Here is a 68,348-nt window from a genome sequence, read left to right as displayed (position 1 = left end):
TATCTGGCTGTCTTCGCTGAGCCTGGGCGCCCGTCCTCTCGGGGCTCTCGGGGTGCGTAGCCGGCAGGGGAGAGAGCTCCGATTCTGCAGAGGAGCTTGGCCCGGCGGCGCCTCTGGGAAACACCGCGCCGTGCTCCTCACAGCGCCCCCCAGAGGCGGGCCCCGTGCTCTCCCCACCGCACCCCCGCTTCCCGGGCAGAGGTTTGCCGCCCACAGCCAGGCCGAGTCTCCAGGACCTGAAGAGAGACTGCCGGGTGAATCTAGAATGAGCCCAGCTCATGCGACGCATGGAAAAACTGGAGCCCGAAAGGTTGCGCCGTTTCCCCGAGGTGACAGAGATAATCCTGGGATCAAAGTCCTGCTCTAGCCTCTTCCTGCCATGCCAGGGCCCAAGCAGTGGCTCGTGACTCAGAAAGAGGCTTGAGCACCAGTGCAGCACCGCGCGGTTGCGCCCCCGCCGTTTAAATGCTCTCTACCGCTTCTGTGTCCAGCCCCGAAGGGTTTCTCCGCAGGGCCTCCACCGCGGGGCCGAGCGTCCGTCCGTCCGTCCGTCCATCCGTCCGTCTTTCCCGAGCGCTGGGGGACGGCAGCTGGCAGGAACTTTGCGTCCCGGCAGCGAGCGGAGCTGAGGGAAGCCCACCCGCGACTCCCGGACTCACCCCCCGCGAGCTGCCGTTCTTCCCCTCGCCTACAAGCGGTAGCTCGTACGATACTGTCGCTGACCCGAGATCGAGACGCGGGTTTGCCCTCACCCGCGCAAGGAGTGCGAGTGGAATGGAGAGTGCGCTTGTCGGCGCTCCGCGAGGCAGCACGGACCCTGCCCCGGAACAGCACCGGGAGGGGCGCGGGCCCTGCGTAAAGACGGGGTGCGCCACGCGCGGACAGAGGAAGGGCCTCCAAACGGGAACGCAAAGTCCAACGATTGCTGCTGTCCCACGGCACGGTCTCACGTCTAGAAACGCTCAGCCTGTACCCTGAAACGGCACGGCCTCACGTCTAGAAACGCTCAGCCCGTACCCTGAAACGGCACGGTCTCACGTCTAGAAACGCTCAGCCCGTACCCTGAAACGGCACGGTCTCACGTCTAGAAACGCTCAGCCCGTACCCTGAAACGGCACGGTCTCACGTCTAGAAACGCTCAGCCCGTACCCTGAAACGGCACGGTCTCACGTCTAGAAACGCTCAGCCCGTACCCTGAAACGGCACGGTCTCACGTCTAGAAACGCTCAGCCCGTACCCTGAAACGGCACGGTCTCGCGTCTAGAAACGCTCAGCCCGTACCCTGAAACGGCACGGTCTCGCGTCTAGAAACGCTCAGCCTGTACCCTGAAACGGCACGGTCTCGCGTCTAGAAACGCTCAGCCTGTACCCTGAAACGGCACGGCCTCACGTCTAGAAACGCTCAGCCTGTACCCTGAAACGGCACGGTCTCATCATCAAATTCAGAACAGGTGCACGAAGCGAAGTCACCATCTAAATTCCGTAGCGTTTCTATATGACCACAGCAAATCATCTGCACAAGGAATCCAGAAAGCAGTCCTGCTCATAACAGCCACCAAACTACCGCAAGACCCAGGGACCAATTTAACCAAAGAGAAAGATTTGTACACTGAAAAACTATAAAACACTTATGAAAGAAACTGAGAAAGGTCCTCCCAAAAGGAAAGGAGACCACATCCACGGGACGGAGACATCAAAAGTATTCAAATGTCCTTACCACTCGAACCCACCCACAAATTCAAAGAAGTCCGGTCCCTATCAAAGCCAAAATGAAATTATTCACAGAACCAAAAAATATCATAAAAGTCTTATAAAGCCACAAAATTAAAAAACAACAACAACCTGAATATCCAAAATGAAAAAGGTAGAAGTATCATAGTACTTGACTTCAATACACACTACAAAGCTAGCACAATATAAACGGTGTAACAAAGGGCCAGGCAAGGTGGCTTATGCCTGTGAGCTCAGCTTCACAGGAGGCTGAGACCGGAAGGTCATCGTTTGGAGTCAGCCCTGGAGAAGGTAGCACGAGACGCTATCTGTAAAAAGATTGGGGACATGGCTTGGGTGGTTGCCTGCCCGCCTGCACGCATGAGGCTTTGAGTTCAAACCACAGTGCTGTGGAAATAAACAGATCAAACCAACAGAAACCAACACGGCACGGGCGTAAGAGACCCGGAACTGAGCTCCTACAAGTCATCCACACCTGTGCGACCAACTGACCTTCAACAGCGGTGATCAGGTACCCCACCCCCCACGGATCACCCCCAGCTGGAGCTGGGGGGGGGGGACGGAAGGGAGTAAGTTTTGAGAACCTCCTTTTCATACATAAGAGACACAGGATAAGGACGCGTGGGTATTACACGCACCACACAGCAGGGTGCGTTTTTGTTTGTTTGTTTTGGTGCCGGTCCTGGGGCTTGAACTCAGGGCCTGGACATTGTCCCTGCGCTTTTTTGCTCAAGGGTGGTGTGCCACCACTTGAGCCACAGTCCTGCTTCTGGCTTTTGGTGGTTAGACAGTTGGAGACAAGAATCTCACTTTGCTGCCAAAGCGGGCTTCCAACTGCAACCTCAGATCTCAGCCTCCCATCGGGTTACAGGCTCGAGCCACTAGGCTCCTTCCCAGCCGCCGGCTAGGGATTCTGTGTGCTTTCTTTCTTTTCTTTTCTTTTCTTTTTTTGCCAGTCCTGGGGCTTGAACTCAGGGCCTGAGCACTGTCCCCGATCTTTTTGACCCACAGTACCACTTCTGGCTTTTTCCGTGATTAATTGGAGATAAGAGTCTCAGTCTTTCCAGCCCAGGCTGGCTTTGAACCTTGACCCTCAGATCTCAACCGGCTGAGTAGCTAGGATTAGAGGTGTGAGCCACCGGGCCCCCAGCCAGGAAGGAATTCTTCAGAAGGCAAAGTGAACTACAATAAATGAGTAACCTATTTGATTGTATTAAAAACAGGAACTCTGCTCATCCCAAGAGAGTGTGAGGAAAGCAATCCCCGGAGGACTGAACCTGAATCAAGAGTTCCTGTCAAGACTACAAGAATAACTCCTGAGTCCGTAGGAAAAGGACAAACCACCCAGAAAAATCAGAGCAAAACTCCACCAGCGTTCCCGACAGGCAGCGGTTCAAGTACCCAGGAAGGAGGCTGCGGAGCACCCCAGCCCCCCCCCCCCCCCCGCCAGGCTCCTCAGAGCAAGGCCAGCTGGGATTCTGGGAGGGGCGGGCACTCGGGAATGGACTGTAGCCTGGACTCCCCCTCCCCGGGGGTAGCAGCAGAACCCGCATGGAGAACATCTCTGAAGAATGAAGCTTAAGAGCTGGCGATCCGCACACGTTGCTCAGGCTCACAGTGACAAACGGCACACCTGCTGGCACTGTAAAACAGAAAAATCCGGAGGCCCGAAAGCCTGGGAGGGAGGGTGGGGGGCCCGGTGAGCAGGGCTCCCGAGAGGAGGGGCCGGTTCGGACGCCCAGCCAGGAAAAGCCCTTCTAAGTGCGGCGAGTGACTCTTGTGTTACAGTAATCGCCTCAAGCAATACATCGATACTCATAGCATATTAACAGGCGCAAGTACGTAAACAAATGGGAACAAGGTAAAACACATGGAGGCTAAGCACGTGTGCACTGAACTGACCTGCCACCCTGGAACGATCAAGTTTGGCCCTGAGTGGCCTCTGTATCTGGTGATCTGCAACCTATCTTGACGTACAAGCAGGTTGTATGCCCTGGTAACCAAGCAACAGCGTCCGGCCAATCACGGCAGCCCCTGCGCCAATTCCAGGCTCGGGCTGATAAGTGATGCCCAAATAAGCAGGGGGGTGGGAAGGGGAGGGGGGGTGTCAGGCCGGGACTGCCTGCCACCGTCTGGTGGTCGCCCTAGGCACGTCCTGGGGTTCGGGTGGGCAGTGCCGCTCTCCACTTGCTGCAGGATGCAGAAACGAACCATGGGGGTCTGAAATCCTCTCTCGTTCTAAGGTCTTCTTCTCGCGCGGGTAAGTTGGGTGGAATAGCTAGTCTCCGTCCATCTGGTTTGAGTTGGCTTGCGTATTTCCCAACGAGGCCCAGATCCACAGCCCTCCCGGAGGCCCAGGATTCCCCTTGGGATTTAGGGTCCCGTGAACGCGCAAGGAGGTCCTTCACGGGTGACCGGAGCGGCCGGGGCTGTGGCCGTGCGGCCCTTGCTCTCTCTCCCAGGGTCCCGGAAGTCAGGGCCAGAAGAAGCAGGAGAGGAGCCTGGCGCGAGGCGGCCTGGGAGGACCCAGCTCGCCACCCCCCCCCCCCGCCCCCGTGCTCTGCGCAAATTGAATCATCTGTTAAAGAGAAACACAGTCACACAGTGTTCCAGGATAGGAATGGGCGGTGACGCTTTGCCAACACTGTGAGTGAGCTTTGTGCCAGCAGAGAGGGCTCCACCTCACCGGGCAATAGAATGTTCTGGGACATCCACTCCCCCTACCCACCCTTCCCCAGCAGAACCTTCTAGCACCGTGGCCCTTTCTCTTCCCTCTTTCGGCTTTTCCTCGCTGCACTGCTCACCGCCTGAAGCCGCTGTGTTGAGCAACTGCGAAGGATCTGTTCCAACAAAACACAAGTTCCTAGAGGGCAAAGATCGAGTCGGTCCTGCTTGCTCCTGGGTCTATGGCTCTGAGTAACACCCGACATGTTGAAAGTTCTCTGTGCGAATGGCTGAATGAGGCGGGATGGGTGACTAGGAGAAAGAGAGGGTGAGCGGATGGATGGATGGATGGATGGATGGATGAGTGGATGGGTGGATGGAGGATGGGTGGATGGGTGGATGGAGGATGGGTGGATGGATGGACGGATGGATGGATGGGTGGATGGATGGATGGGTGGATGGAGGATGGATGGATGGATGGATGGATGAGTGGATGGGTGGATGGAGGATGGGTGGATGGATGGATGGATGGATGGGTGGGTGGATGGATGGATGGGTGGATGGGTGGATGGGTGGATGGACGGATGAATGGATGGATGGATGGATGGATGGGTGGATGGGTGGATGGGTGGATGGACAGATGGATGGATGGATAGATGGATGGGTGGATGGAAGGATGGATGGATGGATGGATGGAAGGATGGATGGATGGAAGGATGGATGGATGGATGGATGGATAGTGGGTGGATTGATGGATGGATGGATGGGTAGGTGGATGGATGGGTGGATGGGTGGATGGGTGGATGGATGGGTGGATGGGTGGATGGGTGGATGGAGGATGGGTGGATGGATGTATGGATGGATGTGTGGGTGGGTGGATGGATGGATGGATGGGTGGATGGACAACACGTTTCCCCAAGGAGCAGTGCTAGCCCCACCGCTGTCCTCTGGGTCCCCTTCAATGAGGCTGTCTCTCCCTCTCCTCCTGCAGCTCCCGGGGGCTCAAGGGCGGATGATTCACCTCTGTATTCCCTTTAAGGCACGTGGCCACAAAACTTCCTGGAAGCACTGCTGAAATTCAAAGTAGAGTTAAAGGCCCAGATTCCAGAAAACATCTTAGAGGGGATATACGGCGGGGTTGCCTGGCTTGGCTGTCTTTCGTTTTCTCTCATAACAGCACTGAGAAGCGGAGGGAGGGCCTGTGGCCCCGGCCCAGAGCCTCGCACCCCCTCCCCCGCCGTGGCCTGCTTCCTTCACCCAGGCACAGATCTCTCCACCTCCAACCCCACCGCCCGCTGGCCACCAAGCCTTCAGCACCAGAGACATCACACGTGGCTCTGAAAGTCCTCCGTCGCTCGCAGGCTGATGACAGGCCAGAACTGCTTTGCTTGTCCTGGGGACACGGGGCCCTGGGTTGTGGATGAACCCTTGGACCCCCCCCCCCCCCCACTAAGCCATTCTCCAGATTCAAATCACGGAGGCCCAGTGTCACAAAATGACCGAGTACCCCAGCACCCAGGCCGCGCAGAGCAGAGCCAGCTGCCGCCCCTCACCCCCACCCAGCTCGGCAGCCCAGCCCCAGGCGCCAAGCTCAGAGAGGCTCCCCACCCTCCTCCCAGATTTGATTAGCCATTGTTCTCCTCACCCTGAAAGCACCCTGCCCCCCCTCCCCCGCCTTCACACCCCCAAGTCAGAAGCAAAAGACTCCAGTCCAGACAGGAAATCATTCATCGTCTCCTCCCTCAAAGCCACACGAATCCAAAACATAATTTGTTTTCCAAATCTGTGTCTCATCTGTCAAGAAGAGAGCGTTTTGGGGGGAGGGAGGAGGGAGCGGGAGGAGGGAGCGCAGACGGAGGGTGGACCCTGCCTCTGAACGCTAAAGAAGACATGGGAAATCAAGCCAGGGAGTCTTCCTGGCCCGGGGGGTCTTCCCGGCGGGCAGACTGCGGCCGAGTCACTTTCCTCCGCACGGCTTCAGTGTCACAGGCCCTGGACGCCATCCCGGGAACGCTGAACTTCTCGCCCCTCTCAAAATGTGTTTTTGGAATTTTTGTCCACACCTAGGATCGCTGGTGGTGTCCAAAGGCCGTTCTCTCTCTCACCGAGGGGTTTCAGGTTCTAGGCATGGCTGCCTCCTTGTCAGCTTTAGTGATGTTGCTGCTTCCATCATGTGTGGCTAGACCGCAGTGACTCGAGTCCATCCTTCAGCAAGCGTTTAGAAACGAGGGAGCACGCGCCCCCACCCACCCCCGGCCGGCTGAGCCGGGCGCGGCTTCCGGCGTGGCGTGGGTCCCCGGCCCCGCGGCGGCGCAGGGCCTTACCCGGGGTCTCCATCCTTTGCGCCCCCCGCTCTCCGCAGAGTTCCCGCCGCCTAGGACGCGGCGGGGGCCGGGCCGCGGGGCCAGAGGCGGATCCTGCGGCCCCCGTCAGGTCACGTCACGTCACGGGCCTTCCGCCGCGGGGGCCCGCCCGGGAAGGCGTTCCCCAGGCTGGGCCCTGGGTCTGTGGAGCCGGGGGAGCCGGGCGGGGTGGGGAGGGCCACGGCCGCACAGGGGCCGCCACGCCGCGAGGCCCAGAGCCGTCCAAGAGCCAGGAGGAGCGTGACAGCCTGGACAGCCCGTGAGAGGAAAGCAAGGAGGCGGGGGGGGGGGGGGGGGGGCACGGCCCAGGAGGCCACGGCCCGCGTGTCCCCGGGAGCGTCTGCCCAGGGCTGGGGTGGGGTGGGGTTCTTCGCAGAGTCTCCGCGTCAGCCCAGACGTGGTGCGGGTCAGAGCGGCGGCTCGGTGAGATCGGGCAGCCACGACCGAGGACAGGCCAGTGCCGGTGAGGCCGGGAAAGGCCCACTGTGGGAGAATTCTCCAGAACAAGGGCAGATCGCGGCCTTCACCTCCGAGGGCCGGGGCGGAATACTGCGGAAGGTTCCACGGGCCAGTGGCGAGCTGTCACTCGGGACGACGCCAGCGCCGCGTCCCTCAGCCAGGAGGGAGACGTGGGCGGAGGCTTCCGGGGAACGCGCGGGGTGCTCGGATTCACACCAGCCACCGGTGCTTCGGCTCGGGGGCCGAAGAGAAAGACCTCAGCACCGCGCGCACGCCCCAACACGACGCCATTGCGCCACGAAGCCGCCGCCCACGCCCAACGGACGCGGAGCCCAGGTCCCCCTCCCCGCCCTCCCGCCCCTCCCCCGGCTCTTCACCCCGTGTCCTGCTGGCAGGACGCACACTTGCTCAGCCATGACGGCCCCGCGCCACGTCCTCACACTCACACGCACGCGCACACACACGCACACACACGCACGCGCCGCACAGACGCCCCACCTCCACCACGCCAAGGCTGATGGCCGGACATGGTCTCCGGCTGCTCTCTGCGGGGGGCGCTGAGCGGGCCCCGAGGAGGACGCCCCCCCCAGAGGGACGGAGCTGCTGAGGACCCCCCACTGACGGGGCCCCCCTCCTACGCCCAGGCCGGGCCGTCCAACAGGAGCGCGGGCTCAGCCTCCGGGACGGACATCACCAGACCCAGGCGAAGGACACTGCTGGTGCGGAGGGCGTCCCGTTAGGGGACCCGCTCCTGTTCTCTCTTACCCTCTCTGCTGTGACTCCTGGGAGATGTACACCACGGCCGTGCCAGGCCCACGCCCCCCCAAGACCCCCCCGCGCTGTGCCAGGCCCACCCCCCCATGCCCCCCACGGCCGTGCCAGGCCCACCCCCCCATGCCCCCCACGGCCGTGCCAGGCCCACCCCCATGCCCCCCACGGCCGTGCCAGGCCCAACCCCCATGCCCCCCACAGCCGTGCCAGGCCCACACTCCCCCAGACCCTCCACGGCCGTGCCAGGCCCGCCCCCCATGCCCCCCACGGCAGTGCCAGGCCCACCCCCCATGCCCCCCACGGCCGTGCCAGGCCCGCCCCCCATGCCCCCCACGGCAGTGCCAGGCCCGCCCCCCATGCCCCCCACGGCAGTGCCAGGCCCACCCCCCATGCCCCCCACGGCAGTGCCAGGCCCACCCCCCATGCCCCCCACGGCCGTGCCAGGCCCACACTCCCCCAGACCCTCCACGGCAGTGCCAGGCCCCACCCCCCATGCCCCCCACGGCAGTGCCAGGCCCACCCCCCATGCCCCCCACGGCCGTGCCAGGCCCACACTCCCCCAGACGCTCCACGGCCGTGCCAGGCCCACCCCCCATGCCCCCCACGGCCGTGCCAGGCCCGCCCCCATGCCCCCCACGGCAGTGCCAGGCCCACCCCCCATGCCCCCCACGGCAGTGCCAGGCCCACACTCCCCCAGACCCTCCACGGCCGTGCCAGGCCCGCCCCCCATGCCCCCCACGGCAGTGCCAGGCCCACGCCCCATGCCCCCCACGGCCGTGCCAGGCCCACACTCCCCCAGACCCTCCACGGCCGTGCCAGGCCCGCCCCCCATGCCCCCCACGGCAGTGCCAGGCCCACCCCCCATGCCCCCCACGGCAGTGCCAGGCCCGCCCCCCATGCCCCCAATGGCAGTGCCAGGCCCACCCCCCATGCCCCCCACGGCAGTGCCAGGCCCACCCCCCCATGCCCCCCACGGCCGTGCCAGCCGCGCTCTCCAGGCCTGGCCCGTGGCCTCCCGGCACGCTTGTTGGTCTCTCGGCAGGAGGGAGCGTGGTCTGCTCACCTAGGTAACCTTTCATTGTATTCTATCTCTCTCTTTGAGGACTATGATGTGCACATGCTCATCTTTTGTGCACTTCAAGAGGAAATGGCGGCGGGGAGAAGGAGAGTTGAAGGCTCAAAGTGGAGACCAGGAACTGTGTGTGCGCGCACACGCGAGTGCGCAGCGTCCTGTGCTGCCTGCCGGTTAGGGCTGACACGGAAGCTGCCGGGCTCCGCCCTCCTCCACACACAGCGGAAGCTACCAGGACCCCGCTGCGTCCCCCCCCGCCCCCACACGTCCCCCAAGGGCGGCTCCTCCCCGCGGCTACCCGAGGAGGTCACGTGACCCGCCTCTCCCAAATCCCAGCCAGGAGACTTCCTGGAGCCGGCCGCCCTCCACGCCCTCCACCCAAGGCAAGCCGGGCTCGGGGCTTGGGCCAGCCCTGAGGGCCCAGCCACCTGCCCCGCCCTGAGGGCCCAGCCACCTGCCCCGCCCTGAGGGCCCAGCCACCTGCCCCGCCCTGAGGGCCCAGCCACCTGCCCTGCCCAGGAGGTCCATGGCTGCCCCTCCCAGGAGGGCCCAGCCACCTGCCCCACCAGTCTCCGCTCTTCTGCCTTGCCTGAGCCCGTCACCTCTGCGCTCCAGTGCTAGGCCGTGCTCCCGTCTGGCTCTGCCTCCTCTGCGCTCCAGTGCTAGGCCGTGCTCCCGTCTAGCTTTGCCTCCTCTGGGCTCCAGTGCTAGGCCGTGCTCCCGTCTGGCTCTGCCTCCTCTGCGCTCCAGTGCTAGGCCGTGCTCCCGTCTAGCTTTGCCTCCTCTGCCCTCCAGTGCTAGGCCGTGCTCCTGTCTAGCTTGGCCTCCTCTGGGCTCCAGTGCTAGGCCGTGCTCCCATCTAGCTTTGCCTCCTCTGCACTCCAGTGCTAGGCCGTGCTCCCGTCTAGCTTGGCCTCCTCTGGGCTCCAGTGCTAGGCCGTGCTCCCGTCTAGCTTTGCCTCCTCTGCCCTCCAGTGCTAGGCCGTGCTCCCGTCTGGCTCGACCCCCTCTGTGCTCCAGTGCTAGGCCGTGCTCCCGTCTAGCTTTGCCTCCTCTGCCCTCCAGTGCTAGGCTGTGCTCCCGTCTGGCTCTGCCCCCTCTGCGCTCCAGTGCTAGGCCGTGCTCCCGTCTGGCTCTGCCTCCTCTGCGCTCCAGTGCTAGGCCGTGCTCCCGTCTGGCTCTGCCTCCTCTGAGCTCCAGTGCTAGGCCGTGCTCCCGTCTGGCTCTGCCCCCTCTGCGCTCCAGTGCTAGGCCGTGCTCCCGTCTGGCTCTGCCTCCTCTGCGCTCCAGTGCTAGGCCGTGCTCCCGTCTGGCTCTGCCTCCTCTGCGCTCCAGTGCTAGGCCGTGCTCCCGTCTGGCTCTGCCCCCTCTGTGCTCCAGTGCTAGGCCGTGCTCCCGTCTGGCTCTGCCCCCTCTGGGCTCCAGTGCTAGGCCGTGCTCCCGTCTGGCTCTGCCCCCTCTGGGCTCCAGTGCTAGGCCGTGCTCCCATCTGGCTCTGCCTCCTCTGGGCTCCAGTGCTAGGCCGTGCTCCCGTCTGGCTCTGCCCCCTCTGCGCTCCAGTGCTAGGCCGTGCTCCCGTCTGGCTCTGCCCCCTCTGGGCTCCAGTGCTAGGCCGTGCTCCCGTCTGGCGTGGCCTCCTCTGAGCTCCAGTGCTAGGCCGTGCTCCCGTCTGGCTCTGCCCCCTCTGCGCTCCAGTGCTAGGCCGTGCTCCCGTCTGGCTCTGCCCCCTCTGCGCTCCAGTGCTAGGCCGTGCTCCCATCTAGCTTGGCCTCCTCTGCCCTCCAGTGCTAGGCCCTGCTCCCGTCTGGCTTGGCCTCCTCTGCCTTCCAGTGCTAGGCCGTGCTCCCGTCTGGCTTGGCCTCCTCTGCCTTCCAGTGCTAGGCCGTGCTCCCGTCTGGCTCGGCCCCCTCTGCGCTCCAGTGCTAGGTCGTGCTCCCGTCTGGCTCTGCCCCCTCTGCGCTCCAGTGCTAGGCCGTGCTCCCGTCTGGCTCTGCCCCCTCTGTGCTCCAGTGCTAGGCCGTGCTCCCGTCTGGCTCTGCCTCCTCTGCCCTCCAGTGCTAGGCTGTGCTCCCGTCTGGCTCGGCCCCCTCTGGGCTCCAGTGCTAGGCCGTGCTCCCGTCTGGCTCTGCCCCCTCTGCGCTCCAGTGCTAGGCCGTGCTCCCGTCTGGCTCTGCCTCCTCTGCCCTCCAGTGCTAGGCCGTGCTCCCGTCTGGCTCGGCCCCCTCTGCCCTCCAGTGCTAGGCCGTGCTCCCGTCTGGCTCTGCCCCCTCTGCGCTCCAGTGCTAGGCCGTGCTCCCGTCTAGCTCGACCTTCTCTGAGCTCCAGTGCTAGGCCGTGCTCCCGTCTGGCTCTGCCCCCTCTGTCTTCCAGTGCTAGGCCGTGCTCCCGTCTGGCTCGGCCCCCTCTGCGCTCCAGTGCTAGGCCGTGCTCCCGTCTGGCTCGGCCCTCCTCTGGGCTCCAGTGCTAGGCCGTGCTCCCTTCTGGCTCTGCCTCCTCTGTGCTCCAGTGCTAGGCCGTGCTCCCGTCTGGCTCGGCCTCCTCTGGGCTCCAGTGCTAGGCCGTGCTCCCTTCTGGCTCTGCCTCCTCTGTGCTCCAGTGCTAGGCCGTGCTTCCGTCTAGCTTTGCCTCCTCTGGGCTCCAGTGCTAGGCCGTGCTCCCGTCTGGCTTGACCTCCTCTGCGCTCCAGTGCTAGGCCGTGCTCCCGTCTGGCGTGGCCTCCTTCTGGGCTCCAGTGCTAGGCCGTGCTCCCGTCTGGCTCAGCCCCCTCTGCGCTCCAGTGCTAGGCCGTGCTCCCGTCTGGCTCTGCCTCCTCTGCCCTCCAGTGCTAGGCCGTGCTCCCGTCTGGCTCGGCCCCCTCTGCCCTCCAGTGCTAGGCCGTGCTCCCGTCTAGCTCGACCTTCTCTGAGCTCCAGTGCTAGGCCGTGCTCCCGTCTGGCTCTGCCCCCTCTGTCTTCCAGTGCTAGGCCGTGCTCCCGTCTGGCTCGGGCCCCTCTGCGCTCCAGTGCTAGGCCGTGCTCCCGTCTGGCTCTGCCCCCTCTGCGCTCCAGTGCTAGGCCGTGCTCCCGTCTGGCTCTGCCCCCTCTGTGCTCCAGTGCTAGGCCGTGCTCCCGTCTGGCTCTGCCTCCTCTGCCCTCCAGTGCTAGGCTGTGCTCCCGTCTGGCTCGGCCCCCTCTGGGCTCCAGTGCTAGGCCGTGCTCCCGTCTGGCTCTGCCCCCTCTGCCCTCCAGTGCTAGGCTGTGCTCCCGTCTGGCTCGGCCCCCTCTGGGCTCCAGTGCTAGGCCGTGCTCCCGTCTGGCTCTGCCCCCTCTGCGCTCCAGTGCTAGGCCGTGCTCCCGTCTGGCTCTGCCTCCTCTGCCCTCCAGTGCTAGGCCGTGCTCCCGTCTGGCTCGGCCCCCTCTGCCCTCCAGTGCTAGGCCGTGCTCCCGTCTGGCTCTGCCCCCTCTGCGCTCCAGTGCTAGGCCGTGCTCCCGTCTAGCTCGACCTTCTCTGAGCTCCAGTGCTAGGCCGTGCTCCCGTCTGGCTCTGCCCCCTCTGTCTTCCAGTGCTAGGCCGTGCTCCCGTCTGGCTCGGCCCCCTCTGCGCTCCAGTGCTAGGCCGTGCTCCCGTCTGGCTCGGCCTCCTCTGGGCTCCAGTGCTAGGCCGTGCTCCCTTCTGGCTCTGCCTCCTCTGTGCTCCAGTGCTAGGCCGTGCTCCCCGTCTGGCTCGGCCTCCTCTGGGCTCCAGTGCTAGGCCGTGCTCCCTTCTGGCTCTGCCTCCTCTGTGCTCCAGTGCTAGGCCCGTGCTTCCGTCTAGCTTTGCCTCCTCTGGGCTCCAGTGCTAGGCCGTGCTCCCGTCTGGCTTGACCTCCTCTGCGCTCCAGTGCTAGGCCGTGCTCCCGTCTGGCGTGGCCTCCTTCTGGGCTCCAGTGCTAGGCCGTGCTCCCGTCTGGCTCAGCCCCCTCTGCGCTCCAGTGCTAGGCCGTGCTCCCGTCTGGCTCTGCCTCCTCTGCCCTCCAGTGCTAGGCCGTGCTCCGTCTGGCTCGGCCCCCTCTGCCCTCCAGTGCTAGCCGTGCTCCCGTCTAGCTCGACCTTCTCTGAGCTCCAGTGCTAGGCCGTGCTCCCGTCTGGCTCTGCCCCCCTCTGTCTTCCAGTGCTAGGCCGTGCTCCCGTCTGGCTCGGGCCCCTCTGCGCTCCAGTGCTAGGCCGTGCTCCCGTCTGGCTCGGCCTCCTCTGGGCTCCAGTGCTAGGCCGTGCTCCCTTCTGGCTCTGCCCTCCTCTGTGCTCCAGTGCTAGGCCGTGCTCCCGTCTGGCTCGGCCTCCTCTGGGCTCCAGTGCTAGGCCGTGCTCCCTTCTGGCTCTGCCTCCTCTGTGCTCCAGTGCTAGGCCGTGCTCCGTCTAGCTTTGCCTCCTCTGGGCTCCAGTGCTAGGCCGTGCTCCCGTCTGGCTTGACCTCCTCTGCACTCCAGTGCTAGGCCGTGCTCCCCGTCTGGCGTGGCCTCCTCCTGGGGCTCCAGTGCTAGGCCGTGCTCCCGTCTGGCTCGGCCCCCTCTGCGCTCCAGTGCTAGGCCGTGCTCCCGTCTGGCTCTGCCTCCTCTGCCCTCCAGTGCTAGGCCGTGCTCCCGTCTGGCTCGGCCCCCTCTGCGCTCCAGTGCTAGGCCGTGCTCCCGTCTGGCTCTGCCCCCCTCTGTCTTCCAGTGCTAGGCCGTGCTCCGTCTGGCTCGGCCCCCTCTGCGCTCCAGTGCTAGGCCGTGCTCCCGTCTGGCTCGGCCTCCTCTGGGCTCCAGTGCTAGGCCGTGCTCCCTTCTGGCTCTGCCTCCTCTGTGCTCCAGTGCTAGGCTGTGCTCCCCGTCTGGCTCGGCCTCCTCTGGGCTCCAGTGCTAGGCCGTGCTCCCTTCTGGCTCTGCCTCTCTGTGCTCCAGTGCTAGGCCGTGCTCCCGTCTAGCTTTGCCTCCTCTGGGCTCCAGTGCTAGGCTGTGCTCCCGTCTAGCTTGACCTCCTCTGCGCTCCAGTGCTAGGCCGTGCTCCCGTCTGGCGTGGCCTCCTCCTGGGCTCCAGTGCTAGGCCGTGCTCCGTCTGGCTCTGCCCCCTCTGCGCTCCAGTGCTAGGCCGTGCTCCCGTCTAGCTTTGCCTCCTCTGGGCTCCAGTGCTAGGCCGTGCTCCCGTCTGGCTCTGCCCCCTCTGCGCTCCAGTGCTAGGCCGTGCTCCCGTCTGGCTCTGCCCCCTCTGCGCTCCAGTGCTAGGCCGTGCTCCCTTCTGGCTCGGCCTCCTCCTGGGCTCCAGTGCTAGGCCGTGCTCCCATCTGGCTCTGCCCCCTCTGCGCTCCAGTGCTAGGCCGTGCTCCCGTCTGGCTCTGCCCCCTCTGCGCTCCAGTGCTAGGCCGTGCTCCCGTCTGGCTCTGCCCCCTCTGCGCTCCAGTGCTAGGCCGTGCTCCCGTCTGGCTCGGCCTCCTCCTGGGCTCCAGTGCTAGGCCGTGCTCCCGTCTGGCTCGGCCCCCTCTGTGCTCCAGTGCTAGGCCGTGCTCCTGTCTGGCTCTGCCACCTCTGCGCTCCAGTGCTAGGCCGTGCTCCCGTCTGGCTCGGCCTCCTCCTGGGCGGGAAACTGGTGACCGGGGAGACGACGCCATCTAGAGCCCCTGTTCCTAAGTGACAGCTCCTAAACTGGCTCACCAGGCCGCACGGGTCTCGAGGCTCCGCGGGCTGCTGGCACGGGGCGGGGCAGACGTCTCTCATGTCCCTATGTGGACAATATTCACAGGGCACAGAGCCAAGCACGGAGCCCGGACACGATGCCACGCAGCACAGCCCAGGCTTCCGCGTCAGAGGACAACGGCACCGTGGCTGGTCCCGGAGGCTTTACGACGGTGCCTGCCCCTCAGCCGCGAGTCCCCGAAGGGGGCAGAGGAGGAAGTCTGACCTCTGACCTCCCTTGGGGACCTCAAGGGCTTCCCTTGGCTGGAGAGGCCCGGGCACCAAGGGCTGAGGTCCCTCCGCCCCCCAGCATTTTGAGCAGGCCACACTCGTTGCAAACCTCGGTTGCATTTCTATGAGGGGTCACACACACCGGCAGGAGAGGGGGAGCTGGGCCGCGCTGGGGCTGCAGCGCCAGGCCTCGTCCTGCTAGGCCCTCTATGGAACCATGACTCCCGCACTAACATTGCTATGTATTTCATCCAAGCACACATCCAGCCAGGCCCTGGTGACTCACGCCCGTCACTCGAGATACTCAGGAGGCCAAGACCTGAGGATCAAGGTTCACCAACAGCCCAGGCGTGAGACTCATCGCCAATTAACCACCAACAGGCCACCCAGTGGATCTGGGGCTCAGGTGTTAGAGACCTATCCTTGGCAGGGGGGGGGGGGGGCGGGGAGGAGGACAACTCAGGGACAGGGTCGCAGTCCCGGGCCAGTGTTAGCAAAAGTGCAGGACTGTTCCAGAAAAACAACCAAAGCAAAGCAAAAGAGGCCTGGAGACATGGCTCAGGCGGTGGAGCATCGGCCTAGCAGTCATACAGTCCTGAGTTCAAAACCCCAGGAGACATACACACACACACACACACACACACACACACACACACACAGAGAGAGATACATTCCCTCATGTATATAACACAGGCACAAAATGACAAATGATGGTAGGTCCCGGGGGTCCCAGGTGTCGTTTGTCCCTCTGCAAGTCTGCGGCCGGCTGCGGGAAGATGTTTGGGGGTTGGCCGTGCGCGCAGACCGGAGGAGCCGCCGCTCAGAGAGGAGAAAGGAATGGCGGCCCGGCTCCTGCCGCGCGTGGGTCAGAGCGCCCGCGGCTGAGCCCGGCTCCCGGCTGGTCACTGCTCACCGTGCAAAGCCAGCAGCTGACCAGCCCCTGCCCTGCCGTGGGCCAGGGGAGGGCTTCAGGCAGGAGGCACGCTTCCAGAACCTTCCACAGATCTATACACACAGGAAGTGGAGGCTGACCTGGAAAAGGTGCCATGGATGTAGAACATTATTTTCTCTTCCTTTCTCCTTCTCCCCCCTCCCCCCTTCCTTTCCTTTCCTTCTTCTCCTTTTCTTTCTCCTCCTCCTCCCCCTCCTCCTCCTCCCCCTCCCCCTCCTCCTCTTTCCCCTCCCCCTCCTCCCCCTCCCCCTCCTCCTCCTCCCCCTCCTCCTCCTCCCCCTCTTCCTCCTCCTCCTCCTCCTCCCCCTCCTCCTCCCCCTCTTCCTCCTCCCCCATCTATTTACAAAGATAAAACCTCTTGTTTCCATTTCTTGGAGTTCATTTTGGTAAATATTATTTTACGTGATTGGAGGTACATAGGCATTATATTTTCTAAGGATGTAAAACAACAGTCGGGGCCTACAGCAGAGAATACATGAGCGTGGGGAAGCATAAAAACAATGATTTTGCAATATCATGTTTAGTATTAGTCTCAGCATTGGTGAACACTGACACATTTAATTCGTGTAGCAGCTTAATTGTTAGGAATTATTAAAGTAGGTCCAGATAGAGGGCTCACAGAGACAATCTGTTCTCTACAAGAAATCATTTGAAGAACTATTTAACTAAAAACTTGTGGTCTCGGGGGAGGAATTTCAGAGCTTTTCTCTTCCTCATTAAAAACACACACATACTTTATTAGCTTCATCAAAAATGTGGGTTAGGGCAGATTGGAAGGTGTTTTTGATCCTGTCCTTCAGACAGAACATTCCAGTGGGGCTGGGGCGGCCCTGCCAGGCACCCGTTCCCGGCGCGGGTCCCCGGGGGCCGCCCGGCTTCTCCCCAGGGCTCGGTGGGTGAGCACCAGGCGGCGGCTACGGGCGGGAAGCCGGGCGGAGCCGGAGGGGGGGCGGCGGGAGCCGGGACGGGGGGGCAGGGCCCGCTCAGCGCGCGGACCAGCTTTTGTTTTTAAATTATACACGTAGCTCCGTGATAAAATAAGAGTGGGGGAAATACCGAAATGAATCAGGAGCTCCCCCCCCCCCCAGCACTGCCTTCCAAGCATGGTCACTGCCGGGAGAGAATGTCTCATCAGCGGCCCACATTCCTTGTGGGATTCAGGAGCGTGGGATGCGACTGAGGCGGGGGGGGGCGGGCAACACCGGGAAGCCCCCGAGGGGCCAGGGGGAGCTACCTCGGCTCCTAGATGGAGGGAGGCCCGTGGGCTCTGGGATGGAGGAGGTGATGGGTTCTGGGATGGAGGAGGTGATGGGTTCTGGGATGGAGGAGGTCCGTGGGCTCTGGGATGGAGGAGGTGGTGGGCTCTGGGATGGAGGAGGTCCGTGGGCTCTGGGATGGAGGAGGTGGTGGGTTCTGGGATGGAGGAGGTGGTGGGCTCTGCGATGCAGGAGGTCCGTGGGCTCTGGGATGGAGGAGGTGGTGGGTTCTGGGATGGAGGAGGTGATGGGCTCTGGGATGGAGGAGGTGGGTGGGTTCTGGGATGGAGGAGGTGGTGGGTTCTGGGATGGAGGAGGTCCGTGGGCTCTGGGGATGGAGGGAGTGGTGGTTCTGGGATGGAGGAGGTGGTGGGTTCTGGGATGGAGGAGGTGGTGGGCTCTGCGATGGAGGAGGTCCGTGGGCTCTGGGATGGAGGAGGTGGTGGGTTCTGGGATGGAGGAGGTGATGGGCTCTGGGATGGAGGAGGTGGTGGGTTCTGGGATGGAGGAGGTGGTGGGTTCTGGGATGGAGGAGGTGGTGGGGTTCTGGGATGGAGGAGGTGGTGGGTTCTGGGATGGAGGGAGGTCCGTGGGTTCTGGGATGAGGAGGTGGTGGGTTCTGGGATGGAGGAGGTGATGGGTTCTGGGATGGAGGAGGTGTGGGGTTCTGGGATGGAGGAGGTGGTGGGTTCTGGGATGGAGGAGGTGGTGGGTTCTGGGATGGAGGAGGTGATGGGTTCTGGGATGGAGGAGGTGATGGGTTCTGGGATGGAGGAGGTGGTGGGTTCTGGGATGGAGGAGGTGGTGGGTTCTGGGATGGAGGAGGTGGTGGGTTCTGGGATGGAGGAGGTGATGGGTTCTGGGATGGAGGAGGTGGTGGGTTCTGGGATGGAGGAGGTGATGGGTTCTGGGATGGAGGAGGTGATGGGTTCTGGGATGGAGGAGGTGGTGGGTTCTGGGATGGAGGAGGTCCGTGGGTTCTGGGATGGAGGAGGTGATGGGTTCTGGATGGGAGGAGGTGGTGGGTTCTGGGATGGAGGAGGTGGTGGGTTCTGGGATGGAGGTGGTGGTGGGTTCTGGGATGGAGGAGGTGATGGATTCTGGGATGGAGGAGGTGATGGGTTCTGGGATGGAGGAGGTCCGCGGGTTCTGGGATGGAGGAGGTGATGGGTTCTGGGATGGAGGAGGTGGTGGGTTCTGGGATGGAGGAGGTGATGGTTTCTGGGATGGAGGAGGTCCGTGGGTTCTGGGATGGAGGATGGTGGTGGGTTCTGGGATGGAGGAGGTGGTGGGTTCTGGGATGGAGGAGGTGGTGGGCTCTGGGATGGAGGAGGTGGTGGGCTCTGGGATGGAGGAGGTGGTGGGCTCTGGGATGGAGGAGGTGGTGGGTTCTGGGATGGAGGAGGTGATGGGTTCTGGGATGGAGGAGGTCCGTGGGTTCTGGGATGGAGGAGGTCCGTGGGCTCTGGATGGAGGAGGTGGTGGGTTCTGGGATGGAGGAGGTCCGTGGACTCTGGGATGGAGGAGGTCCGTGGGCTCTGGGATGGAGGAGGTGGTGGGTTCTGGATGGAGGAGGTGGTGGGTTCTGGGATGGAGGAGGTGGTGGGTTCTGGGATGGAGGAGGTGGTGGGTTCTGGGATGGAGGAGGTGGTGGGCTCTGGGATGGAGGAGGTGATGGGTTCTGGGATGGAGGAGGTCCGTGGGCTCTGGGATGGAGGAGGTGGTGGGTTCTGGGATGGAGGAGGTCCGTGGGCTCTGGGATGGAGGAGGTGATGGGTTCTGGGATGGAGGAGGTGGAGGGTTCTGGGATGGAGGAGGTGGTGGGTTCTGGGATGGAGGAGGTGGTGGGTTCTGGGATGGAGGAGGTCCGTGGGCTCTGGGATGGAGGAGGTGATGGGTTCTGGGATGGAGGGGGTGGTGGGTTCTGGACTGGAGGAGGTCCGTGGGCTCTGGGATGGAGGAGGTGATGGGTTCTGGGATGGAGGAGGTGATGGGTTCTGGGATGGAGGAGGTCCGTGGACTCTGGGATGGAGGAGGTCCGTGGGCTCTGGGATGGAGGAGGTGGTGGGTTCTGGGATGGAGGAGGTGGTGGGTTCTGGGATGGAGGAGGTGGTGGTTCTGGGATGGAGGAGGTGATGGGTTCTGGGATGGAGGAGGTGGTGGGTTCTGGGATGGAGGAGGTGGTGGGTTCTGGGATGGAGGAGGTGGTGGGCTCTGGGATGGAGGAGGTGATGGATTCTGGGATGGAGGAGGTGGTGGGCTCTGGATGGAGGAGGTGGTGGGTTCTGGGATGGAGGAGGTGATGGGTTCTGGGATGGAGGAGGTGGTGGGCTCTGGGATGGAGGAGGTGGTGGGTTCTGGGATGGAGGAGGTGATGGGCTCTGGGATGGAGGAGGTCCGTGGGCTCTGGGATGAGGAACAGGCTGCTCACTACCCGTCAGTCTCTCACAACACGCAGGGCTGGACTCAGGCTGGAGCCAGGGGAAAGCAAACGTGGCACCTCCTTGCTAAGGGGGGGCTCAGGGGTGGGGCCCTGACAAGGTAGGGCCCTTGCACCTGCCGTGGCTCGTTCTAGGCTCTGGCGTCGGGAGCCTGCATGGCTGCCGAGAGTGCGGCTCGTGGTCCTGTCCCTTGGGCCCGCTGTCCCCGGTCCTGAGGTGGCAGTGACTGGTTGCTTTCTGGTGGAGGTGGGGCGGGAGCACCCGGGATGTGAGCTGCCCACGGTGACTGGTGTGGGGGGCGATGGAAAGTAGGTCGCCCTTAGGGAGTGCGATGGAGAGGGCACGGGGGCCAGCGCGTGAGGCTGGCGGTGAACGCTCCTCCATGGCCGCCAGGGGCCCGGGAGCAGAAGAGCACCGCCCGCCCGGTGGACCGAAGCCAGAACCCGAGGAGCAGGAGGGCGGAGGAAGGGGAGCTGGACGAGCACCGCCCGGTGGGGCAGAGCCAGAGCTGAGGAGCACAGAAAATACCTCGGCCCTCTGGGGCATCTGAGAATCTCACCACACACAGGAAAGCAGACGCCTCCCAAGGAACATTCCGTGCCTTCTGCAGCGGGCTGTGATTCTGTCTTGGCTGGTATCATTGGTGGGGCTGACGGAGTCGCTAGCTTGCCACCGGTTAAACATTAATGCAATGAATGCTCACTGCAAATCTGTGACCACCCGTACTTATTTCAGATGAGCTATTGCACGAAGGCTCAAATTTAATTTTAAAAAATTCAGAGCTGAAAGCAAGTTATACATACTGCATGAGCCTCCCTCATCGCAAGGAAAATGTTTCCAGTTGTAGTTAGTAATGCCTGCAAATATAGCCTGTGCAAAATAACCCGTGATATATGTGCAAGGCCTTCAAGGGAGGTTATTTATTCTTTATGAAGCTAAAACAAAAGTTAAAATATTAGAGGAGAGAGATGAAATATATCATTTGAGGTAGTATCTAGTTTTGGTAATCACGGTTTCATAATTTCTTGGTAAAATGAATCAATGAAATCCTGTGAAAACGTGACACTAGCTGTCCATGAATACTTGGTTTTGATGTAGCACAGCAAAGCCTTCGAGGGCTCTGGGTTTGCCGAAGTGTCTCGGCGTGATGCGACACGCGAGGTGAGGTCATTTCCACAGAAGGAAGGTGTCACGTGGCTGGCGGGTGTGGAGGGGCGGGGTCTGGGAAGAGTGCACAGCGAGGCCCGCACGTCCAGGCCCCACAGGGACTGGGCACTGGGTGGGCCCTGGGCAGACGTGTGTGGCTGGCAGGCGTATCCCCGGCACGTGTGTGCTTAGCGTGGGGGGGGGGCTGGGCATGTGGGCATGGCACAGGGTTGCCAGGCGAGGCCTTGGGTCCCCCGCGGGGGCTGGGAGGGCAGAGGTCGCGGCCAGCGAAGGCCCGCGGCGCAGGCCCAGAGCCAGCTCGCTCAGCTCCAGCTCTCAAGCCCGGCGGAACCGGATCCCAAGGCTGCTGTGTGCGGGAAGGGGGTCCCCCTGCCCCCCAATACTCCTGCCCCATGGCCAGCACCACCAAGGCCCCAGGAGGCCAGGAGACAGCTCGTTCTAACTGCAAAGACGGGGCGGGGGCGGGGGATAGAGACAAGCCCGGCACTCGGGAAGGAACGGCCAGGTGGGTCCGCGGGGCTCGGGGCTCCTGTTGCTGTGTTGGGGGGAAGGCAGAGCAGCGGGCCCCCCCCCCAGGAGCTGGGCTCTGTGTGCCGGGGGCCTTCCGCCCCTCCCGGCCCACGGCGGAGGCCCGCAGGTGGAGTCCCGGCCACGGACGCCTCTCTCGGGATCCCAAGACCACAAAGCCCTCGAGGCTGGAGTGCCCAGCCCAGCCGCCGCCAGCCGCCGCCGGGACAGGAGGCAGGAGCCCGGGGCCCCGCACGGCCCCTTCCAGAGCCTTCCCCGGGGTGCGCGTGCAAGGACCGGGCCCACGCCGCGCGCAGCCGCCTCCCCCCCGCGCGCCGCCTCGCCCTCGAAGGCGGGAGGACTCCAACCACTTCCTCAGAACCCCGCGTGTCACCCACAGGGCCACCCGCGGGGACGCGCCCTCGTCCCCGCGCTCCGTGAGCACGGCATGTCCTCCCCCACCCCCAGGCCGCCACCGCCGGGGCTTCAGGCCGCGCGGAGCGCTCGGCACTCACTCCGCGGCTCCCCTGTCCCCCCAACCAGGAAGGCGTGCGGCCTTGCGCACGCCGAACGCGACCCACGCGCTGTGCCGGCTTCGCGGGGCTCCGGTCTTCTCTTTCTTTCCTAAGAATTTGCCTGTGGAAGTGTCAGGCACTTTTTGCTTCTACGTGGAATAGAAAACGGGCTTCACTTGTAAGGCTGCCCGACCAAGGGCCGGCTGGGCGTGCCCATCCGTGGCCCTTGGACTCGAACTCACTGCAGCAGAAACTGGCGTCAGCACTAGCGTCAGGTTCATCGGCAAACACCCACGTGTATACCTCTTGGCAAAGCAAACAAGCTCATCCACTCCGCTCCTCGGGGGTCCCACTGGAGTCAGCCACCTCAACTGCTGCCAAGAAGTCCTCCCAACAAGAGGCCTCGAGGGAGGGGCCTCGGGAGGCTGCGCTCCGAGGGGGCTGGGGGCAGACCAACTCGGGGAGGAGCCCTGGGGTCATCTGGGCCCTCCACGGGGGGCCTTCCTGTCCTCGGATCGGGAGATCACAGGCTCCTCGCAGACCGGGCACTCAGAGGCCCCGCGGAGAGATCAAGATAAGGCGACTGAATTAATTCAGGACGACGGGCACCGGGGAGCCCAGCCCAGAGCAGGGCTCCAGCACCCAGCACCTAGACGGACGCTGCAGGTGAGCCCCAGAGGGGAAGGGGCTGCGGGGCTGTGGTGTCGGGGGTGGCAGCGGAGCGGAGGAGCTGCCACCGAGCCGGGGATGGGAGGTCTGTTGCGCATGCTCGAGCCCGGCTCCCGTCCCTGCGCCCCACCGACGAAGGGCTTCTCTCCTGCGGAGCCTGGCGGTGGCCATGTCAGCTGATCCAGCCGGTCTGCCCCGCCACCGTGCCCCACACCTTCGGGTAAGGGCCTGGCTGTGCCCCTGGCGCTCGCCAACCACAGCGCGACGGGGCCTCCCCTGCACAGGCTTCTAGAGGTTAGGAGAAGTTTGGTTCCCACTTTAGAGAACACGTTTAGGCAATCATGCAGGAAGAAAGAACTCCACTCCCAGTCCTGCCCATGGTCTCCTCCTGCCCACCCGGCCCAGGGCTGCCCTTGCGTTAGTGATCCTCAAGCCCACGCGGGGCCTCAACGCTGAACCTACCTGATCAGGAGACGGACTCATTGGGAAGGATCGCAGGTGGGAGGGCAGAGCCTCAGCAGAGTTGGCTTTAGACCTTCCACGGTGGGAAGAAAGGTCCCGAGAGGGCTTTGCGGGGAGGGAGCCTCACCATCCTCTGAGCAGGGCACGGTCTCCTGCGTCTCCACGCTTCCAAGAGCGAGCAGCCAGCCAACCCCGAAGACAGGGAGTGGAGCCCGACGGAGGCGGGGGAGAACTGCCTTTGGCACGGAGGGTCACTCAAGCTGAGCACTGGGAATCCTGCGGGTCGGAGGAGGAGTCACTGGGTGTGAGGAGGAGGAGTCACTGGATCTGAGGAGGAGGAGTCACTGGGTGTGAGGAGGAGGAGTCACTGGGTGTGAGGAGGAGGAGTCACTGGGTGTGAGGAGGACGAGTCATTGGGTGTGAGGAGGAGGAGTCACTGGGTGGGAGAAGGAGTCACTGGGTGTGAGGAGGAGGAGTCACTAGATGTGAGGAGGAGAAGTCACTGGGGTGTGAGGAAGAGGAGTCACTGGATCTGAGGAGGAGTCACTGATCTGAGGAGAGGAGTCACTGGGTGTGAGGAGGAGGAGTCACTGGATCTGAGGAGGTGAAGTCACTGGGTGTGAGGAGGAGGAGTCACTGGATCTGAGGAGGAGTCACTGGGTGTGAGGAGGTGAAGTCACTGGGTGTGAGGAGGAGAGTCACTGGATCTGAGGAGGTGGAGTCACTGGGTGTGAGGAGGAGGAGTCACTGGGTGTGAGGAGAAGGAGTCACTGGGTGTGAGGTGGAGTCACTGGATCTGAGGAGGAGGAGTCACTGGATCTGAGGAGGAGGAGTCACTGGGTGTGAGGAGGAGTAGTCACTGGATCTGAGGAAATGGAGTCACTGGGTGTGAGGAGGAGGAGCCACTGGATCTGAGGAGGAGGAGTCACTGGGTGGGAGAAGGAGTTACTGGGTGGGAGGAGGAGTCACTGGGTTAGAGGAGGAGGAGTCACTGGGTGTGAGGAGGACGAGTCACTGGGTGTGAGGAGGACGAGTCACTGGGTGGGAGAAGGAGTCACTGGATCTGAGGAGGAGGAGTCACTTGGGTGTGAGGTGGAGGAGTCACTGGGTTGGAGGAGGAGGAGTCACTGGGTGTGAGGAGTCGTCGTCACTGGATCTGAGAAGGAGGAGTCACTGGATCTGAGGAGGAAGAGTCACTGTGTGTGAGGAGGAGGAGTCACTGGGTATGAGGAAGAGGAGTCACTGGGTTGAGGAGGAGTCACTGGTTGAGGAGGAGGAGTCACTGGTTTAAGGAGGAGTCACTGGGTTGAGGAGGAGTCACTGGGTTGAGAAGGAGGAGTCACTGACTGTGCATTCTAGCAATCACCCAGTATCTGACAGTGCTGGGATGTGACCTGAAAGCCTTATGACTTGGAGGAGACAGAAATCTTGTGCAAAGATGTTTTGGGTAGAGGGGTCAGAAACTTGAGGAAAGCAGTGGGTTTCCCTGTGCACACTCCACACCAGCCCCGGGCCTGGGTGAGTGGAGGGGTGTCCCGTCTATACTCCACACCAGCCCCGGGCCTGGGGGTAAGCGGTGGGGTGTCCCGCTGTGTTCTCCACACCAGCCCGGGCCTGGGGTGAGTGGAGGGGTGTCCCTGTGTGTTCTCCACGCCAGCCCCGGGCCTGGGGTGAGTGGAGGGGTGTCCCCCTGTGTTCTCCACGCCAGCCCCGGGCCTGGGGTGAGTGGAGGGGTGTCCCCCTGTGTTCTCCACGCCAGCCCCGGGCCTGGGGTGAGTGGAGGGGTGTCCCCGTGTGTTCTCCACGCCAGCCCCGGGCCTGGGGTGAGTGGAGGGGTGTCCCCGTGTGTTTCTCCACGCCAGCCCCGGGCCTGGGGTGAGTGGAGGGGTGTCCCCCTGTGTTCTCCACGCCAGCCCCGGGCCTGGGTGAGTGGAGGGGTGTCCCCCTGTGTTCTCCACGCCAGCCCCGGGCCCTGGGGTGAGTGGAGGGGTGTCCCCGTGTGTTCTCCACGCCAGCCCCGGCCTGGGGTGAGTGGAGGGGTGTCCCCGTGTGTTCTCCACGCCAGCCCCGGGCCTGGGGTGAGTGGAGGGGTGTCCCCCTGTGTTCTCCACGCCAGCCCCGGGCCTGGGGTGAGTGGAGGGGTGTCCCCCTGTGTTCTCCACGCCAGCCCCGGGCCTGGGGTGAGTGGAGGGGTGTCCCCCTGTGTTCTCCACGCCAGCCCCGGGCCTGGGGTGAGTGGAGGGGTGTCCCCCTATGTTCTCCATGCCAGCCCCGGCCTGGGGTGAGTGGAGGGGTGTCCCCCTGTGTTCTCCATGCCAGCCCCGGGCCTGGGGTGAGTGGAGGGGTGTCCCCGTCTATACTCCACGCCAGCCCCTGGCCTGGGGTGCAGCACACGCGCTGCTCTGGTGTGGAAGCACAGGGGGGCGGGGGAGCCCTGACTCCCAGGTCTCTGTAGGTGTGGGGGTCTCTGTGGACCCGACGTCGCTGAGGGGGACATGTGGGGGGGCCCCGGGCGCCGTGTGACTGCTGGGCCGCGGCTGTTTCTGTTCCCTCCCCCTGCGCTGCTGAGCGGACTCGTGGCCGCTTCACCCCCCGGCTGGCTTCACCCCCCGGCTGGCCCCCCACATAGAGATAGAGAATCGGGGGGGGGGGTGAGAGGCAGCGTTAGACCCCCTGGGAAAGCGGGTGTGGGCTCACCGTGGCCACCCACAGTCCAGCCCACCCGGACTCGGGGCTCACAGGACCCGGCCCCCAGCGGCAGCCGGCAAGCCCCCCTCCGCGCCCCCCAGGCGGCCCCGCCCGGCACCCCGGGCGCACAGAACTCTCCCCTTGTGAGTCACAATCCCCGGGTTCTCAGGCGTCGTCGGGGCCCCCCACCCCCGCGGGCCCGCGCCGTCGCCTTGCCGGAGGCCCCTTGCAGGAGCACACCGAGTGGAATGGACAGGTGCGTGGCGCTGGGCCCGCGGGGGTGGGGGGTCAGCTCATCCCGTCCCACCGGGGGGCCACGCTGGGGAGGAGGCTCCCACGGTTCGGGTTGGGGGAACCCAGCCACCCTGGGTCAGGTTGGGGGTCCCAGGGCCCCCCTCAGGGACCACAGCACAGGATTCGGAGCTGTCTGTCCCGAGCGCTTCTGCGGTCCACCCCGGGCCGGGCCGCGCTGCGGCTCCGCGGCCGCCCTGAGCAGGCCAGCCCAGGGGGGCCCTGCCCGAGCCCCACCAACACAGGCGGGGACGGGGGGCCATCGCGCACGGCGGAGGGGGCGGGGGGGGCGCGGAGGGGGCGGGGGGCGCGGAGGGGGCGGGCTGGGGCCCGAGCGCGGCCCATGGGGGCCGGCGCCTTGCTTGGGCGCAGCCGCTCCCGGCGCTGGCTGTCCGACCCCCCGGGGTGGGGTGGGGGGCCAGAGGTGCCTACCTCGCAGAAGCGGCTCACCACGAGCCGGGGGGACCCGGCGACGGGAGCTGACCGAGAGGTGGCCGGCAGGTTGCCTGCCTCCGGTGCGGTTTAACCCTAAGGCTTGCTTTACAGTTCTTTATAAGACAATTCCTTTATAATTTAAAAAAAAACGCTCTTCCAATAAGTATGGATCTAGTACACAGGTTCATGAAATTAAAGAAGAAAAGGAAGTATCTGTGCCCTCCACAAATTCTATTGTCCGGAGAAAAGCTCAATGTGAGTCATTCTGGACTCGTAAGTGTACACACACACACACACACACACACGTATGTGCACACATACATATATACACACACATGAACTTGTAATGTGACACAGATTATGTATGCATGTAGTCATGTGCCGGCTCACAATATAGTCACACATGTGTATAAACATGATGTTTTAATGAAAACGAGGTGAGCCTGTGTTTTCCTCAGATCGAGCACTGTCAACGGGAGCCTGTGCAAACGAGCCTCACAAAACCGCCTCGCCTGTCCTGTCTGTCGGGTGGCCTGCCCCGCACACCTACCCACACCACGGCGGCGGCTGCTTTTCAATCTCGTAGGAGACTGAGAGAGCAGACTTCACAAACAGGACTTTCCACCTGAGATACACAAACAAGCGTTGCCCAACACTTTCCCAACATGCTTGGGAACTAAGTCAATCCTTGTGAACAGTGCATTCAAAACCCAGCCACCCGGAAACATCTTTGTATCCTGATGCAAAGATTCAGAAGTCAAGTGCAGGGAGTGACTGGAACAAAGGCAGCCACGAAGCTAGGTAAATCAACCTGGGGTGTCGGTGCCTGGTGGGGACACCCGGGCATCGTGGGAACAGGGGTGCAAACGTCCACGGAGCTTTCCCAACATTATTGAGCAACGCTGCTGCATGAGCAGAGGACGGAAGCAGGAACTCTGTCTCGTACCCTGTCTTCATAGCAACTCGGAGGGGATGCAAGACCTTCACGTAAGACCTGGAGCTTTGAAACCAGTGCGGGAAACAGTAGGGAAACATCTGGAACTTACTGACCTAGGCAGGAGCCCCTCTTGACAAGCGGGGTTGCATCTTTGGGGGTTCGGTTCTTGAGCTCCCATGTACTCTGCTCAGGAGACCCTGCCAGGAGACCTGGGCGGGCCGTCCCCTCGGCCCAGGGGCTCCATCCTGTGCTGGACAGAGGCCTTCAGCCCGATGCCGGCCCCGTTGGCAATCCTCCCTCCCACCTGCTGACCTCCGGCATCCTCTCGAGGAAGTGGTTTTCTAGGCCCCTGAGTCCTCGTGGTTCCCCGCATCCGTGCTGTACCAGTTTGCACGTTTCAGGTCTTACGTTGAGTCTGAGTCCAGTCTTCCGCAGGTGGACAGCCAGCCCTTGGGGCGCCGTTTGTCGACGAGGGCCGCTCTTCCTGGTCCTCCCGGGGCACCCACCCCAGCGGGGCTGCGTGATGTGCCCGTCTGGCCGTGGCGAGGGGACATTGTCGCTGGATGGCTCCCCGAGTCCGGCCCGCTCTTCCCCCGGGCAGGCAGTTGCTCTCTTCTGCCAGTTTTCCGCCAGTGTGTTTCTCATGGGTCTTGTCAGGAGGGGCGTGGAGGCGGGAGAAGACGACGGGAAAAATACAAAGTAGAATCGAATGCAACAACCAATACAGGCAGGAGGGAGCTCCGTGGCGGTGCGGCCTGGGGGGGGGGGAGGGGGATGGTGTCCTGCTCCAGGCTCAGGCCAGGTCATCTTTCTCCTGGAGCTGTCAGCGTCGCTAAGTTTGATTCCTACCCGTCTGTCTGGCTATACTTGTTTCGGTGTCTTCACCTAAGCTGGCCTTTCCCTCAAGCCACCTACCCGCAGTGGCTCTGAGGGGTCGCCGAGGCGGTGGCCGTCCCCAATCTGCCATGTTCCTCATCTCCGCCTCGCACAGGTATTTTTCTCCCTGCGTGCAGTATGCACGTTCTGATCCAGGGCCTCTGCCGGCTCTTGGGACGGGAGAGCCAGGCAGGGCCGGTGTCCCGGGCCCGGGGTGGCCTAGCAGGGTGGCCGGGGGGTGGGGGGGAGGAGCAGCCCCAGCCCACCGGCTTCGCTCCTCTGCACAGAGCGGGGCCCTAGCCAGGCTGGGTTACAGGCGAGGAGGACCCAGTGCCCCACTTAAAAATCATTCTTCCTCTGAAAACCAAAAAGTTGGGTGCCAATGGCTCGGGTCTGTCATCCTCGCTACTCAGGAAGCTGAGACCTGAGGATCGAGGTTCAGAGCCAGCCAGGGCAGGCAAGTCTGCAAGACTCCTATCTTCACTTAACCGCCAAAAGGCCAGAAGAAGAGCCGTGGCTCAGGTGGTCGAGCACGATCAAGCACGAGCCTTGGCACAAAAGCTCAGGGGCAGCACCCAGGCTGAGCTCATTCCCCAGGACGGGCAGTGAATGAATGAATGAATAGATAGATAGATAGATAGCTAAATAAGGAGGGAGGGAAGGAGGGAGGGAGAATGGGAAGGCACTGACCTCGTTTATTTACAAAGATTACGAGTTCCCACTGGAGCCAAGAGCTCTTTGCCCTCCCTCCCGATAGCGTTCATCATCCTGTAGGTAGAATAGGACTAAGGTTCATGTGAACATATTCAGTGCTGTGGTTAGAGTTCAGATGTAAATCTCAAGAAAAAATTTACATTAATTTTCTCACACAAATACTTTCCTTATCATCACAAACCATTGATTATAGACTTGACTTAAATTAAAGCCATCTTGATCTTCCAAGCAGAAAGTTCCCTGGTTTGAAAAATGGTTCGCTAGTCTTGGGCGAGCCCGGGGTTGGTAGAGCAGTGCCACCTAGTGGCTGGCCGCGTACTTGCGCTGCCCAGTGTCCCGAGGCTCTGGGCTGGGCGCCAGGTCCCATGGCTGCTTCTCTTAGCGGAACCTGGGCACCGGGTCCTTTGTGTGAGCCTCCGGGGACGGATGTTCTGTCCTGAGCAGCTCTCCCGAGCCGTCGCTTCCTCGAGAGCCGGGGTGGAGGGCAGCTAGGAGTGGAACGAGGTCTGATACTTAGCGGCCGCTTGAATCTAAATCCCTGGTGCCCTCGCTGCCAGTCAAACGGCGGCCAGCTCGCATCGTCCCGGATTTGTGGTCCTCCGTCACCAAGCGGAGGTCTGCGGGAACACGCACATGCGTCAGACGGGCCGGGGGCAGCGCCTGGGCAGAGAGGAGCTGACCGGGACCCCTCCCGTTATGGATTTGGCGGGGTGGGGCTCACAGGCATCTCTTGTAAGACCGTCTGCTGCCAGAGACCAAGGCAGTGAATAACATCGCTCATTGTTAAAATGCCCAACAATGAAGGAGAGAGCAAAGGCAGACACGATCAGCGCCATGATGCCAGAAGGGAATTGCTGCAAGGATGAAATGATTCTCCAGAGGGACCTCGCAAAGCCGCAAAGCTCCCGAGGAGACCCTGGCGGACGGTGGGGACAGAAGCTACTGGAAGTTGCCCTCGGGGCCAGCTGCTGAGTCTCGGTGACATAGTTCTGTGTGTGTTCAGTAGCCAGAGGAGAAAGCAAGCATCAGATGTCTTAACATGAAGGTGCAAGGTATTTGTGGGTGATCACGGATAGGCCAGAGCTGGAGCGACGAATGCCGACAAAAAGCAAGCCCTACGTCCGTGCGCGTTCTCCAACAGCAAAGCTGGCTTTCGGGGCTTTTAAACCTCTGTTTCAAGAGGAGGTGCAGTTCAGAGAGCATGTGACCTGCCTGGCGTGGCCAGCGAGGAAGACTCGGGGGCAACCCTGTTTCCATGGCAACCACCCCAAGGCGGGAGCACTGGTCCTGTATGAGCAGAGTCCCCGGCCAGTGTTTAGGGGCCGTAGAGAGCCATGATTGTCACAGGAATCAGTCGCGCTGAGTGCGTTACCCCCTTGGGCTGCGCTGTTCAGATCCTGTGGTCGGCCTCTCCCCGCACGTCAACGGCCAGTCCTATAGGACGTGGCTCGCAGATCCACGACCGATGTCACATTTCGGGCATGGTGTGCACACATCATTTTAAAAATTAGTAACTGAGTAGACAATCAGTGTTTTTCAGTTACTGGGGGCGTTTGCCTCGCCGCCTCCCCTGTGCAGTAGCAGCACGTGAGCCCCCTTAAAACGTCATCTTAATCAACTCAGTGGGCTGCGGTTAGAGCCAGATCCACGCAGCAGCGGGGCTTGAAGAGCTCTGCGGCCTCACGTGCGCGGTGGCTGCCCACGAGGGCGCGCGAGCCACGGAACCCCTGAGCCGTCCCGGGCCTCGCGTCCTGTCCGGGACTGGAACTCAGATCGCCGGTGACGAGGGCACTGGCGTCTCTGGGTAACAGGCCTGGGACGGGGCCCGGCAGCCTGCTCCTCCCATTTCCAAACAGCTGCAGCATTGTAAATTATATCATGTCTGCAGGACTTGGACCTTGGCCCCAGGTTCTTATCAGCATGTTAACTACCCTCTTTCAAAACCGAACCACATACCCTGAAGTTGACATTTGTGCTTTGTTCCTTAGGACAGAAGGACATTCCACGTGCTGCATCACTGACAGCTTCTCGGGACAAAGAAGGTACTGTCGCACGCACGTGCAAACACAGAATCTATCACACACCGTCGTCGCGTGCACAGGCAAAGACAAAACCTATCACACAATGTCACGCGCACATGCAAACACAAGATCCATTGCGTAATCAGAAGGAGACTGTGCCGTCACGCACGAGCCCAGAAGAGTCACGATCTTTGCCTACCGTTGCAGTGGTTAGGGCCGGCCGTGGACAGTGAGTCACGCCGCCCTGGGCTTCGGAAGGCTCATTAGCAAGCGGCCTCCTTGACGTCTGGCACACTTCTGGCTGCGGAGGGAGGGAGGGGAGGCCGGGCCGATGGGTACAGAGTCCGCTTCTAGGCCCCGCCACCGGTGTCTTTTAGGGAGCTAGCCGCTGACACAGCCGCCGACGGCTGGCGTTTGGGGCCTCAGGATGCAGAGGAGCCTGAGGAACGTCCTGGTGGTTTCCTTCGGGTTCCTCCTCCTCTTCACCGCCTTCGGGGGCCTGCAGAACCTGCAGGTAAGCCCGAACCCGCCGCACGACCCTCGCTTCCCACTGAACCTTTCCCGGGCTGCACCTGCCGCTCAGCTCCGGGCGGCTCCGGGCTGGCGTCCCACCGCTTGAGCCACGCCTCCACGCCAGCCTTCTGACGGTTCCATGTGTGTGCCTCACTGGCTTCCGACTGCGAACCTCAGCCTCCTGAGAGCCGCTGGGGCTGCAGGCGGGAGCCTCGGGCGCCCAATCCAGTCCACGCGGGCGGGCCTTCGTTCTTCCTTCGCCTCCCCCGATTGTGGTTTTCTTGTGAGGCCTGGGGGCGGCCCTCGGACCGGGAGGGCAGCGCCCGGGGGACAGTGGTTTGAGATGTTCTTCGCCGTGGGGCCACTGAAAGGAGACAACCAGAAAACCCCCCGGGAGTTGCGATTCCCAGGTGTGGGCTTCTCATCCGGGGAGAATGTGAACTTACCGGAGGGCTCCAGGCGCCGCGGGTCTGTGCTAATCGACGCCGTGAGCTTTGGGGAATGGTGTCTGTTTTGAACTGTGACGAGACCTCCGGGGCACCCCGAGGCCTGGCCTGGGGTCCGGAGGCGGGGCTCCTGGTCCCCGGTGCCTCCCCTCCCCCGGGCCGCCCCAGGGCCTGGGCGGTGGCGCCGTGGGCCGTCCCCAGGGTGTCGAGTGACAAGCGAGGCCCATGGTGCCTGGCTTGCCGGCTGCGGCTGCGTGCCCAGCACGGGAGCACAGAAGCCCGCCCGGGGCTCACAACTGAATGTCGGGCCTCCCGGGCCCCTTCAGACACGGCCGAGACCTGAAGCCCAGCCTCAGGTGCTCCCGTGGGTCTTCTTCCTCCTCCGTTCTTGAGGAACGAAAGGGCGAGGGTGGGGAAGGGAGCACAGCCTGCCGGTCCCCACGGCCGTCCTGACGGGGTCCCCACGACCATCCTGACGGGGTCCCCATGGCCAGTCATGATGGGGTCCCCACGGCCATCCTGACGGGGTCCCCATGGCCATCCTGACGGGGTCCCCACGACCGTCCTGACGGGGTCCCCACGGCCAGTCATGATGGGGTTCCCATGGCTGGTCATGATGGGGTCCCCACGGCCATCCTGACGGGGTCTCCACAGGGTCACTCCTGACGGGGTCCCCACGATCGTCCTGATGGGGTCCCCACGGCCGGTCATGATGGGGTTCCCATGGCTGGTCATGATGGGGTCCCCACGGCTGTCCTGACGGGGTCCCCACGACTGTCCTGACGGGATCCCCATGGCCGGTCATGATGGGGTTCCCATGGCCATCCTGACGGGGTCCCCACGGCCAGTCATGATGGGGTTCCCATGGCCAGTCATGACAGGGTCCCCACGGCCGGTCCTGACAGGGTCTCCACGACCGTCCTGACGGGGTCCCCATGGCCGGTCCTGACGGGGTCTCCACGGCCGTCCTGACGGGGTCCCCATGGCCGGTCCTGATGGGGTCTCCACGGCCGTCCTGACGGGGTCCCCACAGCCGGTCATGATGGGGTCCCCATGGCCAGTCATGATGGGGTCCCCACAGGGTCGCTTGGTGCAGTGCAGACCCCGGCTCTTGTTGATTGCTCAGTAGGAACTTTACATATGACATAAAAGGCAGAAGCAACCTTGCTGGGTTCCTTGGATTGCAGACGCCAGGTGCCCCCCCTCCCCCATGACCTGCCACCAGGCCGGCTCTCCTGACTTGCCCGTCACGTCCCACGCAGGCTGTGCCAGGCACGGGGGGGGGGGGGGGAGGGGAAGGCAGCAGCCCTGAGGGAAGGGTGTGCGCTTCTGCTCTCCGCCCTGCCCACCGCTGGGCGTTCCCAAAGCTTCCCCGAGCCCCGCGCTGGGCGGAACCCCGAGGGCCTCGCCAGCCCCGTGCCCAGGCGAGGCTGGCTGCATCCCGGGCCCGCCGTGTTCCCGTCGCCGGGACGGAGGCGGCCCGCGGTCGGGGCCCCGCGCCCACGCGGCCCCTGGCGTCCATCCCGCGCCCGGCCCCGCGCCGGGTCCTGACGGGCCGCTGTGCCCCCACAGAGTAGCCTGTACAGCGAGGACGGCATGGGGGTGGCCACGCTGAGCTCCCTGTACGGGGCCGTGCTCCTGTCCTCCATGTTCCTGCCGCCCATCCTCATCGCGCGGTGCGGCTGCAAGTGGACCATCGTGGGCTCCATGTGCTGCTACGTGGCTTTCTCCCTGGGCAACTTCCAGGCCAGCTGGTACGCCTGCGCGGGGGCCCCGCCCGCCTCCACGGCGGGCCGCCTCGGCCCAGGTGTCAGGCTGGCTCTCCTGACACACGCACACGCACACACACACACACCCCAGCCCGGGTCACAACTCCTCTCCTTCCCCGCTGGCTCGGCCACGGGGCCCCTGGGGGACGGGGGGACAGGAGCCCCCCGCGCGGCCGCAGCCCGATCCCCGCCCCCCCACCGCGGCCGGGGCGGGCGGGGTCACGCGCGTCCCCGCCGCAGGTTCACGCTGATCCCCACGTCCGTGCTGCTGGGGCTCGGGGCCGCCCCGCTGTGGTCGGCGCAGTGCACCTACCTCACCGTCATGGGCAACTGGCACGCGGAGAAGACGGGCCAGCTCGGCAAGGACGTGGTCAGCCAGTACTTTGGCGTCTTCTTCCTCATCTTCCAGTCCTCGGGGGTGTGGGGCAACCTCATCTCCTCGCTGGTGTTTGGCAAGACGCCGACGAAAGGTACGCGGGAGAGGGGCAGGGGTCTTCAAGCCCCCCCCCCGGGCCCGGGACGCAGAGGGGGCCCTGCTCCGGGACACTGGGCGGTGAGCTCCGTCCCCTTCCCCAGGTCCCTGTGGGACTGGCCAGCCCTGGGGCGGGCACCACGCAGACACCAAGGGCCCCACCCGTGGAATCGGGTGTAGAATCCCGCCGTCCTGAGGACGATTTCTCCGCTTTATTTCCATGTGGGGCCATTCGAGCCCTCGCCCCACAGCTAAGGGGCACCGCGAAGGGGCACCGCTAAAGGGTCCCCCTCCTGCCCACACCTGCCCTCGCCCAGACAGGAGAACACAGAAGCCTGCAGTGCCCACGGGCGTTGAGTCCTGCGAGTCCGGAGGAAAGCCCTTCCCTGTCCTCCGGAGCCCTTCCGTGCTGCTGCCAGGCTCCCTCCCTCCCTCCTCCCTCCCTCCCTCCCTCCCTCCCCCCTCCCGGCTCCACGTCTTCCTCTCCCAGCGCAGGAGAGCGTGGTTTGTGCTCGACACACGCGCGTGCGCAGGGCACCCTTTCAGGGAAGCTGCAGAGAAGAGCGATCCAGGCGTGTCCCTCATGGTGGCCCTTGGCCGTCATCTGCCCATCCCCCCCTCCCGAGTCACAGTCCCCACGGGCCGGGCGGGGGCAGAGGCCGGGGGAGCGAGGGCTGGGGCTCCGAAAGGGCAAGGCCAGGTTTCTCCCGGCCCGGTGCCCCGGGCTCACACCGCCGCACCGCGCCTGGCTGCATCTCTCTGCAGCCTAGAAGGTTCTGTGAAGCTTTCACGACAAGACAGGCATTATGAACACCACCATGCAACGAGTGCTCTTGTTTCCCTGTGACATCTTCTTTTCCTCCTGGAGAGTCGGGTGTCGTTCTGATGTGCAGGTGTTGATGGTTGGTTGGTTGCTAAGTTGTTAGTTATCTGCTTATTTACTTATTTCTCCAGTGCCAGGGGTCAAACGCAGGGTCTTTCTCATCCCCCGCAAATGCTCTTCACTCAGCACTGGTCCACCAGCCCGGCTTCCAACTTCATTCCTTCACTCTCAGGAACAGGAAAGGGGGGGGCCCCTGCCCCGCCCCCCAGGCAGTGGGAGCCGCTGCAGAGGGCGTGGAAAGAGCACCCAGTGTTCCTGGCATCTGTGCCTTTTGATTCTTGGTGACCGAGTTTGACACGTCTCCTTTCTAGAGAGGACGCGGTGCCCTCAGGAAGCAGAGCCCTGCCCTGTGGCTCCTGTCTCTGCATCTTGCAGAACGGTGACGCCATTCCCTCCAAACCATCTTCACCTCCACTGAGCCCTGGCGCCTCAGGGTGGGCGTTTCTGGGAGCCTGGCTTGAACACAGTCTCCCGTGGGCCTTGGCCTCGGGCCGTCCCGCCCGGGGCTCCCCCTCTCCTCTGCCCCCCCACCTCCCCTCTGACCTCAGGCGTCCACTGCCCAGGAGGCCGCGGGGCCTCCCCAGCCTGACCCTCGCGCTGTCCCCGCAGACTCCATCCCGGAGGGGCAGCTGGAGTCGTGCGGGGCCCGGGACTGCCTGATGGCGGCGGCGGCCAGCAACAGCACCCAGGGCCCCTCCCGGCGGCTGATCTACACGCTGCTGAGCATCTACACGGGTACGTGCGCGCGGGGCCCGGCTCCCGCGGGGGGCGGAGCGGCAGGGACACGGGGCGCTTCCGAGGGCGACGCCGGGTCCGGCTTCACTGCTCCGTCCGCAGCGAACCGGGGACCCCTCCGCCCCCGCGCCCCCGGTGGCGGCTCTGCGCGGAGCCCCGGGGTCCGGCCAGCGAGCCGGAGTGGCCCGCTCCGGGTCCCCGGTGGACGGAGGCCGCGGGGCTCACGCTCACACGCTCACACGCTCACACGCAGCGGCGGCGTCTTCCTAACGCCTCACCCCTGCACAGGCAGCGCCGCCCCTCCGCGCCAAGTTTCCGGTGAGACCCTGCCAAGTCACAAGCCGATCCTATTTTTTCCTTAAGAAATATTTTATCCTCAGGGGAAGAGCACAAAGGCGCCATACCTCTGTCTCCAATCATGCACAATACTGTTTATCTAAACGAACCCCACCAGAGGTTTCCTCCGTTGTTGTTGTTTGGGTTTTCTTCTCTTTTTGTCTTGTGTGGTCGCCTATCCACAACGCGGAGATGGAGGGACCGAGGGTGAGCAAATGTAGCGGCGGTGCTCCCTGGGCTCTGTGTTGAAAATGAACGACACAACTTGCGGGTGGGGATGGGATGGAAAAACGGAGAGAGCGAGGGACGGGGTGACATTGTCCAAAAAGAAATGTCCTCATCATCTGACTGATGGAACTGCAACCCCTCTGTGTTCCACCTTTATCACAACCATTTCAAAGTCAAAAAATGATGACCTTGGGCATTTGTCTGAGACTAAGTTAACTGTCAGTGTTTAAGGGAAAGTGTGTACAGACTATTGAAAGATTGATTGCCTTTTCATTGATGTTTTTAATCCTACAAATATTATATCCGCATAATACTAAATTCCCCATTTTCTTTTTTTTTAATTCCCCATTTTCTAAAGAAATTAAAAATTAGGTTTTGTGGAATAAGACATTTTTCAGTTTAAAAAAAAATCTCTCTGCAAATGTTTACTTGGCTTTCTTTCGGAATTGTATAATCACAATTCAATTGTGATTCTAGAGAAAAAGAACACAGTGCCTGATTCACAAAGTAAAGTCACTGACTCTCGGTTACTTTCTAGCCATAATAACGGTTACTGTGTTAACATCGCCGGAATACCTAGAGCGACCCCCACGGGCTGCGCTCACGCCCTGGAGGGGGTTATCGGTTGCTCTTCTGCTCCCTTCACACAAGACGAGTCTGTCTTTGACCAGCCCGGGCCCAGTCAAGGGCAACCTGACATCTGGGGTCCAGGGCTGCACGTGGGGTGCCTCGGAGGTCTGACCTCGCCCCGTGTTGAGAGCAGGAGGAGGGGGGGCCCAGCGGCCGCGGCCTTCCCGGCAGACCCCCGACGTGGCTGCCTGCGGTTGCTTCCAGTTAGCGGTGTCCTGGCGATCTTGCTCATAGCCATCTTCCTGGAACCCCTGGAGGAGTTTGAACCGAACAGAAAAGGGAGGAAGAGGAAGCCGTCTCCCTTCTGGACCACGCTGCTCTCCACCTTCCGGCTCTGGGAGACAAGCGTCTGTGCCTGCTGGTCCTGCTGCCGCTGTACAGCGGACTCCAGCAAGGATTCATCTCTGGTGAATACACGAGGGTAGGAGAGCCGCGGAGCCGGCCGCCTCTGCCAGCCTGCGGGGCGGCCCGGGCCCCCTCCCCACGCCCTCCCTGAAGGGGACCCTCCTGCGGGCGGGGTCTCCGCGGGCAAGGGCCCCCAGCAAGCGACCCGCCGCCGTCCCCCGTCCCCACCTGCCCCCCGTGAGGCGGCGGGCCCCGTCCACCCCGTCTTCCCGCCCTGCTGCCCCCCCGGTGTGGCTGGCGGCACCGCTAGGACGCGGAGGTGGCCGTTAGCCGTGGCGGGCACATCAGACGCCCGGGGGTGCCCTCCACCCTGGGGCCGCCCCCGTCTGTCCGTCAGGTCCCGGAGCCCGCCCTCGGGTGACAGTCCTGGCCTCTTTCCATTGCGCCGGGCCCACGCTGTCCCCTGGGAGGGGGCTGCGGGGCTTCGGGGGGACCCCACCCGCGCCCCCCAGCCCTGACCCCCCGCCCTGCCCTCCCCTCTGGAGGAGACACGGCCTGCCGGCTCCCCCACCCCGGGCAGGGCTGTCGCCCCGTCGGCAGGCGTCGGGGCCTGGTCCGCACCGCGGCGCCCGTCCCGTCCCGAGCCCCCCAAGGGCAGACGCGGATGACGGAGTCCGCCCGGCGTGGGGCTCACCTCCTCCCGCCCCCGCTCCGCCTCTGTCCCCAGTCCTACACCACCTGCGTCCTGGGCATCCACTTCGTGGGCTACGTGATGATCTGCTTCTCGGCCGCCACCTCCGTGTGCTCCCTGCTCTACGGGAAGCTCTCCCGGTACACCGGCAGGGCCGCCATCTACGCGCTGGGTAGGCTCGCGGCCCGCGCCCGCCCGCGGCAGCTCTGCGCGCACCGGGGGGGGGGGGGGGGGGGACGGGAGGAGGGGGGACGGGGGGGGGGGGCAGGGCTCTCAGAACTGTGACTGCTGCCTTCCTCCCTCCTCCCTGCCCCCTCCCTCCCTCCCCTCTCCTTCCCTCCTCCCTCCCTCCCTTCATTCTTCCCTCCTTCTCTTCCTTCTTTCCCTTCCTCCCTTCCTCTCTCCCTTCCTCCCTCCCTCACTCCCTCCCTTCCTCCCTCCCTCCCTCTCTCCATCCCTCCCTCCCTCCCTCTTTCCATTCCTCCCTCCTTCCCTCCCTCCCTTCCTTCTCCTCTACCTCCCTCCCTCCCTTTCTCCATCCCTCCCTCTCTCCATCCCTCCCCCCTCCCTTCCTTCTCCTCTACCTCCCTTCCTCCCTCCCTCCTTCCCTCCCTCCCTTCCTTCTCCTCTCCCTCCCTCCCTCCCTCCCTCTCTCCATTCCTCCCTCCCTCCCGCTGTGAAAGCACTTCTCCTCGCCCCCCCCCAGCCGTGCCGTGAGAGCAGGGTCCGCCTCACGGGGATGAGGAAGTGCGCCCCGCCGTGCTCTGGGCCCCGTGGTTCAGAGGCCCCCCCAGTCCCGGGGTAGATGACCTTCCTCACCCCCCCCCCCGCGCAGAGCCGGGCCGGCAGCCCCCCGGCCAGCCCTCCTCAGCGTCACCGGGCAGGCGGGGGGCCGAGCCAGCGTCCCTTAGCCCAGGCAGGGGGCCGCGGCCACTCACTGTCGTGGGGTCCCCGCCCAGGCGCGGCCGCCCACCTGGCCTGCATCCTCACGCTCCTGCTGTGGCAGCCGCGGCCCACGCAGATGGCCGTCTTCTTCCTGCTCCCCGCCCTGTGGGGCCTGTCGGACGCCGTCTGGCAGACGCAGAACAACGGTGAGTGCTGAGTCGCGGCGGCCTCGCGCCCCACCCGCCGGTTACCGACGGTAACGCGCGGGGTCGGCGCGGTCCTCACGCCGAGTCTCCGCAGCGCTTTACGGCGTGCTGTTTGAGAAGAAGAAGGAAGCGGCCTTCGCCAACTACCGGCTGTGGGAGGCGCTGGGCTTCGTCGCCGCCTTTGGCTACAGCTCGTTCCTGTGCGTCCGCGTGAAGCTCTACATCCTCGCCGGCGTCCTGGGCGCCGCCATGCTGGCCTACGGGGTGGTGGAGCACCGCGAGGCCGGCAAGGGCGCGCAGGTCCTGGCGGCGGGCGCCCCGGGGCGGGCGGCCGAGGACAGCTCGCAGTCGCAGATGTGACCCCCGCCGCCGCCCCGACTCCACCCGCGGCCGCGTCACGCCGCCCCACGGGGCCCGGCCTCCCAACGGTCGACGTCACTCTGTCTTTCTTTGTGTAGTGTTTTCTAGTCCACCCAGCCTCCAGCCCTCCTTTGCGTCACTAGAGATCAAGTCTATAGAATCAAAGTGTCGTTCCGTTAATCTCCGGTAGGGAAGAAACACGTTGGAATTTTCCCAGTCGAGACTGACTCCTCTTTTTGTTGTGATTATGGAGCAGCTCCTTGCAGTCATGGAGTCTGCAGTGCACCCATCCCGGTTTGCCCGTGGGCAAACGTTCGCTGCTCCTAACATGATTCATTCCCCACATGGTCCGCGGTCTCCAGGGGGACGGCTCCACGCTGGAGTGTGCCCCGTGGAACATAGGTTTGCTTCTAAATAAATGCAAGTATTTTGTCGACATCCATCCTGTCCAAGTGATGACTGGGCGAAGTGCGGGTAACCCGCCAACGCAAGCGGCCATCGAGCGTCCGGGAGATAGCTGAAGTCCTCCGGCGAATGCAGACGGACTTGTGCCACGAGACTCCCACCGTGGGCCAGGAGGCTGGCACGCGTGTGCCGATTCCCGCCGTGGCACGCGTGTGCCGATTCCCGCCGTGGCACGCGTGTGCCCATTCCCACCGTGGCACGCGTGTGCCGATACCCGCCGTGGCACGCGTGTGCCCATTCCCGCCGTGGCACGCGTGTGCCCATTCCCGCCGTGGCACGCGTGTGCTGGTGCCCCATGAGTAGCTCTGACAGTCATCTCAGGCTGGCTCCTGCTGGCTCTTCCTGTGACTTGCACTGGTCCCCCTCTCCCCCCTCCTCTCTCTCACTCACACACACACACACACACACACACACACACACACTCCGCTTTCTGTGCACATGTCTGCAGATGGAATGGAGCCTCTCCATCTTGAAGATGAGAGGCTTTTTGGGGTCTCTGAGGGTTTGAGGGGCCTCTGGCCTGGACCACAGACGGGATGTCTGGATCCTTCTCAACTTAACCCCAGCTGCCCACTCCAGCGGTTTCCGCCAAATGTCACGGCCGCTTCTCTCGACCTCGGCTTCCTTCCCTCTGGGGCCCGCGCTCACGCCGCTGCTGGTCTCTGTCCAGGTCCTTCGGCCTCCCAGGCCGGGATGCAGTGCCGTCGACGCTCAGACGCCAGGGGGGCCAGGCAACTACAGGGCTCCACCGTCCTCCTCCCAAAGCATGCTTTCCACGTTCCCCGCCCGCCCCGGCTGCCCGGCCCCGTGGGCTGCCCGGCTTTGCCCCTGAGTGTAAAGTCAGTAACCCCACATGGAGCTCGGGACACTTCAGGAAGAGCCAAGGCCCAGGTGACGTGTGTGCAGAAGCCCTCCAGGGAGTGGCAGAAGGCATGACACGTGGCCTGCAGCGCCGAGGTTTAGGATTCGTAAGTACGGTATGCGGTGCGGAGAGCCGGGTGTGGAAGCCGCTGCCCCGTGCCGCAGCTCCGCTCTGAGCCGGGTGTGGAAGGCGCTGCCCCTGAAGCACGCTGGACCCCGAGGGCTCCGCCCCCTGCCAGGCCCCCCTGCCCTCTGAAGTGGGCCCTCGCCAAACCCAGGGAGAGACGGCCTCGGTCCTGACCAGGAGGTGCCAGAGGTGGGAAGAGCTGAATGCTGGGGCAAGACCCAGCAGGACAGGAACACAGAGCAGGTACTGGGACCTGGAGACGCTCCAGAGGCCTGTCCAACGCAGAGAGCAGAGCCCCGGGGGTCAGCGCGCAGGAACGGGAGCGCGAGCATCTCTGCTTTTTAGTTTGTGGGGTTCTTTTTGTTTGTTTGTTTTTTAAAGAGGCTAGAAGAGCCCATTGCCTGGCGAGATGGGCAGCTTGCTGTCAGATCTGCCGGGTATCTCAGAGAGTCACGGGGGCAGGGCTGGCCTGGCCGGAGGAACACAGGGGGTCCACTCCTCCTCCCGGGGGGCAGGGCTGGCCTGGCCGGAGGAACACAGGGGTCCACTCCTCCTCCCCAGGGGCAGGGCTGGCCTGGCCGGAGGAGCACAGGGGTCCACTCCTCCTCCCCAGGGGCAGGGCTGGCCTGGCTGGAGGAGCACAGGGGTCCACTCCTCCTCCCCAGGGGCAGGGCTGGCCTGGCCGGAGGAACACAGGGGGTCCACTCCTCCTCCCGGGGGGCAGGGCTGGCCTGGCCGGAGGAACACAGGGGTCCACTCCTCCTCCCCAGGGGCAGGGCTGGCCTGGCTGGAGGAGCACAGGGGTCCACTCCTCCTCCCCAGGGGCAGGGCTGGCCTGGCTGGAGGAGCACAGGGGTCCACTCCTCCTCCTGGGGGGCAGGGCTGGCCTGGCTGGAGGAGCACAGGGGTCCACTCCTCCTCCTGGGGGGCAGGGCTGGCCTGGCTGGAGGAACACAGGGGTCCACTCCTCCTCCCGGGGGGCAGGGCTGGCCTGGCTGGAGGAGCACAGGGGTCCACTCCTCCTCCCGGGGGGCAGGGCTGGCCTGGCTGGAGGAGCACAGGGGTCCACTCCTCCTCCCGGGGGGCAGGGCTGGCCTGGCTGGAGGAGCACAGGGGTCCACTCCTCCTCCCGGGGGGCAGGGCTGGCCTGGCTGGAGCACAGGGGCGTCCCCGCTTCCTCCTTGAGACACTCTCCTGACCAGCAGGTCCTGCTGTAGGCCAGCGGTATGGAGGCTTGCTAGAGGGCTGGCACCAGGGCCCAGCCGCCTGCTTGGGAGCCGGTTGGGAGCTGCCAACGGAGGCTTCCTTCTACGAATACCAAAGGGCATAGGAGGCAAGGGAAGGGTGGCAGGCCAAAAAGAAAGGTACTCTTTACCTGACTTAGGAGACTGCGGCCCCTCTGCGCATGGCCTTTACAACAACGATTGAAATTGTTTAAAAGTCATAGTAGGCGACTTTAATTACACTCGGTGTCCACACGTCATTCGCACACATGGCTGGGAGGTCACTCCACAGAGAGCCCGTCCCGCCGAAACGCCTTCTGCATGACCGCCATGCGCTGCTCCCCTTCTTGGTTTACAAACTGGAAAGTCCATGACGATTTCCTTTCCCCTGGTTCCAACCCAGCGTCTTCTGGCGCCGCGTCCCGCTGAAGCCATGGGTGGTTCTAAAAGGTGTAATGGCGCCTAGAATCAGAGAGAAGGAAACACGACGGCGTTCTCATCAACAGGCAGTGGCCACAGGAACCTGAGTGGTACACACAAGACCTCAGGAAGGACAGGCCGTGGGCTGCCCACGCTCCACAGAGAGAGGCCCGGCCTGAAAGGCCACCGCCACTGGAGGGGACCAGGGAGGGCGGGAGGGGGGCGGGGGGGGGGAGACTCCAGCTGGAGGCGCAAGAGCAAACTCTGCTTTTTCACCATAACCACGATCCGTTGTGGAAGCTCAATGGCTTCTTCGTGGGGACAAATACGTGAGCACTGTGAGGCTCAGCAAAATGAGAAGCCAGGGGGGTCCCGGCAGCAGGAGGAGTGGGGGACCTTCCTGACAGAGGCCCTGGACCTCGGGGCTGCCCTGGGCCAGGCCCCCCGTGGGGAGAGGAGAGAGGGAGAGGAGCGGGGCCGTCCTCACCCACAGGCTCCGGGCCGCAGCCCCCGGGCAGGGCCCCTTTGTGAGGAGAGCAGGCTGCGTATCACTAAGCAACCGGCCCTGCTGTCGTCCTCACTCCTGTCCGTCTGCCCCCCCAGGCCCCTTCAGCCCCAGGCCTGCCGCTGGCGCCTGCCACCCCCTCCGCCGCTTCGGAACTCCGGGCCAGCGCCTCGGCACGGTGAGCACGCAGCCGCCCCTGCGGGTCACCCCGCAGAAGCCGCCCGGGGGCCTGGGCGGGCGGGCAGCCTCTCCTCCCGCCTCTGAACCGCGGGGCGCTCTCCGGGCCGGAGGGGCCCCCAAATCTACCGCAGGCGCGGTGCTTCCGGGCACCGGCGAGGCCGAGCGGGACGGCCGGAGCCGTGGTCTGGGATGGGTGGCGGGGGGGGGGTCATTCCATCAGGCGAGTGGGGGCATAGGTCCAGGGGGGAGGAAGGACGGCGTGGCGGGCGAGGGGTTCCGGGAAGGCGCGGCGCAGAGCCTGGGTGCCCGCGGGCGGGGGCTGGCCGTCAGGGCCTGGCGTCGGGGGACGGCTGAGGGGCCTGGGGGGAGGCTGAGCGCCTGGCCACGCTGTGCTGCTTGAAGAGCAGAGGCGACGGGGGGGGGGGGGGGGGGAGGGGGGGAAGGGGGGGTGGAGGACGGGGAGGTGGGGAAGGGAGGAAGCTCCCGCCCTGCTGCTCCAGCCCCTGAGGGCCCCATGAGTTCCACGCAGGACGGGACCCGGCGCGCCGGCACTTTTGTGGGTTCAGGCCAGCGAGGCTGTGTAGGGGTGTCCTGGCAAAAGCTCATCCCAAGACGTCTTAGGCCAAGGCCCGCGCTGAAGTGATGTTAGCCCCGGGCGTCAGAGCCTCGGTGAGAAAACAGAACTTCCCGCATAAGGTTTGACGACAAGCAGCTTGGGGGGGGGGGGGTCCCTGAGCTCTGACTCCGAAGCCCCTCCCCCATCCTGGCCCAGCCATCAGGCCTCCAGCCGCCCCCCCCGGGGGGGGTGAGAGCGCCCTGGTTTTAGTCCAGTTCCTTCCCATGGGGCCCTCGTGTCCAGGCTCAGCCTCAGCGTGTGGGAAGGGGGGAAGGGGGGGAAGGGGACCGCTCCCCTCCCTAAGCCCCCCCCTCCCCTCCCTAAGCCAGCAGAGCCCGCAGCCAGGGCTGGACAGAGGAGGAGGTCACAATTACAATAATGATCTGCAGCCCAGCCCCCCGGGGAGGCCGCCGCCCGTCAGATGCTGTTGGGGCCCTGATGGGAGGGGTTCAGGTGGAAGCCGGCGGAGGGGGGGGTGAGGGTGGGGTGCTCTGCGTGCCTGCCGGGAGGCCCTCAGCAGTCAGGTCGAGGATGCAGCAAGGATTCCGCCGGCCTGTGCCGGTCTCGCGTGCAGTTGCGTTCAGCGTGAGGTGCTGCAGCTTGGATGCTCCTTGGGATAAGAGCTCTGACCTTCCCTGTGTCCGTTCGGGGCCATTTGTCACAGAGCCAGCCCCACAACAGTAGCCCCCCCCCCCACCCCAAGGCACAGAGTCGGGGCAGCGGGCTGGCCTCTCCGTCAGGCAGTACTGGGTGACAGCCCCGGGCCCCGGGACTCGGGGGCGTGGTATTCTGAAGCTCCGTGCTGTTCCCTCCCCGGCTGGGGAGGGCAGTGACCCACCTGGCTTGCCTGCCTCCCCGGTGTTGGCTCGTGGGGTGGCCGTCCATAATCGAATCTCCTTTGGCAGATCTTGTGAGGCTCTGGCCTCGCCCTTTGGGGGCTTCCTGTGTGTCAGGCCTCACTGCCGAGCGCGCCAAGGTCAGTGTGCGCTGCCCGAAGGCCCCCCCCCGCCTCTTTCTGCAGCCTCAGCCCCCTCCACCTCCCACCCCGGACAGTGGGGAGCACGGGAGCGTCGGGAAGTGCAAGCTGGAGCGCGTGACGCTGTTGACCGGCGTGCACTCACGCCTACACATCTTGTATAACGCACACGGATGCGTGCGCGTTCTTAATACGTTACTAGTGTACGGATCCGCGACCTCCCATAGAATCAGTAAGTCAGGAAGATTCCCAGTGAGGAGGAGCTCTGCCGCTCCCGATACCGTCGTTCCCAGTCCTGAGAGATTCCCGACGGGTTCCCACACAGACTGAAGCGGCGTCGCGGGCTCCCTGGGCGGAGCTGCTCCGTCCACGCTCTGGGGAGCGCTGAGGTAGCTGAGCAGCCGCATCTCAGTGTCTGTCGGGAGTCAGTGGAAAGCGGCGTTTGCGTCCGTGCTTCCACGGCCTTGCTTGTAATGATATAGTTGTGTATTCTCCACCGATGTCATAACAGACGCCCCTTTGCCACTACAGCCTGGGGTGATTTGAGCCCATTTACTCTCCTGTAGATGAGGTGGTATTAGCATCATTTACTATAAATCCATACCTCCAGGGCCTTGTGGGGGTCTCCACCTTCTGTGAGCAAGAGCTTCGGGTTGCTATGGTTTTATGAGATATTTGCATCTTGCGTTCGTCCCACACTATTAAAAGAGAGAAGCTCTTGTCCAAGCTCTCCGCAGCCCTCTCCCGGGCTGCCCACTGGTGACACACACACACACACACACACACACACACAACACATACAGCATGGGCAGCATATACAGGCACCGCACCGCACACGCAGTGTGCGAAGCACACACTCGTACAGCCCTGGGCTGAGTGTGTTCATGACCACACTGAGAACACCCACCCTAACAAGTCACACTTCATCTTGTGTGCCATTTTGTTCACAGATCTTACAGAACAGCTTAGCCGGTTGTCGATGTTTGAGAACGACATAAGCTTGATAAGCTACATGTGAACGCTGGCCTCGGATTCGCACAGATTGCTTTGAAATAAGTAGTCGCCATCTTGAAGACTCCTTCCGGTTTCGAAGCTGGAGAGAAAGGTAGGTGTGGGCCGGGCCACCCACCCTGCCTTCCTGCTTTTCTCCCCCGGTTCCTCCATTCAACACCCCTCTCCTCCACTCACCCCTCCCCCTCCATCCATTCCTCCCTCCGGTCATCTCTCTCTCTCTCTCTTCCTCCCTCCCTCAGTCTCTCCTCCTCCTCTCTCCCTTGTCACAACTTCATTTTCAGGACAGCACCTGTCAGGACTTTCTCCTCTTGCGTAAATCAGAAACTCAAGCATCCGTTAGTTATTTATGTCATTGCACAGTGAATTATGCAAGGAAGATACTGACCTTGCCAAAAAAGCAGGTCAAGATGGTCTTTGTGTGGATGTTTGGTGACATGCTGTCTAAGGGCTCGGGAACCTCTGCACTTGCCCCCAGGGGCCCGGACACGTTTTCCTGGGCCCTGGGTCTCGGTGAAGCTGCTCGCCTACTGCCAGTTGCGATTTCCCCCAGACTTCCTTTTCTTCTTGGAAGTTCAGAAGAACGGTTCGGCTCTGTATTTCCCTTTGCCTTGCAGAACATGAGCTCTAATCCTCCCATTGTTGTTGTTTTGTTCAAAGTGGGTTTTTAAGAACTCAAGTGCTTCCTCTCAGCTCTTCCCACACAAACGAGCTCTTCCTGGATGGCCTGGCGCCCACCCCTGGCCACCTGGAGGGCCGTCGGGTGTCCGCCCGTCCTCCCCCTCCTCTGGGGCCGTCCGTGGAACGCCCTTCCAGGCTTCTCTTAACATCTGCACTCATGTAGCTGGGGCCGTTGTTCTGCTCTGTCCTGTGACCGACACGCCTGACCCGCCCCCTCTGTCCTGTCGACTTTCAGAGGAGAAGCCCTCCCCGGTGGAAGGCGGGCGCCCTGCGGCAGCTGGTGTTCCGCACGGACGAGACCACGCCCAAGGTGGTGCGGAGCGTGCTCCTGGAGCGCGGGTGGAAGGAGCTGGGCGCGGGCCGGGAGGATGCGGGGGACTGGGACCTGTACTGGAGGGCCACCTCCTTCCGGACGGCCGACTACGCGGACGCCAAGCCCTGGCAGAGGCTCAACCACCACCCGGGGACCGCCAGGCTCACCAGGAAGGACCACCTGGCCAAGCACCTGGAGCGCATGCGGCAGACGTACGGCAGCCCCCCGTACGCGTTCACCCCGCTCACCTTCATCATGCCCAGCGACTACCCCAAGTTCATGGCCGAGTTCTGCAAGGAGAAGCAGGCGCTGGGCACCAAGCAGAGCTACTGGATCTGCAAGCCGGCCGAGCTGTCGCGCGGACGGGGCATCGTCATCTTCAGCGACACCCGGGACCTCGTCTTTGGCGACACCTACGTCCTCCAGAAGTACATCTGCAACCCCCTGCTCGTCGGCAGGTACAAGTGCGACCTCCGCGTCTACGTCTGCGTCACCAGCTTCCGGCCCCTGACCGTCTACCTGTACCAGGAGGGCTTGGTGCGCTTTGCCACGGAGAAGTTCGACCTCAGCAACGTGCAGGACCCCTACGCCCACCTGACCAACAGCAGCCTCAACCGGCGCGGCCCCTCCTACGAGAAGATCAAGGAGGTGGTGGGCCACGGCTGCAAGTGGACGCTCTCCCGCTTCTTCTCCTACCTCCGCAACGGGGGCGCGGACGACCTGCTGCTGTGGCGGCACATCGACTGCCTGGTGATCCTCACCGTCCTCGCCATGGCCCCTTCCGTCCCCGAGGCCGCCAACTGCTTCGACCTCTTCGGGTTTGACATCCTGGTGGACGACACCATGAAGCCGTGGCTCCTGGAAGTCAACTACAGCCCCGCCTTGTCCCTAGACTGCTCCACGGACGTGTCCGTGAAGAGGCGGCTCGTCCACGACGTCATCCAGCTGGTCTTCGAGAACGGTCCAAGGAGCGAGGAGAGGGAGCGGAGTAGAGCCGCAAGTAAGAACCCCAGCGCCTCCCTTCCCAAGGGCGGCCGGAGCGGGCCCGGGGGCCCGCCCCACCCACCCCCATACCCGCCGCTCTCACAGTTCACGGACGGGGCCGGCAAGAAGAAAGTCGCTGCTGCCACGAAGAAAGCCTCCGGGCTGCACCCCAGACACACACGCACTTCCCAGCTCAGGGAAATGATCCACAAGCCCAAGGACTCGCTTGTGCCCACGGGAGACGCCTCCACGGTCAAGCCGCGGCTCGGGAGTGGGCCCGCTCCTCGGGAGACCCTGCCGCCCCCCGCCCCGCTGGCCCGGCCGCGCCGCTACGGGGCCCCGGCCGCCCCCCGCCCGCCCTCGGCCCCCGGCCAGGCCCCCGAGGCCCACACGGGCAACTTCGCCCTCATTTTTCCTTTCAATGACGCGACTCTGGGGGCTTCCAGGAATGGATTAAACGTGAAACGAATAATCCAAGAGCTCCAGAAAAGAACGAGACACATTGCCAAGGGTCCGAATCCTGAGAACTGAGAGTCCCTGTCCCAGAGAAGGGGCCCCCCCGCTGGCCGCCACGGGGGGCGGTGGCCGGGCGGCACCCTGGAGGCAGGCGGAGGCGGGGCTCTGCCCGCGCGGGCCGCACCGGGGGAGGAAGCGGCGCTGGGCACCCTGGCTCGGATCTCGGGGAAGAACAGCAGCGGCCTCTCCTCGCCTGCGGACACCCCACAGCGACGCCGTGGGTCCAGTTCAACGTGGAAAGAGGGCCTCCTAACCCTCTGGATGATGGTAAGGGGCAAAGGAAAGGCCCGCGGCTCACTTTTTGTTTTTGTTAATCAACCACCCTCTGTCTAAATTATTTTAACAACGTAAAATCATTCAGAATAATATGGATTACTGAAAACCCCAAACAACGCTTGTCATTTATCAGCCCCTAAGTCAGACCTAGTAATAAGTATGGGTATTGGTCCTCCACAAAGCAGGGCCTTCCGGCCGCCCTTGTCACTGATGGCCCCCCAGCCCCCACCCCAGCCCAGAAGCACTAACAATGGGACTTCATTCATTCATTCATTCATTCGCCGGTGCTGGTACTGGAGCGGGGACCCGGGGCCTCACCTCCCACTCGAGGCCGGGAGTCTACCGCTCCAGCCACGCACCCACTTCCAGTTCTCTGCTGGTTAACTGGCAATAAGAGTCTGTCAGATTTGTCTGCCTGAGGTGTCCTCAAGTCTGGATCATCAGCACTCAGCCTCCTAACCAGCAGGAATTATAGGTGTGAACCACCGGTGGCCGCCCAGTCCTGGCTTCAAAGAGCCTTTGAAGAGCCTGGAGGCACCAGCTTCCAGTAAATTCACTTGAAAACCCCTGTGCGACCTAAGAGCCTGCGACAGGGGGCCACAAAACACCCGATTCCACTGCTGTGGTGTCCCGCGATGACAAACGCATAGGAAGCAGAGCAGTAGCTCCCGGGCAGGAGTCGGCGGGGGGCAAGATGGGCTGCTCACGGGGCGGGGGAGCTTCCTTTGGGGGTACGTTCTGGAGCTGGACGGCGAGAATGGTTCCGCAGCATGGTGAATGTTCTCAGTGTCCCCAGTGCCCTGTTCCACACTGTATGCGTCGGTGTACAGAGATCATTAAACGTAGCGAGGTCAGCAGGATGCTGCGTAGCAGGCCTGTCCTGCTGGCACTTCGCCGCTGGCCGGGGGCAAAACGTGCCGTCGTGGAAGCTTCCGGGCTCTGGTGGAGCGCAGGACCTAAGCCTTGTTTTGAGAGGGCAGACGCTGTCATCCCAGCTCCAAGTGAAGAGACAGCTCTGTTCCCTGCAAAGATGGGGGTTCAGCTTCCTGTGCCCGCTCCTCTAGCCAGCACGCCGGGCCACGCCGGGCCACGCCGGGCCACCCCGGGCACCGTGGGAAGCCGCCTTCGGGGCAGCCTGCAACACGGATCCGGCAGTGAGCCTGAGGATCACCCGGTAGCTCCGCGGCGGCTGGGGTCGAGATCGAGGCGCCTGCTGGCGTGCCGGCGGGCTTGAAGGTCTCCGTCGCGTGCGAGGTGCGGGCCCCGTCCTGACTTCAGCCCGCCCCGGGCTCAGGCCAGGCAGGGCCAGCTCTGCGCCCATAGAGAGCCGGGTGCAGTCTCTCCTCGTGGCCGCGGGAGGGGAGCGTGTGGAACGCACGGCAGATCTTGGAGCTCAGTTCCCCTCTCCTTTGGAACTCTGGAGACACTGGACAGGACGGCACTGGTCAGCCCAGGGGCCGCCCGGAGACCACGGGCCTGAGTCCCCACAGCCCAGGGGCCGCCCGGAGACCACAGGCCTGAGTCCCCCGCAGCCCAGGGCCCGCCCGGAGACCACGGGCCTGAGTCCCCCGCAGCCCAGGGCCCGCCCGGAGACCACGGGCCTGAGTCCCCGCAGCCCAGGGCCCGCCCGGAGACCACGGGCCTGAGTCCCCGCAGCCCAGGGGCCGCCCGGAGACCACGGGCCTGAGTCCCCGCAGCCCAGGGCCCGCCCGGAGACCACGGGCCTGAGTCCCCGCAGCCCAGGGCCCGCCCGGAGACCACGGGCCTGAGTCCCCGCAGCCCAGGGGCCGCCCGGAGACCACGGGCCTGAGTCCCCACAGCCCAGGGGCCGCCCGGAGACGCATGGGCCTGAGTCCCCCGCAGCCCAGGGCCCGCCCAGAGACCACGGGCCTGAGTCCCCGCAGCCCAGGGGCCGCCCGGAGACGCATGGGCCTGAGTCCCCGCAGCCCAGGGGCCGCCCGGAGACCACGGGCCTGAGTCCCCCGCAGCCCAGGGGCCGCCCGGAGACCACGGGCCTGAGTCCCCAGCAGCCCAGGGCCCGCCCGGAGACCACGGGCCTGAGTCCCCGCAGCCCAGGGCCCGCCCGGAGACGCATGGGCCTGAGTCCCCGCAGCCCAGGGGCCGCCCGGAGACGCATGGGCCTGAGTCCCCCGCAGCCCAGGGCCCGCCCAGAGACCACGGGCCTGAGTCCCCGCAGCCCAGGGGCCGCCCGGAGACGCATGGGCCTGAGTCCCCGCAGCCCAGGGGCCGCCCGGAGACCACGGGCCTGAGTCCCCCGCAGCCCAGGGGCCGCCCGGAGACGCATGGGCCTGAGTCCCCGCAGCCCAGGGGCCGCCCGGAGACCACGGGCCTGAGTCCCCCGCAGCCCAGGGGCCGCCCGGAGACCACGGGCCTGAGTCCCCGGCAGGCCGGGTTGGCGCACACGGTCCCTCCGCAGGTCCTCACGCGCCCCTGCATTCCCGCGCCTCGCCTGTGCAGCCCTTTGCGTGCTCAGAGGCTGCAGGGAGGCCGGGTCTTTGCAGGCCCGCTTGCTGACCCCGGCCGCATGAATCTGGACGCTGCGAGTTGGCTCTAGCCCTTCTCCGCTGAAGTGGCCTGACAGCAGGCCTGCCCATCTATGGACTCGCGGGGCCTGTGCCTGTCCGTGGCCCCGGAAGTGAACTCCAGTACCAGCCTCGGGGACCAGGTGTGTGGGGACGGTCTGGTCCACCCAGAACCACAGGACCCCAGGCCAACGGTAGCCCTAGGTGACCGAACGGCCGAGTATCGGCTCCAAGCCATGTCCCAGGTTGGACCCAGTCCAACCCCGCTGAGCCGGCATCCTAGAGGGAGTTCCACTTACTCAGGGACCCTACACGAGAAGGCATAGCGTGTTGAAACCAGTCCATAAAGAGTCATAGAGCAGCCACTTAACTGCGCAGACCCCAATGCCAAGTCTGCAGGCAACAAAGGGACAAGTAAACAGGACATCAGCCCAGGACACCACTGTATCTGTCTTACAGGAGAGGGTTCACATTTCAACAAAATGAAACTAGGAGGCTAGCATGGCCCCTGCTGGCTTTTGAGGAGTGGGCAGGAAAGCCCAGAGGATCCTATTCTAAACAAGTGAACTCCCCGTGGGGCCAAAGGCCAGCGCTCCAAAGATGCAGAATTTGGTATCTCCAAGAATAGGAATCCTGGCGTATGGTCCACTACTCTGGGCACACAGTGGGTGCTAACTAAATGCTCAGTCCCTCGATTTTGCTGTGGCATGTCCTTGCTTGTAGCAAACTCTACTCCCATTTTCAGTGGCTGTGTCCTGAGATTGCACACTTAGGGCCACTCAATGATCTGAATTGGGGAAGTGGCCTGGCCTCTCGCCCCGGAATCCCATGGTGAAAAGTAGTGGTTTCCATCTGCAGGATTGTGTCCAGGAATTTACAGTCTAAAAAGTACACCACGCTCGGCACACCTGGCCGATTATCGACAAGATGAGGGCTCAGCCCCTGGGGGCTAGGACTGCGGTGCCCATCAGGGCGTGTACGTCCTTGTCACTAGGCAACTAAGTTTGGGTCATTCCTTATGATAAGAGAGGGGGAAAGTACTGAACGCCCAGATAGCTAACACTAGCACAGCGCTGGTGAACAATCCCTAACGTAAGTCGTCTCAGGAGCTGCATTCGTAGCCGACGGGACATCAGGCAGGTCACCCTGGAGTCTCAACCCACAGCCTGAGGGCCAGGTAGACGGACACCCCTCCTCCACCCTGTTGTGATCGCTGGGTCAGAAACACAGATGGCTGCGTTGGGGTCTTTCCACCGTGAAAAACTCACAAACGATGTCAATTTCGTTGGCATTAATTTTTCAAATACATCTGATTTCACTTGGCTGCCACGGCCATTTCTTGATCATGTTTTCTTATTTCAATCCTCCTTAATCTCAACTCTCAGACCACACTTCCCGCAATCACATGTGGCTTGTGGAATGGCTAAGCATGGATTCACGAGGCCCTAGGGTTAATCTTGTCTCTGTTCCAGAAGCTTCTGTCCTTGTTGTCTGGTCCCTAGCCAGTCTGTGTGGAGGGCACAGCACACAGCGGCGTGTGGTGAGCCCATCCTCATGCCGGGAAACAGAGGAGACGAGGGGATGGGACCACATCATCCCCTCCGAGAGCGGTCCCCCGCACCCGAGGACCTCCCCCTAGGGCCCCAAGACTCCCACAGCTCGCCCGCTCCCAGCAGTGCCTGGGCCAGGCCGGCCTCTGGGGGACTCCCGGGGAGGCCCCGTGCTTGCTAGTGCCCGGAGGACACTGTGAAGAATGGAAAGCTCGGTCTGGCTTTGGGGGGATCGGGATGACAGGCTGTTTTAACCCGCGGGCTTCCAGCATGTCTCTTCCGCCAGGACTTCCAGCAGAATGGACACGCTAGGGGTCAGCTCCCGTCCATCGTGGATTTGACCTGCCTGACGGCGAGGCATGGAATAAAGAGGCACTCTGTGAACACTCAAGCGGGCAGGTCACAAGAGGCTTGAGCTTGGTTTCCTCCCAGCCTCTCACAGACAAAGAGAAGCCATCTGTGCTGTGGAGCAGTGTCTTCCGTTTGCTTGGGTGACGGTTCCGGGTCCAGGCTGGCTCAGAAGAATCAAAGCACGAAGCAAGTTCATCTTTGCAGCCAGAACTAGCGTGGGTTTTCAGTCATGGGTTTGTTTGACCAACGACAGCGGATAGATGTCCATGTCTTGAGAACGGGCCTCAGTCCAGGGTAGTTGCAGCCGACCCCCCCCCACCCCCCGCCATCCAAGCCAAGAGAGCACGTTATTCTCGAGTTTCTTTCAAGAACATTACCAAAATGGCCAGAATGGCGATGATGCATGGCCATACATTTTAGAGTTCAAATACCTGCTGACACCAAAGTAGGATATTTCACCTCCTTTGCATACAGACACACACACACACAGAAAAAGTTAAACGTACATATGGCGAAAGAGGTTCAAGAAATGATTCTCTTTTACCTTCCAGGGTCCCACATTTTATTATAAAAATTGGTTGAATGGCAATTTGCTCTTGTATTTTCCAAACACCAAAAGAAGCAATCAGTCAACGTTTCTACGTTGGCATCGCAAAGCCGGGGTGTTGGGAGAGGCCCCCTCCCTGAGCGGGCACGGGCCCCGGGCTGGGCGGCCTCACCCTGAGCTCGGCCCGCGTTGGCACGACGGGCCCAGTGACGGCGGAGAAGGCGCGGTGTCGCTGGGACCCCAAGTCGTGCCCTGTGAGCCTCCGGTTTGGCCCAGGCTGTCCTGAGCACTTCCCCGGGACGGGGCCCGGGATCTTGGGCACTCCGGACACCGTGGTGGTGCTGACGCGCGGGCGACTCCGGGATCGCGGAGGAGCAGCTCTAACTTCAGTTTTTGTCTGCAGGGCGGTCCAGGATGACGCTGCCACTCTCGTCTTTGACCTTGAGCCTTCCGGAAGCGTACTTGGTCTCCTGGCAGCCGCTGCAGTACACGGTCTTGGTGGTGCCGTCGGGAAACTCCCTCCTCTTGAAGTGGGCTGTGTGGATCTCCTTCTGCCCATTGCTGAATGTGATGGTTTTGTCACCATTCCTGGAAGAGGGGAAGCACCCTGGTAAGGCGGGCCCTGCCCTGCCCGGCCAACACGCGGGGCGGGGCAGCGAGTGCGGGCGAGTGAGCGAGCTCCCGGCATCTGGGCTCCCACCCGCCCTGGGGGAGGAGGGAGGGGAGGAGGGGGAGGGGGGAGGAAGGGTACTGCATGGAGCAGGGATATAGAAGGTGCTGGGGGAGGAGGGAGGAAGGAGGGGGAGGAGGGAGGAAGGAGGGAGAGGGAGGAGGGGGAGCAGGGTGCTGCATGGAGCAAGGATATGGAAGGTGCTGAGGAGGAAGGGAAGGGCGAAGAGGGAGGAGGGAGGGGAGGAGGGAGGGGAGGTGGGAGGGAGCATGGGGCCGGGGCAGGGAAGGTGCTAGGGAGGAGGGAGGGGAGGAGGGGGGGAGCATGGGGCCGGGGCAGGGAAGGTGCTAGGGAGGAGGGGGGAGCATGGGGCCGGGGCAGGGAGGGGGTGCAGGGCTCGTGACACAGCTAAAGCCTTGCTGAGGAGCATCTGTGGGTGAGGGACGCGCCCATGAAGGCAGCAGCGGGGGCAGTGGGAGGAGCCAGCCGGGCGCCCGGAGCGTCAGGAATGACGTGGGAGAGACGATCGGTCGGACGATCGGTCGGGAGCCGTTCCAGACTGAGGGAGACGCAGCAGCACTGGGGGAGCAGGAAGGCCTGGCGGCGAGGAATCCCCCTTGCGCAGCAGCTGGGGTGCGGCATTGGCGGGGGAGGGGCTCACGGGAGCGCCCGCAGGCTCGCACGGCTGGCCCTGCCCAGGTGTGCCCCGACGCCCGCGGGCTCGCACGGCTGGCCCTGCCCAGGTGTGCCCCGACGCCCGCGGGCTCGCACGGCTGGCCCTGCCCAGGTGTGCCCCGACGCCCGTGGGCCCGCACGGCTGGCCCTGCCCAGGTGTGCCCCGACGCCCACAGGCTCGCACGGCTGGCCCTGCCCAGGTGTGCCCCGACGGCCTGGGGCTCGCACGGCTGGCCCTGCCCAGGTGTGCTCCGACGCCCGCGGGGCTCGCACGGCTGGCCCTGCCCAGGTGTGCCCCGACGGCCTGGGGCTCGCACGGCTGGCCCTGCCCAGGTGTGCTCCGACGCCCGCGGGGCTCGCACGGCTGGCCCTGCCCAGGTGTGCCCCGACGGCCTGGGGCTCGCACGGCTGGCCCTGCCCAGGTGTGCCCCGACGGCCTGGGGCTCGCACGGCTGGCCCTGCCCAGGTGTGCTCCGACGCCCGCGGGGCTCGCACGGCTGGCCCTGCCCAGGTGTGCCCCGACGGCCTGGGGCTCGCACGGCTGGCCCTGCCCAGGTGTGCTCCGACGCCCGCGGGGCTCGCACGGCTGGCCCTGCCCAGGTGTGCCCCGACGGCCTGGGGCTCGCACGGCTGGCCCTGCCCAGGTGTGCCCCGACGCCCACAGGCTCGCACGGCTGGCCCTGCCCAGGTGTGCCCCGACGCCCTGGGGCTCGCACGGCTGGCCCTGCCCAGGTGTGCCCCGACGCCCACAGGCTCGCACGGCTGGCCCTGCCCAGGTGTGCCCCGACGCCCGCGGGCTCGCACGGCTGGCCCTGCCCAGGTGTGCCCCGACGCCCGTGGGGCTCGCACGGCTGGCCCTGCCCAGGTGTGCCCCGACGGCCTGGGGCTCGCACGGCTGGCCCTGCCCAGGTGTGCCCCGACGGCCTGGGGCTCCCACGGCTGGCCCTGCCCAGGTGTGCCCCGACGCCCGCGGGCCGGCGCGGCTGGCGGGAGGCCGGGCAGTCCTCAGGCTCGCAGCTCCAGCGCAGTCAACGTTCAGGAATGCGGCGCAGTTCCGTGCGATCCCGAGAAAGCGGCCATCAGGCGATTTTGACACCGAGATGGCTACCACCTGAGTGAGGCCAGATGGTCTCGCACGACCGCCCCATAAATGTGTCTCCCGGCCTGCAACGGCGTCGGCGGGCGAGTGGACCGCCGGGCACGCAGCGGGAAACCCGCGCCGCCCACTGCAGGCGGAAGCCGGGCTCGCAGACAAAACTCTGCGGGCCAATGGCACTGTTCCCTGCTACTACAATAAACACACACTGAAAACGTGTGCACGAGGCTCAGTCACTGCATGCACAAACCAAACGCGTGCTGACCTTTGCACGTTCACGACCGTCCCGTCCGGAAACAGCGTCTCCTCACAACCGCCCCTGAGCCGCGTCACGGTCCCGTCCGGATACACCGTCTCCTTGGAGCCGTCGGGGTGGAACTTTTCTGAAGAATTCATTGTTTAAAATGAATGACGGGGTCCATTTACACGTGCAGGGGACGTGCACACAGAAGACACAGTAACGAAACACACCAGCCCCTTCACAAAGAACAGCTCATGCGTCGAGAAGTACAAAGACAAAGGAAAGAGGGTGGGCGTTCAGGGCACAGGCTTCAGGAAGTAAAGATGTGGGGGGGAAATAAACGGAAATTCCGTCTTATTTCATTCATCTTTGTTATTTAGAGTCCTTGGTCTGATTAGAATTCTTTTTACTGTGTTATACTGCGTTCACAAACCATGTTAGGTCCTAATTGCATACATGCATATGCACATGTACACACATGTACACTAATGAAACGCAGAGAGAGAGGCTGATTCCCAGCCACTTGAGTTTATAACAAGGATGGCCAGAAGCCAGGTAAAAGGCTCCAGTAACACTTGAACTTTAGAAACGTGCCTAACCCTGGGTCTCTGTTCCCCCATGCCACCTGACGCCAGACAACACACAGATGACACGCGGAGGACACACAGGTGACACGCGGATGACACACGGATGGCACACAGGACACGGATGGCACACAGATGACACACATGACACACGGATGACACACATGACACACGGATGACACACAGCTGACACACATGACACACTGATAACACACAGATGACATACAGCTGTTACACAGCGGACACACAGCTGACACAGACGACACAGATGACACGGATGACACACAGCGGACACACAGCTGACACAGATGACACAATGACACAGCTGACACACGGATGGCACACATGACATACGGATGACGCACAGCTGACACACGGATGACACACAGATGACGCACAGCTGACACACGGATGACGCACAGCTGACACACGGATGACGCACGGATGACACAGATGACACACGGATGGCACACATGACACACGGATGATGCACAGCTGACACACATGACATACAGCTGGCACACAGCTGACACACGGATGACACACAGCTGACACACGGATGACACACAGCTGACACACGGATGACACACAGATCACACACTGATGACACACGGATCACACACTGATCACACACGGATGACACACGGATCACACACTGATCACACATGGATGACACACGGATCACACACTGATCACACACGGATGACACACAGGTGACACACGGATCACACACGGATCACACACTGATCACACACGGATGACACAGCTGACACATGGATGACACACGGATGACACACAGATCACACAGATAACACACAGCTGATACACAGCTGACACGACACACAGATGACACACGGATGACACAGGTGACACACAGATCATACAGATAACACAGCTGACATACGGATGGCACATGGATGACACACGGATGACACACAGCTGACACACAGCTGACACACAGCTGACACGCGGATGACACACAGGTGACACACGGATCACACACGGATCACACACTGATCACACACGGATGACACACAGGTGACACACGGATCACACACGGATCACACACTGATCACACACGGATGACACAGCTGACACATGGATGACACACGGATGACACAGGTGACACACAGATCACACAGATAACACACAGCTGATACACAGCTGACACGACACAGCTGACACACGGATGACACAGATGACACAGCTGACACACGGATGACACACAGATGACACAGGTGACACATGGATGACACACGGATGACACAGGTGACACACAGATCATACAGATAACACAGATGACACACGGATGACACACAGGTGACACACAGATCATACAGATAACACAGATGACACACAGATGACACGCGGATGACACACGGATGACACACGGATGGCAGATAACCGGGCAGGTTGAGGGCACGGTTACCGGTCCGCTTGTTTGGGAACTGCACAATCTCCATGCCGTTGGGGAAGGTCGTGTGCGTTGTCTGAGCATCTGCGTAGTAGTAAACCTGTGGGCGGCAGGAGAACCCAGGTTCAAAGGGCATCTGCAAGGTCATTTGCGCCCTGTTGTGAGCATGGCTTTAATCTGGTAGGTTTAACTCCCACAAGAGGCTACGGTTCTGCCCTCGCAGGCCGGCGGGCTCAGACCCGTCCACAGCCGCGGGCTTGAGAAAAGTCACGGGGCCCCCAAAGTGCCGCACAGAACTGCTGTCGGTGGGAGAGACGGCGGGGTGCGGCCGGACTGAGCCCAGTCCTGCGCTGGGGCCAGCCGAACCCGCGGCCTGCTGGGACCCGCCGCGGGCAAGACCTACGCCTGTGGCGCCCACCCGAACCCCCCTTCCCGCCCAGGCTCTCCACCCAGCCCCTGGACACCCAGGACGGTGCCCTGTGAGCTCCTCCGCCCCAGCCCCTGGACACCCAGGACGGTGCCCTGTGAGCTCCTCCGCCCCAGCCCCTGGACACCCAGGACGGTGCCCTGTGAGGTCCCAGGATGGTCCTCCACCCCAGCCCCTGGACACCCAGGACGGTGCCCTGTGAGCTCCTCCGCCCCAGCCCCTGGACACCCAGGACGGTGCCCTGTGAGGTCCCAGGATGGTCCTCCACCCCAGCCCCTGGACACCCAGGACGGTGCCCTGTGAGCTCCTCCGCCCCAGCCCCTGGACACCCAGGACGGTGCCCTGTGAGGTCCCAGGATGGTCCTCCACCCCAGCCCCTGGACACCCAGGACGGTGCCCTGTGAGGTCCCAGGATGGTGCCCTGTGAGGTCCCAGGACGGTGCCCTGTGAGCTCCTCCGCCCCAGCCCCTGGCCACCCCAGGAATGGCCGCTTGGTTGTGCAAAGCTGCCACGGCCCCTTTGGTTTCCAGTGCAGGGGAGAAGGGGGCATGGGAAGGTGGTCGTGGAAGAGTGTTAGAAACTCGTTAACATGCGGAAGACGATGCCTGCTTTTTCCCTGCGATGGAGCTGGGTCCAGGCTGGAGATGAGGGATGCCTGCCCCCGCCCCGTCCCCGCTCCATCCCTCCCCCGCCGTGCTGGAGACGAGGCGGGGTTTTGTGGGGGCTGGGTGTGACAGTGACGGGGAGGAGTCCGCGTGGCCGCAGCCAGCTTCGCCAGCGTCTCCCGCAGCTGCTCTAGGGCGTCCAGCGGGGTCTGGACCTCCGTGTGTCTGGCAGGCGAGGAGCTTGTTGGGAGGCGAATGCTGGTTACAGCGATGCATGGCCGCACCCTGGGGGGGGGGGGGGCGGCCTGGGCTCCGCCCAGCTGGGTGTCAGGCCGGAGCCGCCGCCCAGTCCCCGGGCCTCGCCTGTCCACGCGAGTCTAACCACGCTGGGATCTGCGCTCGTCCACACGCCTTTAGCAACGCGCTTCTGTGCCGCGTTTCTCAGTGCATTGGTCATCGCGTCTTCACAGAAATCGTTTTAGTTTGGTCCTAATTGTGAGCCACACTGGACAGGAGATTGCAATTGCTGGAGGAGCGTTCACGGCAGCGGGTGGGGTGGAGCACGGCGGGAGAGAACCATGGGACAGAGGCGCTCATAACCTGCTGTGTTGGGTTCAAAGCCCCCTATGCAGCTACCTATAACGATCATGGGATTTTTGAGAAAGAACTCACGACAGTGGGCCACCGTGGTGACTCGTGTGGGCGTGGAAATGCGGGATTGAAGTCGCGAAGAGTGCCTCACGTCCAAGCTCGCCACCGAGGTGGAAACGCGCCGTTCCCTGGAGGGCCTGGGCCCCGCGCCCCCGGGGCCCCCGCCCACGAGCACCCCAAGAATAAAAGGATCCCAAAGACCGGGCCGGCACGCAGGGAGGGCACGCACCACTCTCTGGTCCGGCTTGATCTTCTTCACGTCGCCGTTGAAGAACCGGATGAGGGTGGTCTTCCTGTCGGCGCTGATCTCCTTCCGGGTGCCGTTGGGGAAGGTGATGATGGTGCGGCCGTCGCTCAGCACCTGCTCCACCTGCCCGGAAGCACCCGCGCTCGGAGCGACGCCCGCGGCCCCCGCGGTCTCCTCCCACTCGGGACCGGTCTCTGCCTGTCGCCTGCCCGACTCCGTCAACACCCACTACCACAGCTAGGTCAGTAACACGCTCACTGAGTCGTGCGGCCCCGGACCGCCATCTTGAAGGTGGTCGTGACTAGTGCACTGCGGGTTTGGGTCCACACATGGCTGCTTCTGTCAGGTCTGCTGCCCCGGCCAGGCGCGTGGCTGGCCAGGAGCGGGGGGACGCCGCCTTCCTGCCCACCCCTTCCTCTGACCCACGCTGCCCTGCCCCCTGTCCATGAATGATCAAAGGAGCCGGGACTTCGCGTGCAGAACGCTGCACTGGGCACTGGGCAAGGAGCGGCTTCCCCGTCACCATTAGCCAGCACGAGGGAAATGCGGACGGGCGCGTGAAACCTCAAGGGGAGAGGTGCGGTTGTTAATTGGGTTACATTCTTACTCTTACTACAGCATGGAATACAAGAGTTAGCTCGGCAGAGAAAAGTGGGTCTTTTGCTTCTGAAACCATTGTTCATCAGCCCTCCGAACAAAACCTGGTGCTGTGCGCACCCGCAGCCGTCCTGTCCTCTGAGGTTGGAACCAAACCCACTCCCCGCCTGCCACCGCCCGACAGAGCAGGTGAACGAATCAGGGTGCGTGCCGTTCAGAGTTAGGAGATGAATTCTGATCTCCAGCAAGGTGTGGATAGCAAGCACCACTGCAGCATGAACACACACACACACACACACACACACACACACACGGAGTAAAACATGTTCCACATAGAAAAATCACAGAGGCACTCACAGCCGTGTACACGAATGCTCTAACGTCCTGACCAGTCGTGGACTGTGCGCGCAGGGGCCTGGGCTGGGCGGGGCCGGGGCGCGGCCGCACGGGGCTGGGAGAGGAACAACGTATCGCAGGCGCCTACCTTGCCACTGGGGTGCTGCTTTTCCTGGGGCTGCTCCTTCTCTGCGGTGGTGGCCGGATGGTCCAGGGCCTCGGAGGACGGCTTTGAACTTACAGGACAACTCTGCAGGAGGAACAGAGCCACCGCCCTGACCCCCCCCCCCCAGGAGCGCAGGCCCCACGGCGTTCCTCTGCGCGCCGCCCCTCCCCGGGGAAACGCCAGGGCGGGCTGGTGACGCCGCACGCTTGGCTCAGGGCCGAGAGCCTCACCCCCGAGGCCTGGAGGCGCCCCGTTGCTGGAGCGCACACACCCCAACGCCCCGAGGGAAGCTCAGCCGCCTCAGCCTCCCCGACGAGGTTGGAGAGGGGGGTGAGGCGGGAGGTCAGGGGAGGGGGGAGGGGGAGGGCTTTCCTGGAGAGACAGGGACAGAGGCCGGGCTGCTCCCCTGGGAGCTCCTCCCTCCGGTGTGGCCAGGACGGCAGGGCTACGCAGGGACCCCCGGGGGAGCCGGGCCCCACTCACCGGTGGCTCTGCGTCCCCTGGGGACGGGTGGGGGAGCTCGCGGGCCGGGCCGGGGGCCGGGGCGGGAGGCCTGTCTCCGGCGCTCTCGGAGATGGGGGAGCACGCGTCTGCGGGCGGAGGGAAGTCACGTGTCACGCGGGGGCGGAGCCGGGTGGGAGGGAGGAGTACCCCAAGGGGACCCCCGTGTCCAGCCTAGCCGAGGTCACCCAGGGAGGGAAGAACCCTCTGCCCCACAGGTGACCGAGCGTGGGAGGAAGATGGCGGGGTCCACAGGACCCTCTCCTAGCCTTGCGTGGCCGCAGCTCGGGACAGGGACCGGCCAGAGGCCACGTCTCTGCCCTGCAGCCGCCGGCCCAGTGAGCAGGCGACACAGGAAGAGACAAGCACAGCCCAGTGGGTGCGGGCCAGAGAGACAAAGGCGGCCCGGGAAGGAGTTGCACAGGCTTCCACAAGGGTCCGGGGAGCTGGTGACGTCGCCGTGGACCTGAGGGCGCCCGGGCCCGCAGAGGGCAGGGGACGCAGCTAGGGGGACGGAGGCGTGGCCCGGGGGCTGGGTGGCGGTGGCCAGGACAAGACGGGCGGTGGCAGTGGGCAGAGGGGGCACCTTCGCTGGGCCGTCGCCCTCGCCGGAGGGGGCGGGCCACCCTAGACGGAGGCAGAGGAGGAGCACACGGCCCCAGGGGAGGACCCTCCCGAGAGTCTTTGCCTTGTCCTCTGGGGGTGCAGCCAGGGCCCCGAGGGTGCGCCCTGCGGGAAGGCACCACGCTGGGGGGGGGGGGCGGGGAGCCCCTCGGGGAGGGCCGGGGAGCCCAGGGGTCACGGCCCATCCTCCCGCTGGGTCCGCACCTCTGGATCCGCAGCTGGGGGAGGGTCTGCAGCAGGAGACGGAGTCTGCCCGGGGCGGGGGCGGGGGGGTGGGCCTCAGGCCAGCAGACGGGAAGGGGGGCAGAGAAGACAGAGAGGGAGGAGACCAGAGGCGGCCAGGAGGCCGGGCCCCTCCTGGGCCTGGGTGTGGCTGGGGATTCTGGGGGGGCCCCTGGGCGTGGCAGGGGGGCTCCGCCGGGCCGGGAGCACCGGGGCGCACGTGCTCACCGTGCTCACCGTGGCGAGCGACTGCGGCCTCCGCGGTCTCCGGCGCAGGGAGGTGCGAGGCGGGCGCCGGCCACGGTCTGCCCCCGGGCGTCTGCAGGGCGTGGGGAGGAGGGTGAGCGACCTGGGTGCAGGGGTGGTCACGGCCTCCGCGCCGCCCGGGGACCCAGCCGGGGCTCCGTGCTCCGCGGCCTCGCCACCGGCAGCACCATGCTCGGTACTAAGCGCCAAGTCCCTCCATTTTTTCGGTGGAGAAGAAGCCCAACTGTGGAAGCTGGCACAGCAATTTTTTTAATTCTATTTCCCTTGTTCTCTCCAGCATGAAAGACATGGCTGGAGAAATCCGGTGTTTACTAGGACGGGATACCGGCCCCGCGCACGGGGTGGGGTGCAGTGCCCGCCGGTGGCTCGACCCCTGCGGCCCAGCCCAGCGTCACCTCCGCGGGGTCGCCTCGTCTCTCCTCCCAGGGACTCCCGTCTCCGTCGGCCACGGTTCCTCTGCCAGAGAGACTTCTGGAAAGGGCTTTATGTTTGTCCTTCCTCGTTGTTGCTTTCTCGGAGTTACTTCGCTTTATTTTTACGCTTACTGGCTGAAAATAAAGGTGGGGGGGGGGCTGTGGTTTTGCGTTAGTAACGCTCAGGTTATCCACGCGCTAGGCCGCTGCAGGCTGCTGGCGGGCCCGTCCCCCAGGCCGCCCCCCGCTTTCCTGCCTGCACCGGAGCAGAAACCGCAGCCGCTCTGGCTCCATGCGTCCATCCCACCCCGCCTTTCCAGGTCCCCGGTGGCCCACGGTGCCCGAAAGGGTAGCCCTTGCGGTCAAACACACACCACCACCGAAATGGTCTCCTGCCCTGCTGCCGTTCAAAACGCGACGGCTTTGCGGTGTGCTTCGCCCCCCCCCCCCCCCGCGTTCGTTAGCTCACACATTTGTTAGGCAGCCTTATTTCGTTCACCCCGTTCCCTTATTTCGTTCACCCCGTTCCCTCCACAGTGCTGCACCCTGGCCCTGGACTGGGGGGAGCCCGACGGCCCGTGCCTGCGGCGCCAAGCCAAGGGCCGGGGAGTCCCAGGCGCTGCCGGCCACCGCCGTGGGCTGCTCCGCGGGTGGGCGGGGTGGGGAAGCACCGGGGGCCCTTGCTGGACGGGCGTGGTGGGGGCTCCGGCCAGCCCACGCGCACTGGGAAGGTGGTCTCACGAGGAGGGGTGGGGGCTGCACATCTCGGCTTCCCTCCAGAGCTTGCAGGGGAGGGTCGCCTCGGGGAGCTACATTCCTAGCCGGCCCGCGTGGTCCCGGGACCGTGGGGCCATGATGCATGGGGTCAGTGCATCTTGGCGTTACGCCTTCGTCAGCTGGCATCGTCGAGGCAGTGAATCACCAAGAGAACTCAGGAGGAAGTGGCACATCGCCAAAGGTACCTAGCTATGAGGCAAACCTGAATTCTCAATCCTCTCAACAATGATGTCAGTGTCCTCAGACAAGTAGGGTGCCAGGGGTGCAGACGTGGGCTGGGTCTCCCTCGGAGTGTGTGGGTTAAGATACCTGTCTTCATCTTTGGGGAGCAGGCACACAGCCAATAGCCAGGCATTGGGCACTGTTTCCGAGTAATCACAGGACCTTGAAGACGGCCTTTGTTTCCTCGGAAACAGTTCTGTGTTTACCTGACAGCATGCTAAGGAGGGAAAGGGCCAAGCCTGCATCTGGTGGCCCTGTGTCTGGTGGCCCTGTGTCTGGTGGCCCTGCGTCTGGTGGCCCTGCGTCTGGTGGCCCTGAGTCTGGTGGCCCTGCGTCTGGTGGCCCTGAGTCTGGTGGCCCTGTGTCTGGTGGCCCTGAGTCTGGTGGCTCTGTGTCTGGTGGTTCTGTGTCTGGTGGCCCTGAGTTTGGTGGCCCTGTGTCTGGTGGCCCTGTGTCTGGTGGCCATATGTCTGGTGGCCCTGTGTCTGGTGGCCCTGTGTCTGGTGGCCCTGTGTCTGGTGGCCATATGTCTGGTGGCCCTGTGTCTGGTGGCCCTCAGTCTGGTGGCCCTGTGTCTGGCGGCCCTGAGTCTGGTGGCCCTATGTCTGGTGGCCCTGTGTCTGGTGGCCATATGTCTGGTGGCTCTGTGTCTGGTGGCTCTGTGTCTGGCGGCCCTGTGTCTGGTGGTCCTGAGTCTGGTGGCCCTGAGTCTGGAGGCCCTGTGTCTGGTGGCCATATGTCTGGTGGCCCTGTGTCTGGTGGCCCTGAGTCTGGTGGCCCTGAGTCTGATGGCCCTGCATCTGTCAGAGCCGTGAGGCTGGAACCCCCATCCTCCCTGCCCCGGTGGCTTCTGTGAGCTGCAGATCTGCAGGCAGCGTGAGGTGTCTGGGGTCTGGCATTTTAAGTTCCCGCAGCCTTCTCGGAGAAAGGAGGAGCTCACCCCAGCTCACACTGAGCTCCCAGTGCACATGCGTGAGTATCTGTGTGTGTGCCAGTCATGGGGCTTGAACTCGGGGCCTGGATGCTCAAGGTTGGTGCTCTGCCACTGTGGGTCTAGATTCCTGCGGCGCCCTGGGAATGGGGTGCAGGCCTGGAGGTAAGAGCTCCCAGGGGGAGCTGCAAGGCGCCGCCTCTGGGGTGCCAGGTGCCCCCCCCCCGCCATGAGAAAGCCCCCGTTCTCCCGCGCGGCTATCTGCTGTCTGGGGTAAGGCGAAGCCTGCTGTACCCGCAGGCCCGGCTTCCCCGCGGGCACGGGCGCGGCGGGTGCCTCGGCCGCGCGCAGCAGCTGCAGCCCCAAACCTCTCAGCGTCTCCCGGAGCTCCAGGTTCTGGGTGGCCAGAGCAGTGATCTGGCTCTGGAGTCTCCTGTGGGCCGCCGACCACCGGGACGCCTGCGCCCGCAGCTCTCCCTGCAGCTGGCAGACGAGCTTCTGCAGGCGCTGGGGTGGAGACAACGCCAGGCGCCCCTCAGACGCCGCCCCGCAGGCCCCCCCCACCCCACGCCCAGCCCCCCCCCCACGACGGCCAGCACGGGAGGCAGAAGGGCCGCGCGGCGGGCGTGACCCGGCCACCGCGCGTGACTAGCTAGAGACCTGCGGGGCGAGCGCTGCTCTTGGCATGGGAGGCTGGAATGCCCTCCTCCGGGGTCTCATCCCCCGCGGGGCGGGGGAGACCGAGCCCCGGCCTCACGTGTCCCGCCGTGTGACCTCGGGGAAGGCACCTGGCCCCCCGGGCCTGTTTCCCCCCGCCGGGGAACCCCGCGGCTCGGCCCCAGGGCCCCCCTCACCAGCAGCTCCTCGGCTGGGCCATCCTCCGGGGGGGCCTCGGCCCCCGGGCCTGGCTTCTCAGGCTCCGCCGTGGCTCCTGGGCTCGGGTCCTGCGAGAGGCTCAGTGCTCCCGCCTCTGGGGGCCCCAGGTGGCCCGTCAGCACCCTGGTTGGGAAGGAGAAGGGTGGCGGGGCTCCTCCGTGAACCCCGGTGCCCTGGAGGCTGGCCAGGGGCCTCTCGTCCTCCCCGTTGGGGGTGTACCCCGCCCTGCCCCCACCCCACCCCTCGCGCTGCGGTCCCCACCCGGAGCTGACCTCTGGGACGACATCTCGTGTCAGCCATGGGCAGCAGGCCTGTCCCCGGCCGTCCCTGGAAGACGCTAGAGTTCAGAGGGCAGCCCGGTGCCTGTCCGCACCCCGGCAGTCCCTGCTGCCCGGGGGGTGGGGGTGGGGTGGGAGCAGGGCCTCCCTCAGGACGACTGACCCCTCAGGCCGGGGCAGGAGAGGGCACCGAGGGCCGGAGGAGGGCCCTTCCCCAGGGGAGGGCACCGAGGGCCGGAGGAGGGCCCTTCCCCAGGGGAGGCATGCCTGCCCCCCCCCCCCCGTGACACCTTCTGCCAGGACGCTGGTCATCTCGGCACTGCCAGCCGGCTCTCCAGAGCCTCCCCACCCACCTCCAGAAGGCCGGAACCCCCTGGGATTCTAAACTGACTCCTCGTCTTAAAGGGCCCTGCCCACAGGGCCCGATGACTTTATAGTCCTAAACGAGGACGCGCCGCAGACCTAGGATTCGGGTGCTTTGGGAGCTACGTGGACCCGCGTAGCTAGGGGAGCCACGCTTCTCCTCTCGCCAAGAAATAAGCGGCAATTCATAGGAAGTGTGATAACCAGCAGGGCAGGAAGTCCCGCCCAGGCTGGCGTCACGGCCACAGGACAGCTGCGGGAGGGGGCGGGGCATCAGAGGGCGTGTGTGCGTGTGTGGAAAGCGGAGGTGCTGAGCCGTGGCGACGTCTGAGGCCTGAGGTCTGGGCCTGCGCAGAGGCGGGGCTTGCGGGAAGGAGGCTAGAAGGACGCTCACTGCGCTGGAGGTCTGGAGGCGGAGGCTGCCGGAGGTCTGGCGTTCAGGGCTGGCCTGCGCCCCGGGTGCTGGGTAGTGAGCCTCCGGGAGGCGAGCAGACACCGGCGGGGGGCACGCTGCTCTTCTGGGTCCCCAAAGCTCCTGTGCGATCGCGGCAGTAGGGGGGAAGGCGAAAAACCCAGACCCAGATATTGAAATGTTTCTTAGGAGGACTGCCAGAATGGGCGACAATAAGACAAAACATCTGTGCCGCTTTCTAGCCGTCTCCTCGGTGCAGGCCCATGGCAGCAGGCGCGGCCCGCGGGGGGGTACCCCGCCTTCAGAAGGCACAGACAGGCTGCGGGGTCCTATCTGAGAAAGGAAAATTCTAGGAAGAACGGCTGGGGATGTGACTCGGGTGGCAGAGCGCCGGCCTGCGAGCCCGAGGCCCAGAGAGCAGGGTCGGTCCCGCCAGAGCCCGCGCAGTTCCTTGCTCACAACACGCCGCCAAGTGTTGGGTTAAGCGCAGACGCCGTCCTTTAAACGGAGGGGGAGGCAGAGCCCGCGCGTCCCCTTGACCGCAGCCTGGCTCCCGAGCGGACGCCGCGTCCCGCGCTGCTCTGAACGGGGAGGAGGGTCGGCCACGGCTGGTCTTGGAGTCCTTCTGTCCGTGTCCGTGTGTCCTGGAGGAGGATCTGCTTTGGGTCCGCGGCAGCGCAGGGCTGGGGCAGGGCACACGGAGAGAAAGGTGACTTACAGACATGGGCCCGGGACACTAGGCGTCCGTCTCTGATGGCAGCCATACCAGACATAACTGGACTCGGAGCCATGAAGGTCCCGTGTCTGGGTGCACTGCACCCTTCCTGAAAAGGGAGGTGCTTCTCCAGGTGCTGACCGCAGGGACCTGCTGCATGATCAGAGGACAAAAGATGTGTCTGGGGAGCTGGCTGGCAAGCACAAGGCTGAAAGGCTCGATCCCTGGGTCTAGCAAACCCCAGGGGTGTTTTACAGCAATCCTGTTTGACTCCCTATTTCTCCCACCTGTGAAGAAGGACTTCTGTCTTTCAGGGTCACACGGACAGCTGTCCAGGTCTCCCCCTGACCACCCCCCCCAGCACCTGCCGGCCTGCGGGCACATGGATGAGCAGGCTCCCCTTCTCCTCGGCCGTTGCCCTGGAGGAGATGCAGAGCGGGGCTGCGGGAAGGAGGTCCCAGCGGCCACCGGGCGCCGCTGGCTGCGGGCTCCATCTCTTCCTCCTCT

General features: G+C 63.9%; 3 protein-coding genes across 3 annotated transcripts; 2 read left to right on the top strand and 1 right to left on the bottom strand.

Moving 5' to 3' along the window:
• Positions 1 to 31,314: 31,314 nt before the first annotated feature.
• Unc93a (unc-93 homolog A) lies at positions 31,315 to 39,386 on the top strand. The gene is given in 9 exon segments (XM_048354571.1): positions 31,315 to 31,401; positions 33,419 to 33,600; positions 33,856 to 34,085; positions 35,580 to 35,709; positions 37,108 to 37,229; positions 37,232 to 37,320; positions 37,972 to 38,107; positions 38,895 to 39,026; positions 39,121 to 39,386. Coding segments are annotated over 9 exon segments (1,374 nt in total).
• Positions 39,387 to 41,289: 1,903 nt separating this feature from the next.
• Positions 41,290 to 42,394, bottom strand: LOC125357617 (splicing factor 3A subunit 2-like). The gene is made up of 2 exons (XM_048354570.1): positions 42,353 to 42,394; positions 41,290 to 42,147 (listed from the first exon to the last, which is right to left on the bottom strand). Exons 1-2 carry the CDS (start codon positions 42,392 to 42,394, stop codon positions 41,290 to 41,292), a joined length of 900 nt encoding a protein of 299 aa, XP_048210527.1.
• Positions 42,395 to 42,786: 392 nt separating this feature from the next.
• On the top strand, positions 42,787 to 48,279 carry Ttll2 (tubulin tyrosine ligase like 2). The gene is made up of 5 exons (XM_048354569.1): positions 42,787 to 43,009; positions 43,086 to 43,349; positions 44,737 to 44,991; positions 46,249 to 46,361; positions 46,687 to 48,279. The coding sequence occupies exons 1-5, from the start codon at positions 42,787 to 42,789 to the stop codon at positions 48,277 to 48,279; spliced, it is 2,448 nt and encodes an 815-aa protein (XP_048210526.1).
• Positions 48,280 to 68,348: the final 20,069 nt, after the last annotated feature.

This window comes from Perognathus longimembris, chromosome 9 (assembly GCF_023159225.1).
Source record: "Perognathus longimembris pacificus isolate PPM17 chromosome 9, ASM2315922v1, whole genome shotgun sequence".
NCBI lineage: Eukaryota > Metazoa > Chordata > Mammalia > Rodentia > Heteromyidae > Perognathus > Perognathus longimembris.
This window is presented reverse-complemented; position numbering and strand designations above follow the sequence as displayed.

Bases quoted from the DNA above. Each gene is read 5' to 3' on its own strand.
- LOC125357617 (XM_048354570.1), bottom strand. From the start codon at position 42,394: ATGGCGGTCATGCAGAAGGCGTTTCGGCGGGACGGGCTCTCT. The intron at 42,148-42,352 runs GTGGAGTGACCT...TGGTATTCGTAG, and splicing joins TTCGGCGGGACGGGCTCTCT to AAGGAAGCCTCCGTTGGCAG.
- Ttll2 (XM_048354569.1), top strand. From the start codon at position 42,787: ATGGCTTCTTCGTGGGGACAAATACGTGAGCACTGTGAGGCTCAGCAA. The intron at 43,350-44,736 runs GTCTGGGATGGG...CCTGTGTGTCAG, and splicing joins GCGGGACGGCCGGAGCCGTG to GCCTCACTGCCGAGCGCGCC. The intron at 44,992-46,248 runs GTAAGTCAGGAA...ACTTGCCCCCAG, and splicing joins CGCGACCTCCCATAGAATCA to GGGCCCGGACACGTTTTCCT.